The sequence below is a fragment of the Mixophyes fleayi genome, chromosome 3, assembly GCF_038048845.1.
Source record: "Mixophyes fleayi isolate aMixFle1 chromosome 3, aMixFle1.hap1, whole genome shotgun sequence".
Classification (NCBI taxonomy): Eukaryota; Metazoa; Chordata; class Amphibia; order Anura; family Limnodynastidae; genus Mixophyes; species Mixophyes fleayi.
The window spans coordinates 164,905,084-164,977,172 of record NC_134404.1 but is presented as its reverse complement, the minus strand read 5'-3'; the positions used below and the strand labels follow the sequence as shown (position 1 = coordinate 164,977,172).

Here is a 72,089-nt window from a genome sequence, read left to right as displayed (position 1 = left end):
AGTCATAATGGAACGTAATTCTGATCTAGTCCAGGGACAATGCATTGTAACATTTCTTAAAGGAACCACACCATGCTTATCTGGTTTCCCATTGGGAACCGATATTGTGCGGACCGGGAACACACCCTCTGGTATACTAACTTCAGGGGACGCTACAGGATTTACAGGCCCTAGATTTAGAACACTTTCACTCCTAGTGATCACGCTACTCTCACCTATCTCAGCGATTTTCTCATAATTGCGCTGAGCCTCTAGTACATTAACAGCATGGGCAATGGCCGAAATCACAGTGGGTTCATCTTCATTTTCAGATACACTTGATTGAAACTGATTTAAAACAGGGTACAACTTAGTAATTTTTCTATTTTCAGTTTTAACAACGGCTGTACTTACCCCTCCCGCCACATAAGGTGGCGGGGGCGCGCTTGCGCTGGGTTCGCCACGCTTCGCAACGGTTACATCCGCCTTGCGCGCGCTTTTCGTCACGCCTACTTCCGGTTTGCATTCGCTGCTCTGCCACGTGTTACTTTCCATTTGCCACAATTTTAAACAATCATTATGTTTATTTCTCTTTTTCGTTGACTTGATCAACCATATTTTATCTTTTACAGTATTTAGTACCTCTGCATTAAAACTCCCTATTGTTGGGAAAGGCCTATCACAAGCTTTGGTCATCCCGACCCACGTGTCACAATACACAGTTGCATATGCACCATATTTCTTACACATGAGAAACCTCGCTGAACCAATAGGGCCTTCCTTAGGCAGTACACTGACCATCTCTAGCGTATGCTTAGCACCCATGTTGAACAATATACCTTCTACCTGGAACACAGACACACCGCAATGCTCTGTTCCTTCCGGCCAAATGTGAAATACAGACACACCGCAATGCTCTGTTCTTTCCACCTAATATTTTCAACTCTGTTGCTATACTCACCGCTAGAGATCTATAATGCTCGGTGAACGTATTTCCTTTAGCCGCGCTCACTCGCTTTTCTCGCCCCTGGCGAGGGTCCCTAATACAGAAATATCACTGTGGGCCCCAAGGGCTATCAGCTCCTCGATACCCTGGCTCAACCACAAAAATCTGCTGAGTTTATTATGGCTGGGAGCGCAAAGTCGATACAATCAACCTGCCTTTCCAGTATAATTCCTCCTAGCTGCTTCACCAATTCGCACTAACGCACTGCCTACTAATACTAATTATTAGCAAACCTTGCGATCTATTGGTAGCGCTTTGCGAAAACCCAGTTTTCGCATTCGGTATACCTGCCCTGTATACCGTCCTTCAGTTGGGCAATCCGCCTCGTCAGACAGCAACTGAGCACAATCCACAATAAAACAGTGTATCTACGTTACAACATCACACACTATACACCTTTTCTGCGCAGAAAATCAAAAGTTCCCAACAATAGTAATAATGTCTCAGAGGCTTTCACAAGTAATTATACTATGCATGTATAATAACTATCAAAACGATTGTTTAACCACGTGGCAAGTTTACCGGAAGTTCGCGTACGCACAGCAGGAAGTACACATACGCTAAGCAATGCAATACAGTTAAAACGCACAATGACAGAAAAAAGAAACAGTTTTCTCTTTTGTCCCTAGGTTCTAGTTAGCGTGCCCTAGATAATGCAAAACGGACATTCGGTTTCACAACACAGAGTAAAATTCAGGTTTTGAACACCATGCGTTCTTACCCGTTTATGACGCGTCTCCACCCTTTGTTGAGGAACCGAAATCCGTTGGTCTTGTGTATCATCGGCAACGAAACCTCCAAAGCTCACGAGCCCCCAATTGTTATGTGCGTACTGTCGCTAACCAATAACGATTGTCGAACCTCGATTTGTGTTTCCAAAGCACAAAGATTTATTCGCAATAAGTGGAATAATATGCTCAAGCGAAGTAATAGTAAATACAGCCGTTACTTATCGCAGGCGCTCTGGATCCAGTGCAGTCATTCAATCCTGAAGTCTGGGGACAAGATGTCTGCACTCTGGATCACAAGCTGCTGCTTATATACACAATCAAATACAGTAATACAATGAAGATGGTATAGCTTGCATCTATTGGTCCGGGTCTCAGGAATGTCCAAGGGGTCGTCAATCATTGGCTGGTTCATCCTAAGGAATCCAAAGGAGGGGGTCATCTCTGCAGGGGGTATGCTCTGCTCTTCCCGCCCGGATTCCTTAGTCTTAAGTAGTTCATAATTCCCTATCATTCATAACTTGCGTATGCACTCTGCGATTCCCTCGCAGAGTGAACCAAACAGTAGGATATGTAATAAGGTTCATTATAATACCACTCATGATGTTATTCCTTTAACCCATTCCGTGTATTTCACTAATATGCATGTAACTCTGATATAACATATAAATACTACTATATTTCGACATAACTGACTATGTGTTGCAATTACCATTAATGTGTACTATTTTATAAGTATGCGTGTTTGTACGAATGTATGGTAAAAGACCGATTACTGTTGCTGCCACGTGTAGTGGATGCGTACGCCCTTTCACGCCGTAGCGTGCCCTCGTACGTCATAGCGTACCGTACGCATCTTTTCAGACAAAGACAACCAAGTTTGCTAGACTTTAATTGAAATGACTTTATCCAATTTGCTGACTTCGACAATATATATATATATATATATATATATGTATATATATTTATTTTTTAAGTGACACGCGACCCGAGGAAGGCTACACTTTTTTCTGATTTTTGACACACCAAGCCGAAAAGGTTAGCCATCACTGCACTAGACAGTGGTAATGGGGTGCAGTGCTTTTTGATTGTATTCAACGATAACCACTAAAGATTTAGTTCAGTAATTTACTTATCCATGTAATCCTCAATAATAAACATAAAAACATTCAACATGACACACTGCAAATGGCAGAATGGTTTTTATATAGTCACTTAGCAGATTCCCTGCCTACACACTGTAATTACATGCACTAAATGTCCATCTCAAGGGCAAACTTGATTGTTTACCTTATTTTGTTATATTAGGTATCATTTGTCTAACATCTTACTTCATCCAGAACATAAGATGCAGGTCTAAATATTTACTCACATACAGTAAGTAAAACACAAACAAACCAACTTACACAGGAAACATTTCACAACAAACACAGCACTTATGTCCTGTTGCATCAATAAAACATTTTTAATAAAATTACCAGATATGTTTACAAAAAAAAAAGTGATGCAACAGAAATGACAATACATGCAATGGCTGAAGAAGGGGAAGTCAGTCTTGCAGCAACTAGAAATGAAATGTACTGCAAAATAATAACTAGAGATGAGAAAATTAAATGATATGGTTTACCAAACTAATCAGTTCATCCACAAAAATATACAAAAACTAGAATCTTATTTCATCAAAATGTTCAGACAAACTATTGCCTTCTACTGCTGTGGCATATTCGCGCGCCATACTAAAAGGGAGACATATAAGTCAGATCTATCATTTTTACACCTAATGCAGTAGAGACATGTGTATTTCTAGGAAAGTGCATTGTTCTCCACTGTGAATTTTTAAAGTGGCCGAACTCCTAGAATTCTTGGTTCTCTGGGATAATTTGTCAGAACAGTTATTACTCCTACATTAGATCATTGTAATGAATATGTAATAAATCACACATACATATTGTACTCTTGAATATTTAAATATTTAAATTTTTTCTAAATAAATGTGTGGGTGCCCTCACAAAATGCTAGTCTCAGCCCTATTTGTAATGCACCTTGTTTAGAAATTTCACACAATGTAAGTTACCTTTTGCAATGTTTTGCTTTCATTGTTAACACTATAATCAACATTTTATATGCACACAAAACTGCAGAGAGTAATTTCACTTTCTAGTTTATATCCTGACCAGGCATCCTCTCTCTACAATCTCTCCCTCACTACTGCCCTGGACGCTGTCGCCCCGGCCTCTACCGTCAGCAGACGCCACATCCTTCCCCAGCCCTGGCACTCAAAACTCACCCGCTTCCTTCAAAAGTGCTCTCGCACTGCTGAACGCCTCTGGAGGAAATTTCGTTCCCTGGCCGACTTCCTTCACTTTAAATTCATCCTCTCTTCTTTCTGTTTCGCCCTCTCCCTTGCCAAACAATCCTTCTTTAAGTCCCTCATTTCTTCTCAGTCCTCCAATCCCCGCCGCCTCTTTGCCACCTTCAGCTCCCTACTCTCCCCCCCACCCCCTTCTGTCCCGTCTTCCCTCTCCGCTTCTGACTTTGCCACCTTTTTCTCTTCCAAAATTGAGGCCATCAGACTGAATATTTGCTCTTCCCCTTCTCCCGCCTCCCTCTTTGCTTCACCTCCCATTAACACCCGACTCTGGTGCTCCTTCTACAACAGGTGAAGAAGTTCACTCTCTCATTCAGTCCTCTCCACCCTCTACCTGCCCTCTCGATCCCATCCCCTCTCACCTCCTTCGCTCTCTTTCTCCCACTGCCTGCTCCTACCTCGCACACCTTTTCAACCTATCACTCTCCTCTGGGGAAGTACCCCTCTCATTTAAACACGCTCTCATCTCTCCTATCCCCAAGAAACCCAATCTCGACCCCACATCTCTTGCCAATTATCGCCCTCTCTCTCTTCTCCCCTATGCCTCCAAATTACTTGAGCGGATTGTCTGTAGCCGCCTAACCAGGCACCTCTCGGACAATTCCCTCCTTGACCCTCTCCAATCTGGCTACCGCCCGCTCCACTCTACCGAAACGGCCCTGGCCAAGGTTACTAATGATCTCCTATCGGCCAAATCCAAGGGTCACTTTTCCCTACTCATCCTCCTTGACCTCTCCGCAGCCTTCGACACCGTGGACCACCCTCCTGCTGCAAACTCTTCTCTCTCTCGGCCTCTCTGGTTCTGTCCACGCCTGGTTCACCTCTTACCTCGCTAACCGCTCCTTCTCTGTATCCACGTCTGGTTCTTCCTCCTCCCCCTACCCTCTCGCAGTAGGAGTCCCGCAGGGCACCGTTCTTGGCCCTCTACTCTTTTCCCTCTATACTTCCTCCCTTGGTGCTCTCATCTCCTCCTTTGGCCTTCAGTATCACCTTTATGCTGACGACATTCAAATCTACATCTCTTCACCTGATCTTTCCCCCACCCTCCTCGCTCAGGTATCTGACTGCCTCTCCGCCATCTCCTCCTGGATGTCGGAGCGCTTTCTCAAAATCAACATTTCCAAAACTGAACTCATTGTCTTAACTCCTCCCAACCACCCATCCCACCATGACCTCTCCATTGTCGTTAACAACACTACCATCTCCTCTGTCACCCAACTCCGCTGCTTGGGTGTCACCCTTGACTCCTCTCTCTCTTTTGCCCCCCACATTCATTCCCTTGCCCAAGCCTGTCGCTTCCAACTATGCAACATCGCCCGCATCCGTCCCTTTCTCTCTCAGGAGGCCACCAAAAATATAATACACGCACTCATCATTTCCCGCCTGGGGATTACTGCAACCTCCTCCTCACCGGCCTCCCCCACTCTCGTCTCTCCCCCCTCCGCTCTATACTCAACGCGGCCGCAAGACTCATCTACCTCTCACGCCGCTCCTCCTCTGCCTCCCCTCTCTGCCTTGCCCCTTCCCCTACAGAATTCTTTTCAAACTCCTCACCACCACTTACAAGGCTCTCTCCCACTCTACTGCCCCTTATATCTCCAACCTCCTCTCCATTCACACTCCCGCCCACTCCCTGCGCTCGGCCAATGACCGTCGCCTCTCCTCCACTCTGATCACCTCTTCCCATTCCAGGACTTTTCCCGTGCAGCCCCCCTTCACTGGAATGACCTCCCTCGCTCCATCTGCCTCTCTCCCACTCTGTGCTCCTTCAAACGTGCACTCAAAACTCACCTCTTTCTCAAAGCCTACCACCCGTCCACTTAACCCCCATCTCCTCCGCTTATTCTCCCCTCTCTCCCATTGCCTCAACTGGCTCCTCTTGTGCCTGGTCTGTCAACCCTCCCTTAGGATGTAAGCTCGAATGAGCAGGGCCCTCTTCCCTCCTGTCTCCTTACCCATTCTTCTGCTCCGTGTCTATTGCATCTGCCTGCCTGGAGTTTCTGAAGTATTGGTACTTTTTGTTTATTGTTCTGTACTGTTATACCCTGTATAGTCTACTGTTTGTACTATGTGCGGCGCTGCAGAAACCTTGTGGCGCCTAACAAATAAATGATAATAATAATAATAATAATAATAATAATAATATTATATCATCATTCACCAGGAAATGTCATGTAGGAATAACAGCAAGTATCTTAGTTCATAGCATCATTATACCATCTTTATGGCCATATGACTGGACTTTCGTTTTCACTTTCTCACCAACCCGTAAGGAGACATACCGGAGGTATTAACACCGCATAGACTTGTACCTCAGTAAGGACATTTGTTTGTCTCCACATCATCTCTGTGTCTGCTATTGTTCCGGAATCCGATAAAACAATACCCCTTTGACATACTGGCTGGAGGCTATCGTTATTCTATGGTATCACATCTGTTATATTTATTGTGCATAACGCCTATGGATTTTACTCACTGGAATTCATTATGCTGAATTTACCAATGTTGTTTTGATTGTTTTATATCAGTGAATGCAGGTAGTTATTCTTGTGTATCGCATCTGTTGTATTTTATTGTGCATAACGTCTATGGATTTTACTTACTGGGATTCAATATGCTGATTTTATCAATGTTGTTTTTATTGTTTTAATATTAGTGACATGCAGGTAGTTTTTAACTTGTGTCTGTAAACTTGGATTGTATTAAATTGTTATTTATTGATAATTGCACACTGGACATTACCATATTTATTTATATATCAAATAGGTACCTATAGTCAATGAACGCCCAGTGAAATCTGTTATTTATTTCTTAAGTCAGAGGATAATAAAAGTCTGTTGCGCTGCATTCCTACTCCTGCTAGATCTGTGTAATATATCAGCCACTTATAAAATATCCTGACTCGTTGTCACATCTGAAAGTTGCAAATAATTCATACTTTTTAACAAAATTTAGTGCTGCAAATGCAGAATTGCAACGTTTGTTTCGCCTTAGCTCCCATTCAACTAAACACAGTTATATTCCATCTATTAGGTTAGTTACTATCCTTTAATTTTCATAAACTTCGGGAGTATAACTATTAGGGCTTTATTGATTTTTAATGCAAATGCCAGTCAATCCTGTCTGCCTGTGATATAATATTATTCCATTATATAGATGCACCCATATAAATGTATTTATCATCTCATATTTTTGGTGTTATTTTGCCAACATCACAAAATATCTTATTGCACTGTTGTATTTTTCATCATTTAGTATTCAGGCTATTCCTTTTCCCATTCGCATGCTACCTTGCCACTGATTTTCCATTACTGCTGCTCTTTTATGTTAGTATTGAACATTCCCCCATTGATTTATCACAGACAGCTGTTTATTTGTGAGTATCACTATTGTACCAGACAAACACTAATAGCCATGATTGCATGTCTAGGACGCGTATATTTCTCATCTCAAAACACCTCAAAAATGCTCAGAGAACAAATCACATCTCATCTCTCATTTTTTTTTAAAAAAAAAGGAAAAAGCTCTCTGCAATGCCACTTTAACATTTGATGATGGCGCACCACCAATTGCTAGACACTTTGTTCAAATAGGGCATCAAATATCGAATTTTCATTGTATACAGACAAAAAATGTTCCACAATTGCTGAGAAGGGATAATCGTGATATGCTTTTGTTACAGAATAAGTTGCAATGGATTGACTAATATTACATCCTTTACTGTTCGGTGCCCGTATTTATATATTGTGAACATTTCTACCTGCATCATTTCTATCTACAGCATATTTGGTGATTGCTTCTGAAATCACACTAATATTTGACATAGGTTGTCACAATGTTTTTCTATATTTGCCAATATTTATACATTGTTTTTAGTATTATGAACATTATGTTTGCTATTTTTATCAAGTTGATTTCATATCTGATATAAATGTCTGCGAGTATATTAATCCTTATGAAATCATGTCCCTAGAAAAAGTGATTTCATTGTGACAACATTAAGTTATTTGATATTCCGGTTATATTACGCACTTTGTAACAATGGATAATTAGTCTGTACATCCATCCATGATTTTGTCCAAGGTGTGGTTACTTTGCAGTTTCTACCCGATTACAATGTAGGTATTCATGACTACTTTGGTAAGCTCATATACTATATATGTGGATGATTCTTCCTTACGAGATTAGTGCAACGTCTATTTAACAGGAGGTGGTAAGCGATTACACTGAGCTTTTGATTTCAAGTGCATTTTATTTGAAGTGTGGAGTTATATCCAGTAAGGAGTGTTGTGCTGAGAGAGCGAGATAAATTGAGAAATTAATCCGAGTGCTTATTAAGGGGATTCACTTTTATGTCTGTTTACAAACTGTCTTTATTTTTTTTCCTTTTCCCTGTTAGAACTAGTGAATGTGGTTAAATTGCATTATTTCAGACAGCTGATTCGTGCAAGCTCTATTTAACAGGAAGTGGTAAGCAATTTCACTGTGCTTGCGATTTTAACTGCATTTTGATTTTAAGTGTGGGGTTATATCCAGTAAACAGTTGAATATTTTAAGGGGCTATAGATGATTATAAGCTTGTGAGCAGGGTTCTCTTACCTCTCTGTCTGTATGTATTACCCAGTATTGGTTTATTAAAGTTGTTCCCAATTGTAAAGCGTTACGGAATTTGCTGGCGCTATATAAATAAATGTTGATGATGATGATGAAGGGGCTAGCAAATGATAGTAGGTTTGAGTACACTGTAGGTTATAAGGGGTTAAGTTAGTCATAATAAGAGGAGTGGTAGCAGGATCTACACCAGCACCATCTCACTCAATGCATATCTTGTCATATGTACGCACACCTCTGTGAGAAATGTGAGCAATTGGTCTCATTGGAAGCCATGGTAACTGATCTAAAGCAGACCATAGCTAAATTGAAGGAGATTGCACAATCTGAAGCAGAGTTTACAGCTCACCGTTGATGCATTAGCAGGTACAGGTGGAACAGAGACAGAAGAGGATGCACAAGTAGGCAGCTAGGTAACAGTTACAAGGGGTAGCAGTGGGAGGAAGAAGCAGAACAGTTCTGAGCTGAGCACTCCCAGCAGATTGGATGAAGATACTGTGGAAGGCCGTTCAGAATTGGTAGAGTTGAGCGAGACTGTTTCCACTAGCAACCAGGGGAACGGACTCTCCAGCATAGAGGGGACCAAAGTTACTTAGGGACCTAGGCATATTGTGGCGGTAGGTGATTCAATTATTAGGAAGGAAGATAGGGCAATCTGTTACCGGGACCGTGCATGCCAAACAATGTGTTGTCTCACTGGTGCTCAGGCTCGACATATTGCAGGACGGATGGACAGATTGTTGGGAGGAGCTGGGAATGACCCAGCAGTTTTGGTGCATGTTGGCACCAATGACCGAGTTAGGAATGAATTCAGGGACCTGGATCGCTTATTTAAGGCAAGGATATCCAAGGAAGTATTTTTGGAAATACTACCTGTGACATGCGCTAGTCCAGGGAGGCAGCGGGGCAGATTAGGGAAGTTAATGCATGGCTAAGAGTTTGGTGTAGGAAGGAGGGTTTTGGATTCTTAGAGCTCTGGGCTGAATTCTTGGTCAGTTACTATCTTTGTTGTTGAGACAGATTGCACCTGAATGAGGAGGGGGCTGCTGTGCTAGGGGAGAGGATGGTTAGAAGGCTGGAGATTTTAAACTAAGCTTTGGGGGAAGGGCAAGCAAATATTTACAGTATAGACATTGAAAGTAGTAAGGGGGAATTTAACAAGAGTCACGAGGGTGGAGAGGGGGGATAGGAGAAACGTAGCCGTTAAGGAGAGGCCCATGTTAGCGCCAATAAGAAAAAAAAAACAGTCATATCAAAGTAAAAAGGAATACCAGAAGGGAAGAAATGGACTTAAGTTTATGCCAGAAAAATGCAAAAAGCCTTACAGGTAAAACAGTGGAGATGGAACTAGTGTCAATGGGCGAGCAATATGATATTATAAGAATTACTGAGACATGGTGGGATGATACACATGACTGGGCAGTTGACTTGGAGGGCTATACTGTCTTCAGGAGAGAGGATAAATAAAAGGGGAGGAGGAATAGGTTTTTACATTAAGCCAGTGTTAAAACCAAGTATACAGGAAGTTATTTACGACAGTATTGGTGATAATATAGAGGCATTGTGGGTGGAAATATCCAGTGGAGGAACAAGATCAGAAAAGTTGCTGATAGGGACATGCTATAAACCACCAGATATTAGTTTGGCTGAGAAAGCTCAACTTATAAAATTGAAGAGGTTACGCAACTAGATCAAGTTATAATTATGAAGGATTTTAATTATTCGGACATTGATTGGAGTCCTGCAACTTGTGGTACAGCTAGGAGCAACATATTTTTGAGCACCCTAAAAGATCATTAGATGTCTCAAATAGAGGAGGAACCAACTAGAAACCATCATATACTGGATCTAGTAATAACAAATAATGTAGACATAATATCAAATATTCAAGGAAGGAAACAGTGATCATAATATGGTCACATTTGAAAATAGCTTCCAGAAGCAACAGTATAAGGGATCAACTAGGACTTAGAAAGGCAAACTTTAATATGCTAAAGGCGTCTATAAAGTGCTGGGACTCAGTTTTTGAAGGAAAAAATACAGAAGAAAAGTGGGTTATCCTTAAAATGTTGGAAAAACACACATACAAGTTCATTGCTATGGGAAACAAATGTAAAATAATTAAGTCTAAACCTATGTGGCGAAATAAAAAGGTAAGGGGAGAAATGGAAAGGAAGAAGCGTGCATTTAAATTGTTCAAGTCTGAAGAAACTGAGGAGTACTTCGATAACTACAAGGAATGCAAGAAAAAAACATGCAAAAAAGAAATTAGATTGGCTAAACTAGAAAATGTAAAACAAGTTGCAAAAGAAAGTAAGACAAACCCTAAAAAGTTTTAAGTATATAAATGACAAAAGGATTAAAAAAAAACCAAAAAAAAAACGACAATATAGAACCCCCAAGAAGCAAGATTGTTGGATTGATTAATGATAAGGAAAAGCAGAGGTATTAAACACTTTCTTTTCTTCAGTATTGACTAGAAAGGAACAAATAGTTGGAATAATACATAAAAATGGAAATGCAACCATACCATTAATTAATACTTTACTGAAAATGGAATAAGTCCAAAAGGTGACTGAATAAAATTAAGATAAATAAGTCTCCAGGTCCAGATGGCATACACCCACGGGTTCTTATGGAGCTAAACTCAGAAATAGCTAGAACGCCATTTTTAATTTTCATAGATTCAATTTCATCTGGCTCAGTACCAACGGTTTGGTGAATAGCAGATGTTGTGCCATTGTTTTAAAATGGAATGAGATCGATACCAGGGAATTATAGACCTATAAGCCTGATATAAATAGCGGGGAAACTACTGGAAGGTATATTAAGGGATTGTATTCAGGATTATTTGGCACGCAATAAGATTAGTGGGAATCAGCATGGATTTGTGAGGGATAGGTCATGTCAAACTAATCAGATTAGTTTCTACGAGGATGTTCGTAGGAACTCAGACCATGGTAGTACAGTAGTTGTGGTCTACTTCGATTTTGAAAAGGCCTTTGATACAGTGCCACACAAGAGGTTGGTTTACAAAATAAGGGAACTGGGTCTAGGAAACAACATTTGTACTTGGGTCAAAAATTGGATGGAGAATAGGAAACAGTTGTGAAAAATGGAACATTTTCAAATTGGTCAAAAGTTTTAAGTGGTGTATCTGAAGGTTCCGTGCTGAGACCACTACTTTTTAATATATTTATTAATGACCTTGGGGATGGTTTAGGGAGCAAAGTTTTCATTTTTGCAGATAACAAATTTTGCAAGATAATAAAACCAGAGCAAGATGTAGTTTCTCTGCAGACTTGAATAAACTGGAGGATTGGGCAGCCAAATGGAAGATGATGTTTAACATAGATAAATATAAGGTTATGCACTTAAGGATCCAAAACAAGGCTTACATTAAATGGGTTAAATTTAGAGAAATCTATAAAGGAAAATGATTGGGGAGTGCTCATAGACAGGAGACTTGGCAATAGTGCTCAATGTCAAACAGCAACTGCAAGAGCCAATAAAGTATTGGTATGCATATAAAGGAGCATAGATGCAAGTGAAGACAGTGTAATTTTGCCACTATATAAATCGTTAGTAAGCCCCCATCTTGATTACAGAGTGCAGTTCTGGGCACCACTTTATAAAAAAAAAAAAAAAGGACCTTTTGGAACTATAAAAGGGTTCAGAGAAGGGCGACAAAATTGATACGGAGTATGGACTCATCAAGTTATGAGAAAAGGTTAGCTTCTTTAGCCATGTTTACTTTAGAAAAGAGGCATCTAAAAGTGGATATGATTAATATGTATATTTACATTAAGGGTCAATACAGAGAAGTTTCATGGGAACTTTTTACCCCAAGGACTATACACAGGACATGCAGTCATCCCCTAAGGTTAAAAGAGAGGAAATTTCACAACCAGCAAAGTAAGGGATTCTTTAAAATAAGGGCAGTCAAGATATGGAATTCAATGCTGGGGGAATGTTGTGATGGGAGATTCAATGGATTGGTTTAAGAAAGTTAGACATTTTTATTTTATTTTTAAGCAGAAAGGGTATCCAGGGGTGTGACGGTCAATTAAAATGAAGGAAAGTAGTGGATCCAGGGAGACATAAAACAGCAATATTGGGTCAGGAGGGATTTTACCCAATTGAAACAAATTAGTGGTTGTTTCATCCGGATCACTTTCAGACATAAGAGAGGGATCGCAGGAGATCCAAAATAGGTTGAACTTGATGGACTGGTGTCATTTTTCAACTTCATCAACTATGTTACTATATTAGATGATAAATATGAGAGAATTATTAACGTTAATTTAATTTCCTTCAGCTATTCTATGGCAACCATATCGTATGGATTAATACCCTAGTCAGTTGAGTAGAGACAGGTAAAAAATACCCGCAGAAGGTAAATAGTGTGACTCCTCCTTTCCCTGTGTTTGGGAAACTTCCTACGCTGTTCCTGAATATGCCCTTAGAAATTCCAGGATCTCACCCTCGTTACGCTTATAAGCCTGTGCAATAATTTCTCTGATCCATCTCGCAAGAGTATATTTGGATGGAACTTTTCCTTGTCAAGATCCTACAGGTAGGACAAAGAGTTGTTCCATATATCTGAATTCCTTTATTCTGGAGAGGTAATCCAAAATTTACCTGACAGGATCGAGTGTGTGTAAAAGAGACGAAAGTATAATCATCTGATTCATATAAATTGTGGAAACTATATTCAGTAGGAATTCAGAAATGATTCTTTATACTATAGGGCAAGTAATTCCCCACTCTGCAGGCAGAAGTGATTGCCATCAGAAACAACATGTTAAGTGTCAGGTGACACAAAAGGTTTAATAAGGAGACAAATTCTCTTTACTGCTTAAAAATAAAGTAAAAAAAATAAAATAATCCAATGCACATAAAAGAAGCTAAGTACGTACATGAGCCTTTAAGTGTAAGGGCAAGACCTTTGTTCAAGCCATCATGTAGCAGGAGTACGATCCTCCAATTTGGACTTGCATAATTGAATGAATCTTCTCTAAATCCTATAATAAATATAAGAGAATAAAATGTTTTCCTAGCTTGAAGAAGTACTTCTATCGCCTTGTGTGATATTTCCTTTAACCTTAAGTGTAACCGCTCTATCTTTACACCATTGAAAAGAAGATGTCGGGATTTGGATACAGACTGGTCCCTGGTTCTGTAGAACTGATCCCCACGGCTATTTTTGGAGCAATTTTTAAGCTATTAGTCACGTCTAATTTATGTGCTGCCTGCTGGTATTTGTGCTGCTGACACTGGAGGTGCGGTGTCTAACGAGGCCCTGGTCTTCATCAGAGACCCCCGCAAGGAGGTATGGATACGGTTGCTAGGGATGCGCAGGTTGCGGTTCTGCAGTACAGCTGCCAGTGAAGCAGAGGTAGAATGGTCAGGCGATCCAGGTCAGAACCAAGCGGACAAGGGCAATACCAAATCGAAGTCCAGAAGAAGCATCAGAAAACAAGCCAAGGTCAGAATCCACAAGATTAGAGTAGCAGGGGTCAACCAAAAGGGGTTAGTCAGGAACAAAACGAAGTCAATAACCAGAAATAGAGATAAACCACAGGAGACGTTGGAGTAGAGGTGGGACCTAATACTCTGGCATCCCTAAGGGTGCCAGAGGCCTCTTCAAATAGTGTACAGCCCGGTGCTAATCACCGGCTGCGGTGATGTCACCAGCCGCCGCGTCCGAGATTGCATCCAGTTGCCTAGTATCGGGGCGCACATGCGCTCCAGAGCTGGCTAAGCGGCCAGAAGTGTGGCATCTGGTTGCTATGCAACCATATGCAGGGGGATACGAGACAGGCAGCCGTCCCGAAGGAGGTGCGGAGGGATGGCTGCAATGACCCATTCACCTGGATGTGATCTGCTAGAATAATCTCCCATGACATTTCCTCTGTCTACCACATTTTCTCTGTCCTCATCTCCAAAATATGAACACAATAAAACAAAAGAGCAGAACTATTGTGATGTAGGGCACTCCTGGGGTACTGATATCATAGGGTACTATATTCATTTACATATTGATGTTAATCAACAGATTAGGTGACCAACGAAAAGTAAATTAAAATACTTTATTTCATACCATTAAATTGTATATTGTTTAAAAAGCAAAATATTCCTAAATTAAAAATAATGGGTAGACAGCAGGTACGTAACCTTATATTACCCCTATTATAACTTGATTAAGCGGAAAACTGTAGCCATGTGAATAGTATATATTTTATATACTTATACTCCAATAGTGTGTTCCTGTAAATCTACATTATTTGATCAAAATTCTATGATGAATATAAGGATAACTAACTACCCGGTGTTTTGTTTTTTTTACAAAAAATGATACATGTTACATTTGCGTTATCATGCAATATCTTTTATACAAAACATCTTACATGGCAGAACCTTTGGTATAATTGGTTATTTGTACATGTAGTTTATGCCTCATCAATGTTTCAATATACTCACTTGTTAGTTATTCTAATACTATTGCATATTTGCCTACTTTTTCAATTAGTTTTCTGGGAGGTCCAGGGGCAGGTGGGGGCAAAGCTCGGAGAATCACATCACCACAATGACACGTGAATCGCTTCACTAAGCCCTCCCCCTGCATTTATCTTTTCAAACTGCCCGGGACCCTGGAAGGTTGCCCTTCTCTCCCGGAGGACTTACTGAAATTCGGGAGTCTCCCGGACAATCCGGGAGAATAGTCAACTATGTACTATAGTACCATCGTAACACTCCCACATATGGGTGTTGAAAATGCTAGTAAAAATTGTAAGCAAAATTCTGTAATTTGCCCTCCCTTTACAGAGCGTCAGATGCAAATTCATTAACAGGACTGAAAATAATCCTACATTATAATGCTTAATGAGCGTAATCATAACTCCTTTGAACCTTACAGAGTGTTTGCACAACTGAGCGCTGCAAGAAAGGTGGAAAACGATAAGACACCTCAGAAAGCGTGTGTGTACAGATCCATTCACTTACATTATTTATCAAACTAGTAGAGTCAGAGAGCAATTAATAGGCTTTAATAATGCACATTAAACACTTAGGAGTATATTTGAATTCTGCGCAATGTGCTGCAAATCTTCACTTAACTTGACTCACACCTTATTGAGGTACAATCAATCAGAGCTATATTAACATGACAGTCCTTTCCGCCAACACTTCACCAAGAATTGAATCTTGCCTTTAAAATAATGTCAATGGACCGCAGTAGCACATTGGTTAGCATTGCGGTCTAAAAGCGCTTGGACAATGGCCTCACTTCTGACCAGACCACTATCTGTATGGAGTTTGTATTTTCTCCCCACGTTTGCATGGGTTTTCCCACAGGTGCTCTGGTTTCACTCCAAACACATACAGAGAATGAGAGAGAGTTTAGACTGTAAGCTCCAATGGTGAAAGAACATTTATAAATAATTAAATATTCTCTGAACAGTTATACATAATATGGTGGGGCTAAATAAATAAAATACAAAAGGTTTTAGACATTACATAATCTTTTTAACAAACAACTTTCTTTTGAACAGCTACAGCACAGAAAGTTCTCTCTTTAACAGCCCTTTATTATACAACTTCACAAAACCAAAAGTTATCTGAACTAAATCTTCAATTTTGCTAACTGAAACGTATATATAATGTTCTACCTTTAGTGTTCCTTTAACACATACTGTATTGTTTTGGGCTTTTTTTTATCCATAATTCACAGCCCACTGCAATAACATCAGCGTCTTCTATTATATTAGCTAGAAGCATAGGAAAGAAAGGCAGTGACATTTAATAATTAGGACAGAGACCTCGGTATCCCTACCTTGTTTCTCCCACCTGCAGACACCCTCTGCTGGGAACTGGGGACGGGGAATGAAGGGGCCGGGACGTTCAGCATCGTGGTAGATGAAAGTGCCGGTATAATGATGGTGTGTATGTGACTGTCTGGTGTTGATAGAAGTATATGGGACTGTGTTTACATGTAACCAACCAATCAGGAAGTAGCTAGATTCTCTTCCTGAGTAGGACCGTCTGACGTCACCAGGTCATGTGACTGCTGAAGTCACATGGTACACAGGGGAGGAAGCTGCTGACAGTAATGGAGAGTCAAGAAGGGCAGAGTTCTAGCAACAAACATTGCAATATTTCTACTGAATTCAGATGGAAAAATTGTTTCCTCTATTAGGCTTATTCACGTGTGAGCTGCTTTTCAGGCATTAATCCCAGAGAAGAGTCTTAAAAAGCAAGGACACATTGAAGTACATTAACTAGTTTACCTGTCAGCAATTTTAATATTCCAGCATTGTGAATGAGTATTCCTAAAGTTGGATTGCATGTCCTATGTTTTTTAGTGCTAACACTAAATAAGATATACTTAATAATAGACTGTCATTGATCCTAATTGTGCTTTCGCTTTGCTGTAGTCTTCTTATGAATCCCATGGTTAATTCCCCAGTGGGTCTTGTCCCAACAGTGGAGGGAGGGAAATTTACTATCTGTTAGCATTTGCTATGTAAATACTTTAGTATAGTATACATAGCACTAACGTGCCCTTCAACTCCTGCCATCGTCAAGAGGGTGACCACTATCAGTCCTTATATGGCTGGTCCTGCCACTATGTCAACTTAATACGTCAAGAAAGTAATTTGTGCCACTCAGTTCAAACCTGATGACATCAAGTTAGTGACAAGGGGGAGAGAGAGAGACCATAATAGACAAAGCATCTACTATATATGAAAATGGCAGGAGAGGTAAGTGCTATATACACTTTATTAGAGAATCTATTTATTACATTTAACCTTGAGTGAAAAAATAAAGCAAAACAATTTAGTCTTTCATATTGTTAGGTACTATATGTATATATCAGGGGCGCACGCAGGGGGTTTTCTGGTTCTCCAGAAACCTCTCCCCTCCGCAAACGACTGGGCGCTAAACACTGCCCCTACCAGCAGCACTGTACTGTACAGCAGCTGCGGCGCCGTCAAAGAAGCGCCCGAGGCGGTACTGTATTATACACAATACAGCACCGCCGCGGACGCTTCTTTGACAGCGCCGCAGGTTCGTTAATAAATCAGTTTTTCAGATTAGAGACTTCGTTAACTGTGCTGGAATGTCCCAGCTCATTGCAATATGTGGGTATGACTATCAGAAGTCTGAAGAAAAGTTTTAGGGATCATAAAACAAATATTGTTAAACATTGCCAAACTCATGGTGTTGCTCAACAGTTTTCTTTTTTTGAAGACTATGACCCCAACGGATTGAAATTGATAAGGGTGGAACATTAAAAAAAAAAATACAAGTAGAGGAGCGGACCATTTCTCTAAACTGCGCCAGAAGGAAACCCTCTAGATTTTTAAATCCGCTATAGGCCTCCCCAACCATATCTTGAGGGTCTTAATACAAAATTAGAATTTAATAGTCTGGAGAATTGAATTTAAATATAATGAATATATTCTATGGTAGCATGACTCTTATGTAGCTATATGATGGAGGTTCTTAGTCTTTTTAACTTCTAATCGGGATTTATTTTTGAGCTAGTCGTATTACAACTGTCTAGATCTAAGGTAGATTTATTCATTGTGGTATAAGTAGAAACAGATATTTACTTTGTCTATAGATATAATTAATTTTCTGTCTATTGAGTATTGAATTGACTTAGCTAATATGTCTCATATTTGTACACGTATGATTAAAGCTGCAAACAGACATTTTTGAATAGAAATGTAATAACATTGTTGGTTCCTTAAAGTACCATTTTTATGCCTTTTTAATGCTTGATTGAATATTGTTATATTTGTATTTTCACAATGTTTATTCTATATTATTATTCTATATTTATTATTTAAAATGAAACTGAACAAACCAAATGAAATGAAGAAAACGAGAAACAGGTGCTGCCTGAACAACTGAATAGCATGGCATAATGGGCGTTCCTTTTAACCATGAACCTATGATTTGAAAACGTTCCCTGTGAACGTGGCAGCAGAGGGAGAAAGAAAGTGTTGACATTCTCTAAATGTACATTACCGCTTTGGAAAACATTGTACTTTTATTAGCGTTGCGTATTGTATATTTTTAATTGGAGCTTCTGTTGTCAATTGGAATTTGTATTACAAAGGAACGTGGAAGAAGGTTAACAGGTAGCCACCTCATAATGCTGCTTGAGGATCCGACTATGAGTTTAATCAGACAAGAATTCCATCATATGGGAAAATAATATGTAGATTTGTTTTCCCCATGAGACGTATTTATCCTTTTACTTCACAGTTTGTTTATCAGCTTTATTGAGGTACTTGCCTAAAACCTTAAGAGTAAAAACCCATTCAATTGGTAATTAATATATGGTGCTTGTTACCTCCATACTTAACTTGAAACAACACTTGGGGGTAAATGTATGAAAGTCCGTTCTTTTCCTCTTGCGGGAAATCGGCGACTTTGCAGCTAAAATTTAAAGCGGCGATGGCTTGTAAAGGCAAGTTTGCCTTTACAAGCCATCGTCGCTTTAAATTTTAGCTGCAAAGTCGCCGATTTCTTGCAAGATGAAAGAAAAACGGACTTTCATACATTTACCTCTTGAAGTTAAACCTGTGTTTGCTTGGAAATTTTCTCCTTTAACAACAGATCCTTTCTGAAATTACAGGTTAAACTTTTTTAAAGTTTACTATAGAAATATATAAGCAGTGACAGATTTTTTCAGCTTCCTCTTCCATATGAGTTATTTATATGCTTTTAATACGACTGTTTTAGTGTAATTTTGAATGGAAACATCTACTTTTATAGCAGCAATACAGTGTGCAGCTTGTTTGTTCTGCCATTTGTGTTTAATACATGAGATACGATTGAAGGACTTATAAAGTGCTGTTGAGTTTTTACATTTTTATAAATAAATTTAATTTGCCACTTCCCCACTTTATTATTCTCCCCTATCCCACCACTGCACCCTCAACCCACTAGAATAGTTAGACAACAAAATGGAGTGGTCATTATAATATTCTTTCCCTTCCATTTTTTTTTCTTGATACTTCCATTTTATTGCAGTAGCCATTCAAGTCCCAGAAAATAAATTAATTCCCTGCTGCCCATTGGCTCTCACAGTCATACTCCGTCAGACATCGTATTTCCAAAGAAAAGTACCCTACCATTATCCTCAGCATGCTCCAGCAGTTGTAGAACTACAAACTATCCTGTTTGGAAGAGATAGGTACTATTCGCCTCCTGGAAAGCGGAGTTATGAGTGAACACTCGAGGCCTCCCAGCTGAACTAACAGCATTCACATTAAATAAATATACCTCTTTCCCACTCAACTAGCTCTGACATCAAAGTAATATCATTTACATTTTTTAAAATATCTCTATTTCCCAGGATTTACATTGACATGTCTTTCTCCCTAAAGACATGTAAAATAAACAAATGTATTCTACTAGTAAAAGTTTATGCTACTCAATATGTCACGTCCTGGATATAGCTGTGGTAGCTTACTCTATATGAAGAAATTCAATATAAAGCTGCATCATATTTAAGTTGAAAGATGAAAATAATTTTCATTACACTGTAGATTACATATGCCCCAGGTTTGCTCCCCATCTCCTCCACCTGAGGGACTTCTGAGACATATAACATAAGACGTAGAGTCGCCTATATATAGTTTTGTTAGAAGACGTAACACAATGGAACCTGAATAGTGCCTTTCCATTCTTGAAGATTAACATACACTTGTTACTTGCTGCCATTGCTACTTTAATATTCATACTATTAGAACAGAAAAATAATGTGCTTTTATTCATAACTCTTAAAGTTCACAAAATCAAAATGAAAACTGCCAAGCTTTCAGACACTTCTGTTCTCGGTATGACAGTGGTCTAATCAATTGCGTAAAACATAATAATTGAAATTTAAATTTTTGGGGGAAAAAAGCAAAGTAATAAATAGAGCTAATTATTTTATGTTAAAGCTATTCCTCTTTTAGTATGTTAGGTCTAGATTTTAGATGAGGCTGCTTTCTCCCTATGGACAAACTAAGCATAATGCTGACCATACACTACAATGCACACAACATCACATTTAGGTTGTTAGATGTAATTCATATAGGTCTACCGAAACATTCCCATCCGTTAGTACAAGACCAGTCTATAGAGTCTGCTATACACATTTCCTACATATCACTACAGAAAAGGTATGTACAATAACTAGATAGGTGATGAAAACTTTCTGGATCCTATTAAGTAAGCAGAAGGTTATGACAGTGTAAAGGAACAACTGTGAAAAAAGTTGCCGTTCTACCACATGGAAATCCCTGTGCAATAATTCCAACTAATGTCAAAGGCCAAAGTTACTGCAGGGGTTTTATGGATAGGGATGGATATCATGCTTAAAAGATTATAATGGGGAGTGATGAATGCCATCAGACTGGAAAGATACAGCTGATAATAAAATTAAGCTACAGTACCTTTATAAATAATATATTTATATGAAAATTATACTTTATACTGAATAAAAACTATTTCTGCTTGAATTACAGTTGAAAATTATCAATGACAGAAAAACAATCCATAAAATGTGTGAAAATATAACAAAATGTACTTAATAGTTCATGCAAGGCAGATTACAAAAAATAACAATGAAAATCAGAATGGTGAAAATAAAATAAAGTGTCCTTAATTGTTGATTACATGAAAGCGAATTTACACCAGAGTCAAAGATGTGGGACGATTCAATAAAAAGAGACTGCTTATCCAGGCGTTCACTCGGGAGCTGATGACCGAGGCACAAATTTTAGAATGATCATTTTCTTTGGCTGCATGAAACCTGTAGTACTGAACTCCATCGGGATCTGCAAACAGCAAAATGAGAAGGACAATTCAAATGATGGTAGATCCACTTAATATAAAAATAATAATGCCACAATTTGTATTATTTACTAAACAGAGTATTATAACACTCAAGGAAGTCCTTAAGGGTTTATACGCACAGGCATTGAAAAGGTAAAGCTAATTATAGCATAGATAACACCTTGTACTGTGTCCTTACCAGAGCATTAGAAGTGTCTTAATTAATGCTGAAGCTTCCCTGCAGCATAATGTACTTGATACTTAATGAGTGTTAACACAAAACTCTACTGAATTTACTACAGACTATTAACGTTTCTCAACACTGCAAAGTCAAATTGGACACAAAATGACCACTTATTTTGAAGCCTTGATGCTGAAGAAAACGTAAGCGCATAGAACTAACACCAATGTGTACAAGGCAAAGTTTGGCAAATGTATACTTATAATAGCCGTTTGCAAAATAGAAAAATAATGTTCTCTGTTGTGTGACTAGTCTCCACATGGGGAGAGTGGATGGTAAATGTGTTACTTTTTCCCAACTCACCATTTACTCTACATCCATGTAAAGAATCACCATACAGTTTGGAGAAACTTGCCATACCATAAAATGATAACATAATTTAAGTTCCAGATATAGTGCACCTGAACCATACTGCTATATGTTATCTGTACTGTAAGTTCACTCACCAGAGTGTCTTTACATGGTCGACATGTGAAGTGTTGGAGAATGGCAGCGATTGCTACTTTCATGCTCAGCATAGCAAATCTCATCCCAATGCAGTTTCTTGGTCCATCTCCAAAGGGCAAGAATGTGTATGGAGTATGGTTTGCCCTGTTTTCTTTACTGAACCTATAAAAATCAAATAGTACATGTACAGTCCTAGCCAAATGTTTTGAGAAAGATGATATATTATTTTTCACAAAGTCTGCTGCCTCAGTTTTTATGATGGCAATTTGCATATACTACAGAATGTCATGAAAAGTGATCAGTTGAATTGCAATTAATTTCAAAGTCCCTCTATGCCATGACAAAGAAATTTATCCCAAAAACATTTCCACTGCATTTCAGCCCTGCCACAAAAGGACCAGCTGACATCATGTCAGTGATTCTCTCGTTAACACAGGTGAGAGTGTTGACAAGGACAAGGCTGGAGATCACTCGGTCATGCTGATTGAGTTAGAATAACAGACTGAAAGCTTTAAAAGGAGTGTGGTGCTTGAAATCATTGTTTTTCCTGTGTTAACCATGGTTATCTGCAAGGAAACACGTGCAGTCATTTTTTGCACAAAAATGGCTTCACAGGCAAGGATATTGCTGCTAGTAAGATTGCACCTAAATCAACCATTTAATGGAACATCAAGAACTTCAAGGAGAGAGATTCAATAGCTGTGAAAAAGGCTTCAGGGCGCCCAAGAACATCCAGCAAGCGCCAGGATAGTCTCCTAAAGTTGATTCAGCTGCGGGATCGGGGCACCACCAGTGCAGAGCTTGGTCAGGAATGGCAGCAGGCAGGTGTGAGTGCATCTGCACGCACAGTGAGGCGAAAACTTTTGGAGGATGGTCTGGTGTCAAGAAGGCCAGCAAAGAAGCCTCTTCGCTTCAAGAAAAACATCAGGGACAAACTGATATTTTGCAAAAGGTACAAGGATTGGACTGCTGAGGACTGGGGTAAAGTCCTTTTCTCTGATGAATCCCCTTTCAGATTGGGACATCTGGAAAAACGCTTGTCCGGAGAAGGAAAGATGAGCGCTACCATCAGTCTTGTGTCATGCCAACAGTAAAGCATCCTGAGACCATTCATGTGTGGGGGTTGCTTTTCAGCCAAGGGAGTGGGCTTACTCACAATTTTGCCTAAGAACACAGCCATGAATAAAGAATGGTACTAAAACTTCCTCCAAGAGCAACTTCTCCCAAAAATCGAAGAACAGTTTGGTGATGAACAATGCATTTTCCAGCATGATGGAGCTGCAAAAATAAATTGTCAAATCGGCGCTCCACTCAGTATGCAGCCGTGTATATAACTCCAAGCAACCACTTATACTTGCGTTATCATATCCATATACAAAAAAGTTGTTATATATCTATGGCGCTTACTTTCTTGCAATGAAAACGTTGTTCTAGGAGATCTTACCAGGAACAATGCAACGTACCTTCCTACAACATAAAACTTATAATGGTGTAGTATGTCTATTACATTGTAAAACAACTTTATAAGAAAAAATCATAGGTTCTATAGTCCCGTGCTAAATTGTGATCAGGCCTCTTCTGCAAGATTAAGCCCATCAGGTCTATAAAGATTCCATTTCTTCCTGTATGAACAAACAGGACATGTACGGACGGCGGCCAATGGAATCAAAGGCTTGCTTTCTAATGACAAAGACTTTTGAGCGTGCTACAAGTAGAAGGAGGACTATATAAGATGAGACATACACATTGAAGATATAACCTTGAAAAAGACTCATATTAAGAGTTGAAACGCGTTGGTTTTACAGACTACAACCGTGGGTGAGGCGAGAACGTTGCAGCGACAAAGAGACCTTTGGATAAAGACATTTGATTGCCAATTGTTATCCGTCCCCCGGTACGAGTCCATTTTTACTATTTTCATGTTTTTAATAGAAGTGTATTAGAATGTATTAAAGGATAATGCGCTAGATCGCTTCCTTTGTTTTTTTCTTGGAGTGTGGATATCCAAATACGAGGAGTAGGAGGCTAACGGATAAGGAACACTCATCAGATTTTTATGGGCGAGATTTCATTTGAAACAGAGTAAGCACACATCCGAAAGGGTGCTGCAATATAAAGAAGACACAGGTGTCCGTATTGTTTGCTGATCACAATTTAGCACGGGACTATAGAACCTATGATTTTTTCTTATAAAGTTGTTTTACAATGTAATAGACATACTACACCATTATAAGTTTTATGTTGTAGAAAGGTACGTTGCATTGTTCCTGGTAAGATCTCCTAGAACAATGTTTTCAGTGCAAGAAAGTAAGCGCCATAGATATATAACAACTTTTTTGTATACAGCATGATGGAGCACCTTGCCATAAGGCAAAAGTGATAACTAAGTGGCTCGCGGATCAAAACATTGAAATTTTGGGTCCATGGCCAGGAAACTCCCCAGACCTTAATCCCATTGAGAACTTGTGGTCAATCCTCAAGAGGTGGGTGAACAAACAAAAACCCACAAATTCTGACAAACTTCAAGCATTGATTAGGTAAGAATAGACGGCCATCAGTCAGTATGTGGCCCAGAAGTTGACTTGACATCATGCCAGGACGAATTGCAGAGGTCTTAAAAAAGAAGGGTCAACACTGCAAATATTGACTCTTTGCATGAAATGAATGTAATATAATTGTCAATAAAGCCTTTGACACTTATGAAATGCTTGTAATTTTACTTCAGTATACCATAGCAACATCTGACAAATAGGTCTAAAAACACTGAAGCAGCAAACTTCGTGAAAACCAATATTTGTGTCAGTCTCAAAACATTTGGCCATGACTATATTAGCTAAAAAAGTAATGTTAATTATTTGAAGGTTGAACCCCCAATGAATACTATATGATTTATTCCTCCAAAAACAAATCAAGTATACAGCGACTCCTTTCCAACCCCCACACTCCCACCACCTTCCCCACCTAGCTCTGTCTCATATTACTAAAAGTGAAGATCATCAGCACGCTCAGGAAGAGAATGTCAGGCGACAGGGTCACAAAGGAAAGAGGTAAGGATGCCTGAGGAAGTGGACAACTTACCAGAGACACTGCAGACCTGCAGATACATTCCACAGCTTTGCTAAATGGGTCTTGAAGAGGCCTGTAGGAGTGCCAGATAGCTCAGGAACTTGACCATCCTTATAAACACAGCTGCGCTGACGTGGTAAGCAGGGTGGTGAAGTTTCTGTACTGATCTGCTGCTCCTACAAGCTTCACCGAGGAATCAGATTTCAGATATTTGTTTTAGTTTTAATCAATAATGCCAGGAAAGCGCTCAGTGGAGATTTTTCAGGGTTTTTTAGTTAAAACCAAAATCTGGAATCTGGAATTAAAATATAATACCATTCCCAGGAATTCAAACTAATTTTGTTTTAGGCCTTTTTGCACAGCATAAGAATGTTTCCACCAGATGTCTCTCCTTCCCATGCTCAGCATAAAGAGTAACCACAGCTGCTTTTACAAGCTGACTGAGCGTGAGATGACCAGTCTCCAGTGACACCATCCTTTCTTTGAAGAATTATAATGTAAATTTCATGACTTCTGTAGTGTTATCTAGGTGGGGAAGATTACTTGTGGCTTATACCTGAAGTAAGTTACCTTTCAGGATGGAACTCGTCAGGTTCTAGCCAGTATTCAGGATCATGTTGCAACACGTACGTTGGGATCATACAGACTGTCCCCTTTTTTATGGTAACACCATTGATCTCAACAGTTTGCTTTGAGGCTCTCTCCAATCGCCCTGCAGGAGGGTACATGCGGAGGGTCTCCTGAATTACCATATCGAGGTACTCCATCTGCATCAGGATGTCATAAGTGGGACTTGCCTGTAGAGGACATCAAAATGTGGACAGGTTACACAGGCACCGATGAGTAAGAATCACAAAACAAATTTGGCTTTGCTTCCTCTACCACTTCTCCACCCCAATCCCTTTTTTTTTCTTTATTTCAGGTTGTCCTCCTCTCCCAGAAATTAAAGTGATCTTTTCTCAATGCCAGGATTCAGAAATGGAGTCAGTGAAAGGTTAACTCTGTTGATTGTCACATGCATTGTACAGCTAGGACATGTTATTAATGTATATCCCTGTTTGAAAACAGTCTGATTAGCATAATAATACAATCTCACTGAAATCTATCACGTGCATGAAATGCATTTTCCAATAAAATATGGCTCAGATATCTGACATATGTGTGCTAATCTTGTCAATAGGTTCTCTAAAGTATTAGATCCATTGATTAAAACTAATAATAAAGCAGATTCATAGTCTTAATGAGTATTATAAAAATTAGACCGCTGTATTTCACTGGGCATATTCTCACCTTCTCAGGAAGAAATGAGTCAATTTCTTCCTGTAGCTTCTGCTGAACATCAGGATAGGTAGCCAGGTTATAAAACAGGTAGGTTAACGTCAAACTTGTTGTCTCAAATCCAGCCACTATAAAAATAATGGCCTGAGCCATTATTTCTGTATCTGTCAGAGCTGTAAAGATAAAAGCAGTGGAATTCCAGATTCAGGACATATCTATCTTAGCATCCTAAAGATATATTTGATTGCTCCCAGGCTTACTGCAAAGCTGACTACTGCTGGACTAGACTCTAGAGATTACATTATGAAGTAGAAGTAGCTAGATTTGCTCCTACCTCTAAAATCAGTCCCACAGTGTATATATCTCAGACTCCAAATTTGATCTACTGTACCGTTTCTTGGGAAACTTAATACCTGCAAACGTATAACACATTGCCACTTACTTACACTATTGAACCTAACATCAAACACCATGCAATTTAATCCTTCCCTAGATTTTGCAATATAATGGACACCACGTATTATAATAAAAAAGCAAAGATACTTCTTATGAGTATGTGCTTTCACCACACACAAAATGAAGTTGCTCGTAGGAATTTTTTTTATTTACAAGCCAAAGTGCAGGAGATTCTGTAGCACTTAGATAAATTACTACAGATTAAAATGCCAGGAATTATGAATTATCCTATTTCTTATAGCTGATCAACTACAGATCTTGTTGCAGACAAATAATTTCATCACCCATTAACAGGTACAAATTCCAAGTCATCATAATGCTGGGAATCACTCTACCTTTCTGCTCATTTTTCAATCCACTGACATCTTCGATTCTAGAATCCAACATAAGTTGCAGAAAATCCACACGGCTCTGTTGAATACAAGGTAACAAGCAGGAATTATCTCATTTCTGACAGATATTTTAAATAATCTTTATTGATGTTGGTTGTTATTACATAGTAAGAGGTTTGCTATTTTTTTATGATGAGTACTACTGTTTTTATTTATATATCGCCAACATAGTCTGCACACTATACTGTAAGATAATTTTTTCCATGTATGTATGCGTGTGATATATATATATATATATATATATATATATATATATATATATATATATACACATATACACACACACACACACACGTTAACCCGTGCATGATACTCATGCATTCTAGTCAAATCAAGCTACTTAAGGTGTTAAAAAGGTTCTTGTCATGCATTTGGGCCATAGCCCAGGCCTCAACCACCAACCACTCCCCAACCACCAACCACTCCCCACTGTCACCCCCGGCAAACAACAACCACTCCCAATTGTCACTTCTCCTTCAAGAAATATATATATATTTTTTTAAATCTTTATAAACACTTTTAACAATTAACAAATTAAACAAATTAAAAACATCTTAGTATACCAAATTTCAGCCCTTTCTGAATTTTTTTTTCCACACACACTAAGAATTTAGTAGGTCAGTGTAGAACTCTGCCCAGCAGGTGGCGCTGCAGCTTGGTTTTATTTTTTCCACACAGACAGACTAACACACGCCACTAGACATTTATATTATAGATATATGTATGTGTGTATTTTTCATCAGTCCCAGTTAAGCTTACAATCTAATTCCCTCACTACATGCGCAAAACATATCTGGTCAATTTTCATTTCTTTGGTGTATGTTCTCTACCACCACACACAAACATCAGTCCAATTTTTTAACTTTGTCGGAAGCTGATTAAATTACCAGTATGTGTTTGAATGAAACTGAAGGAGCCATAGAAAACCTATGTGAACATGAAGAATATACAAATTCTAAGAATAAAGCAGCAATACTAACCACTATGCAGCCTAGAGTTGTGTAATCTCACAGGAATTAAATTTTGTAAAGGAAAAACCACCCCACAGAGGTGACGTTCTGTCAATTCAATCTTTGAATTTTACTTCACCATTTCACAATATATATCTACAGTCTACAATGTCAATTCATTCTGCTCTGTGATGTAGAGGGGTAAAATAATTGAATATCACAGAACTAAAACAATAGGCCAAATACCCCTGAAGAAACGTGAAATTAAATGCCCAAATGTGGAAGACGACGAATATTCCTTGGAACAGTTTGGACTGTTTTGCTGATCTCAAGTATTCTCTAAGTTGCAAAAATTGATGTCGCCTTAACAAAGCATTAGAAGCAAATTCTCACAAGCTTCTGTGCAGCATAGTGTACTATGTACTTAATATGTGCTACCAGAGTATTCATTAGTTTTATACCAAGTGATAACACTCATGAACGATGCAGGTAACATATTAATTTACACAAAGAGAAGGGAATGCTTGTCAGCATGTGCGTATCATCATCATCAGCTGCTATTATTTTTTAGTATGTTTTTGGAGTGTGGGAGGAAACCGGAGTAACCAGAGGAAACCTACACAAACATAGGGAGAACATACAAACTCCTCACCGATCATGATCAGAAATCGAACTCGTCATCACAGTGTCGTGAGGCAGAAGTGCTAACCACTAAGCCACCATGCTGTCTGTCTGCCTAAATCTCCTATAACTCCTTACCTCACTTCATTAGCCTTTCCTACAGTTTCCCAGTTGCAGAAAACTCACCTAAAAGAACAAGGGGACACACTTTGAAATTGAGGAACACTGAAAGGTAAAATATGGAAGAACTTTTATTACAGAAAGGGGGATATATCTTTAGAATAGTCTCCCAGCAGTTCTGGTGAAAGTCAACTAAATAATCCTGTGGGTTTTCGGTCATCAAACTCTATGGCAGGCCTGGCCAACCTGTGGCTCGCCAGGTGTTTTAAAAACTACAAGTCCCAGCATACATTGTCAGCTATAGTCTGGCTTTCACCTGGCAAAGCATGCTGGGGCTTGTAGCTTCACAACACCTGGAGAGCCACAAGTTGGGCACGCCTGCTCTATGCGGTATTTTTACTAAGCGGCAGTTCTGACGAACCAACGATTCTCTGCGCTTTGCCGTAACTTTTTTGTAAAACTGCAATCTTATTAGAGACAAAACCCTATAGGTTTTGTCTTTAATACAATTTTCATTTTAATAAATGATAGCAAAGTGCAGAGAATGAACTGCCGCGTAATAAATATACCCCTATGTGTCTATAAAAGTTTTCCCTAATTTCCCTTAGCTTGGAATGTCATTCCCTTCATGGTATGTCACCAATGCTTTTCCAAACAAGCAAGTTCTTAACCAGCCACTCCCTCACAAATGTCTTATTGTAACTCGTTTCCATTAGATTGTAAGCTCTCCCAAGCAGGACCCTCTTTACCATTGTTCTGATTTGTACTTCATTGGTGTCTTACTTCTTTTGTAAGAGCTAGTTGAGCAATAGACATTATCCAACAAAGATGCTTTGTTTTTCTGAACGACAGTTGAGATCTAACACTCTAATACATATCTCGGCTATCCTGCATTGAGCCCAGTATCCTGCCTCAGCACTCTGCCCACTATCATCATCATCATCATCATCACCATTTATTTATATAGCGCCACTAATTCCACAGCGCTGTACAGAGAACTCATTCACATCAGTCCCTACCCCATTGGAGCTTACAGTCTAAATTCCCTAATATACACACACATACAGAGACGGACAGACAGAGACTAGGGTAAATTTTTGAAAGCAGCCAATTAACCCACCAGTATGTTTTTGGAGTGTGGGAGGAAACCGGAGCACCCGGAGGAAACCCACGCAAACACAGGGAGAACATACAAATTCCACACAGATAAGGCCATGGTCGGGAATTGAACTCATGACTTCAGCGCTGTGAGGCAGAAGTGCTACCACTTCGCCACCGTGCTGCCCATTCAGCAGTCCTAATCCAAATAAAAGCCCTATTAGTTCTACACACTACCTAGATACACGCGGTTACACGTGGTGATGTCTGGTGGTAGCAACAGCAATACTCAATAGAGGACACCAAATCAATGCACAGTTGACACTTGCAGTAGGAGTTTGGCTAGGCTGGCAAAGTACACCAGTAGCAGTGATCAGTGATGGTAAGTTATTGACATTAACGAAACTGATAAACCGGTAACATCCTGGCGAAGTAGGCACATCCAATAAGAGGAACTTTTGTGGGTATAATTCATATACAAGCATCAAACTATTAGTATATTTTAGACAATCTACAATATAAAAAAATTGCTCAGGGCTCATTTTCATTAGATTTAATCTTTTTCAAGTCTATGTAAAATCTTATCCTTGCACACAACCTCTTTCCAACATTAGTGGGGAAGGCCGCACTGCTTACCTATGGAGATATTATATAGCAACTATTGCTTCTGGTCTATTGCAGTCGACGACTAATATTTCATATATATATATATATATATATATATATATATATATATATATATATATATATATATATATATATATGAATAATATTAGTCTTAGACTACAATAGACCAGAAGCAACAGTAGCTATATTATCATGGAACATTGAGAGATCAGCTCTTCGGAAGTCATGTATAACAAATAGAAGCAAATAATCTATCGGAGTTGAAAGTACCAACCAAATGTCAAACATGACACACATCAACGTACAATTAGTAAAAGTGATAATACAGCCATTTAATGAGCCCCTATTTATACTGTTTTACTCAACATTCTGGCAGGGGCATAATCCAAGCCCTTGTCCCTTTAACCAGTTCAGACTGATTCTCTTTCTATAACGTGGACCATGCTTTTACTTTTTCCATTGCACTCAGAGGCACGGGATTGTTTAGCTCCCATTCATCCATGCCCATCCAGGAGGGAGGGCTACGCCACTGTCACTGCTTGGCTGTGCTTTGAGCGCTAAGAACATCCTTAGTGACAGACTGAGACAACCTCCCATCACCTCCACATGATGAGTGTGCTATGTAATTCATTATGAAAAACTGATTAATTTATTATTTTGTTATGATTCTTTGTCATGTTCGGAATAGCACACTGGTCTCCTTGTTAAAAAAATAAAATCCAATACTGTCTAAATAATAACAATTCATGTATTTATGATCTGCGTGGAGTTAGTGTTGACTCACAGGCTGGTCTTCCTTCTGCCGCTTCTCCTTGAAACTAGTGACAGCATTCATGTAAAACTCCAGGAAGTCTCTTGGGAAGAAGTTCATATTCAGCCCCTCAAAAATAGGACGGAGGAAGGGAAAAATTACTGAAAGTAAAATAAAAGGAAAATAAATAAGGGCCTTATCTGTTAAAGGAACACTGATCTCAATCTGTGAATTTTCTTTACCCCTGTGAATTAGTAATGATATCTGATTAATGCTGACACACTGGGCCCAAATCATTAAAGAGAACAAAGCATAAAAAAGGAGTAACATTTGCACCTGGGCAAAACCATGTTGCATTGGAGGGGAGGTAAAGTTAAATTGTGAGGACAGATTTATAGTTGGGATAGGGCATGTCCTAGATCAACTTTAAATTTCAGTGTAAAAATAAAGCTATCAAGAATTTGTGTGCTACACGAAAAAACAGCCAGGATTTCACTTATGTGAAATTAATAAACTAATTTGCACCCCTTGCATTGTAAGATGGTTTGTCCAGGTGCAAACTTCCTTTTTTTTTGTGTTGCTCTCCTTAATGACTCGGGCCCACTGACAATCTACAAATTTATTTATGTACATTAGTGTAACTAGTGTATTTTGGGTACAGCAGAATTTGTGGCAATATATTATCATTGACATCATATAAAAGATTGCCAGTTGATTAAGCACCCAGATCTATTTATATAATAATGTGTTTATATTGTATGAGTTTGAATCAGGAATGGATTATATTGATATATATGAATTGAATAATTAGGAGTATATTCCTGTAACATAATGTTATCAATCATGTGTCATTTTAGGATATTATTTTAATTACTGTAAATATGAATCCATGTTAATACATGGGATGCGTTTATTTGTCAAAACTACAAATCAATATCTCATATTTTAATGCAATGGGCATATATGAAAATTATATTTGGTATTAATATACAGCGTATATATTTCCCAGTAAAAGCTAATTTATTTTTCTTTGATTTTCCAAAGGTAATTAATTGTCTTCATTCCACTAGACGTAGCTGCTGAATTTGGAATTCTCTCATATATATTTATATATGCCAATTAGATTGATTTAATAAGTACCAACAGGAAGTTTAATGTTTTGTGGCAAAATATGAAAAGCAATGTATAAAATGTGGAACAAAGCAAGATAAAAATCAATAACTGGTAATTTACCCTCACTATATGATAAACATATTAAATAGTGATATATATGGCACAATGATTCCACATCCATATATTCACACATATATAAATTCAAATCACCATATAAACAGTAATAATTACTTCAACAGATAAATAATATTTAGTGATTATAGTGGCTCTACATCACAAATGCTAAAAAAAACCTACCAATTAATGTATATCATGTTCATATATTGCAGTAAACAGTTTACAAAACCTATATATTGTAAATGTGAAAGAAACTGACTAAAGATTACAAATATATATAACTGAGAGAATCAACTAAAATAAAGTCACCTACCCAAAATAGCAAGGGGATCATGCCAGAAGCACCCCACATCCCAACATCCTATCTACACCGTGAGCATTCTGATACGCATAATATAACTCACCGTTTGAGTGCAGATAATTAACATACATTATTAATTATGCTTTGTAAAATAACCTTGAATAAATTAACAATTATGTGTAAAAGTGTTAGAATATTATGACATATCTGAGATAATGTTTTCATCATGTGGTAGTTTTCCCTATGTGTGTAGAACATCTTGTCGGCAAGACTAAACATCCCTCCATAATACACTTCACTGCCATAGCTTTGTACTGTGATTAGGATTGACAAGAAGACTTTGGGACGACATAATGGATTATGGGACAACAGAGGCAAGAATGGTAAAGCCTACAAGTAGACTAATTAACAATTTATAGAAACCGAATAAAAAAAAAAAAAAACAACAACTTACAAACAACAATATGACAACACATCAGGAAACAAAATAGATTATGCGTTGCTTTAAGGACCTTGCAGTCAGACTATCTTGTACTGGGTAAGACTAAGACAAGCCAAAAAATATACCTTATTTTGAAAGTTAAAAAGTAAGCGAAAAATATACTTTACCCACAAAGACAAGTAATGGACTGAATAGGCCAAGCTTTAGTATCTTCTTAGTTTGTGTAACAAATGGATCGTTGGGTTTATTTAGTGAGTCAATGTTCACACTGAACGAGCTACTGGTGACAACATCCATACTGTAAGCTCCCAAAACACTAAAGAGAAAAGGCACAGTATTTGCATTAAATAATTATTACCATCTTTTATTTATACAGTTCCAGCATGTTTTGCAGAGCTTTACACCAAGACTTCAAACACTCTGGCGTTAAAAAAACTGTGCTAAGATGCATTTCTAATGCAAGTTAGGTTCATGTACTGAGCTAGCAAATAGCAGACTGAATGCACTTGTAAACATATTGAAGCATATGTCAAACATGCATTAAATGCACATATAAATTTTAACATGAAATAAAAGCTACATTGCAAACACCAGTGTATACCAAGCCATAATATGATTAAATAAGCTATGGTAGAACGCAGTTGTTGTATTTTGTGATTTTGCTTGGTAATGGAAGAAAGGATTTTGTTACACTATTGTAAATCTGTCAAAAATCTGGTTCACAAACAGAAAGATTTCATTTATAACCTAGCTGCTTTGGAAAGACTGCAGCTTTATGAGTATATGGAAAATTAAATGAAACGCTTATAACAGGAATAATAGGTTTAAAGGAGGTGTCTGCTAGACCATGTCTTTAAACTATTGGTTTATATGTGTCCTCCTGCCCTTTTACTATATTACTTTACAGGATCTTTCTACCTTGTGAAATTGACTTTGGTATATCCGTATTGGAATAGCTTCTCATGCTTGTCACTTAAAAACCAATGATGTCTGGTATGTTATATGGCAGTGGTACTGGGCATGTGCAGAGGACTGATCCCCTAAAGATGGTAGAAAGTGAAGTGCTGAGGGACAATGACATGTAGGGAAACATAATGGGAAAATAGTACACAAAAGGTTGATGTACTGTATGTAGCCTTTAATCTTTATGGATTTGAGCTTGACTTTCATCATGTATTTACATCAGACAGACTTATTTATTTTCATTTCCAATGTATATGACACAAAGCTCTGGATACAATTGTACCTAATGCAGTGTGTTGGGCAAAAAGTATAAATAAACAATCTTGATAGCATAAATAAATGGGTCAGATGTGCAGGAGGAAACCAGAAATATCAAACTAAAATGCAGTAGGTGTAGAACAAGTCAATCATTTCAAAGGCGGACAAAGCCCTTTATGCAATGTGCACAAGATGGACCTGGGAGAACTGATAAAGGAACCCATAACTGCATACAAGTTGGGTTTTTTTATCTTTCCACTTTAAGCAATCATTTTACATGAATAGACTCACTCCTTCAGTGCACACGTTTCATCCTTATCAACATAAACTTGTATATTCCTGACCAGTTTATTCGAGTGGTCCTTCATGATCTGAAACATCTAAAAAGAAGAGAGACATCAGCTACTGAAAAGTGTTACATTCCCTTTTGAGAAGTGATCAACCTATTAACCAAATTCTCAAATGGAAACAAAAGTTCTATCATTTAGGGATTTATTTTATTCCATTTAATGAAATTGCAAAAACATTAAAATATTATAATCTTTAAACGAACTAAAGTAAATGTTATATCCAAAGGTAATATACCTTACCATATCCTGAACATGCAAGTTATTGAATTTGGTGCTAAGCAGAGATGGCAATTACTGTACCTCTTTAAGTCTCCCGCTGGTGAATGTGGGTGAGAGCACTGTGCGAATCCTTTTCCACTGCTCATCCTCAGCAACTGAGATTGCAGAGTCCAGGGGGCCATTGAGACCAAAATTCTACAGTGGATTAAAAGAACAGAATATAATAATCTATTATTTTTAAACTCTCAAACTCCTTTTAAGAATATACAAAGGCGAAGGTGGTCAAAGGTCATTCACATGAGGTGTTGCAAAACTTTTATTTGGCTCCAGCAAAATCTCTGTTCTATTAGGGTGACAAGAACAAAACTAACAGAACCTCTAAACTTGCCAACTAGTTGCCCCCTTCACAAAGGTGGCAACTGAAGTCTAATAGATTAAAACCTAAAACAAACATAAGTAATAAAGCAGGGTTTTGTAATTTTTCCACTGTGCGATTTTATGTATTATGGAAAAGGTAACCAGGCTAGGACCTGTCCAGCAGGGAAAAGTACAGACATGGTTAATAATCCTGCGGTTACCTGGAGAAAAAAGTTCACACACAGGTGTAAGACATGGGTGTGATTGGTGTGTGTGTGTGTGTGTGTGTGTGTGTGTGTTCACACACAGGTGTAAGACATGGGTGTGTGTGTGTGTGTAGAAGGATTGTGGGATCTGGTGGGCAGGGCTTCCGATGCTGACAAGCAGCCGGACAATAGTGAGGGGTTTTGGACATAGTTAGCTTGTTAGGAAGCCATGGAACCATTATGTTTGTGACAAGCTGTTTTATACCGAAAATAAAACAGCTATTGATTAAGCCTTGAGCAAGGAGTCTTTATTTGGTGATTTCTACAAAGTGGTGTCATCGTGGGATCTGAAAAGACAACCGAAAACAGAGCTGTCCACCCAGCCATCCAAACAACAAAAGCTAAGTGATATTCAGAAGAAAAAAAACAAGTTTTTTTTGCGTGTGTTTTCATTCTGTTTGTTTGTTCCTCCTTGAAGGTAACATGTAGCAGCTGTTGCTAGCCAAGATATTACTGCTTAAGCTAACTTAACAAAAGAAAAACCCACCTTTTTTTTTTTTTTTTTTTTTTTAGTTTTTTTTCTCATTTGCTTTTGAGTGTATGTTAAGAGAAGCGCAGTTTCACTATCCTGTCAGATCAGATAGCAAGATGGAGGAAATCCTCCGGGCGTTAACTAAAGTGGCAGCCACACAACAGTCTAGCAGTTGCCGAGGCACAGGTGGAATGTAAGAGACTGTTGTGGGCGGAGCTCAGTCAGCTCAGACAAAGTGAGCACGAACTCTCTGTCTTACAAAAGATGTTCTACTCGGATGACGTTGAGGCATTTTTATTATTGTTTGAAGGGATGGCGACATGTCTTAAGTGGCCAACAAGTGAATGGGTAGGGAAACTGGCTCCTTATTTTACGGGTGAAGCCCAGCGGGCCTATATGGATGTGCCCAAGGACCAAGCAGCGGACTTTCATCAAATAAAAGCCAGATAGGGGTGACAGGGCCTGAGAAAGTGCAACGATTTCATGACTAGCGGTTTAGACTGGTAATTGCAACGCGTGCCCAGCTGGCAGATCTGGCTAAGTTAACGAAACATTGGTTGGAGGCCGACTGTAATACAACAGTCAGAATGTTAGAAATCCTGGCTATAGACTATTGCAAGCCGAACCTAACTCGGGAGTTGCAGAGATGGGTTCTAACGCCCCACAGTCGTTTGAGGAACTTGCAACAGCTATTGACCGGTATTACGCTGTTGAAAATATGGCCTTATGGCCAAGAAAGTTGCCAGGCCGGTCTTCAAGCCAAAGCTGACACCAGAGGTTGGGACAGACCGCAAGGTGACCCCAGCAAAGTGTTTTGATTGTGGTGAGCCGGGACACTTCCGGAGACATTGTCCAAATCATCCAGAACCGATGTATTGTTTGGTGGTTCGACTAGACCACAAGTTTCCTGCGTGTTTCACCATGTCCTTGTCCACGGGGAATCTACTGTTCCGGGTGACCGCCCTGGTATGGCAACAAGCGGTGCTAGAGTTGGTAGACTCAGGTAGTGAAATTACCATGGTATCCGGCACCGTGGTTCCAGAAGGCCTATCAACCTGGATACCGTCAGTGAAAGTCCTGTGCATTCACGGGGTCACCGAGGAATATCACTGTGTCAATCTTCCCATTACTGTGAAGGGACAAACCGTACAAGTGGTAACATTGTTAGCCCCAAGGCTGCCATACCCCCTTATTCTGGGGCAAAACTTTCCCCTATTCTGGGAAATTATAGCCGACCGAATCGGTCAGGACATGCCGGCAACTAAGCCACTGGCCGGACCTTCGACTCTACTTGATTCTGTCCTTCACACCTCGGAACTGGAGATAGAGGCTGAGAAGGTACTAGCCAGAGCCCATACACACCTTTGGAGGGGCATCTGGGAGAGGAGAAGACTTTAAATTGGGTGCTCCTGAGATTTTACTGGCCGGGTATTCTTATGGCAGTCAAGAGATACTGTCAAGCCTGCCCAGTATGCCAATGGACGGCCCCCAAACCGGACTATCAGGTTTCCTTGGTACCCCTCCCTATAATTCCAATCCCATTTGAGCGTATTGCTATGGACTTAGTGGGTCCCTTGGAGAAGTATGCCAGAGGGCATCAATATGTGTTGGCAGTTCTTGATTATGCTACACGATACCCTGAGGCAATTCCGCTTAGGAATATTAAATCAAGCACTATTGCCAAAGAGTTACTGTTACTGTACACTCGACTGGGAATCCCGAAAGAGATCCTAACAGATCAGGGAACCCCCTTCATGTCAGGTTTAATGAAGGAGTTATGCAAACTGATAGGTGTACAAAGACTGCAAACCTCGGTTTATCATCCACAAGCCGACAGGTTGGTTGAGCGGTTTAATAGGACCATAAAGCAAATGATTAGATGAGCTGCGGCTCAGGATAAAAGAGATTGGGACTCCCTGTTACCCTATCTCATGTTTGCGATAAGAGGTGCCTCAAACATCAACGGGGTTTAGCCCCTTTGAGTTCTATTTGCGAGATAATCCTGGCGGAGTTCTGGATATCTTCAAAGAAGGGTGGGAACAGCAGGGACCCAAAGAGCCAAATACAGTACAATTTGTGGCCCAATTATATGATCAACTACAACAGATCGGTCCGTTGGTAAAAAAAATAAACATCTTACGGAAGTGCAGGGAAAGCATAAGAAGGGTTATGATACTCGAGCCACCTTATGCACCTTTAACCCAGGTGACAAGGTGCTAGTCCTAGTACCAACTCAGTAAAGCAAGCTGTATGTACATTGGCAAGGCCCTTATGCGATAATAGAGTCCATAGGGCAGGTAAATTAGAGTGCGGCAGCTCGGTAGACGAAGAAAAGAGCAAGTATATCATGTTAACTTGTTAAAGCCGTGGGTGGAGGAAACCCCGACAATAACTCTGAGCAGTAAAAACCGAGGACTGCATCGTCCCCGTGGAGTCCTTCCTGACGATGACTGAGACATCAAGCCTTAGAAATGGTAGCTTGGAATACAGACTTTTTTTGGCTATTCCAGGGGGCACAAAAATCATTGAACATGACAATAACCAGCGGCCGCATAGGATACCTGAGGCAAGAAAGGCTGGGGCTGCAATAAACCGAGAGGTGGAGTACATGTTGCAACTTCGGGTAGTGGAGGAATCCACCAGTGAGTGGAATAATCCCATAGTCCTCATGGCGAAACCTTCGGGGGCCATTCGCTTCTGTAATGATTTTAGGAAGCAGAATAAAATACCTGCGGCATTGGATATGTGTCAAACCTAGACAGACGAGCTAGTGGAGAATCTGGCCAGTAGTCGATGTCAAACTACCATAAACTTGACAAAAGGGTACTGGCAGATACCACTCACAACCTTGGCCAAACGCAAAATATCCTTTTCAACACTTGAAGGGCTGATTCAATATGAGGCATTACCATTCAGCCTGCATGGAGTGCCGGCCACATTTCAGTGGGCAATGGACAAATTATTGAAGCCTCACTGGGAATACGCCACAGTTTACCTGGATGACATAGTCATCTATAGTCAGGACTGGGAGTCCCATTGTCACTCACCAGACTGTGAGTGCTTCTTCCCGTGTGTTTAGGAACCGTGGCCGTCCACCATCCTGAGGGTCTGCGCATGTGCAGCCCTTTCAAACCTTCTGTTCAGGTTCCTTTTAGTTGATTGGCTGATCAGGCAACACTCCCTATTTAAAGCACCTGAGTTCCATACCTCGTTGCCTGATCTTGGAGTCTCATTCCCCGTGAGCCTCTGAAGGTGTTCCTGTGTTTCATCGTGTATTCAGCTCTGCTGATTTCTGTGGTTTCCAGACCACTTCAACTCTCCTGTGGTTTCCAGACCACTTCAACTCTCCTGTGTTTCATCGTGACTGTATTAGCTGATTCCTATCCGCTGCCTCCGTGCACTACAGTTATCAACTCACTCCAACTCTCCTGTGTTTCATCGTGACTGTATTAGCTGATTCCTATCCGCTGCCTCCGTGCACTACAGTTATCTACTCACTTCAACTCTCCTGTGTTTCATCGAGACTGCACCAGCTGATTCCTATCCGCTGCCTCTGTGCTCAGCAGTTCCAGCTCAGCCCAACTCTCCCGTGTTTCATCGTGACTGCACCTGCTGATTCCTATCCGCTACCTCCGTGTACCTGCAGTGTCCTGCTTGCCGCTACCCTTCAGTTCTACTCGTGTCTACAGCCAGCTGATCCGCTCTCCGTGCTTCTACAGTGTTCCTGCCTGTGTCAACTCGCCAGTCTGCATCGGATCAACGCCTCGCTGCTTTCATCTTGTCTAGACCATCTCTACTCTTCAGGGTTCTCCAGGTGTCCAGTTCTATATACTACTGCTTCCTGAGTATTTGTTTCTATCTCTGCTGGTCTACCTACCTGTGCGCTGCACCTACTTGATTACCGCTTCTACCCTCCTGGGACTTCGCATCCTGCCTGCCTCCAGCCGTTCAGGTATCTCTGCACTCCTGTCTGACAGCCTGCTCCTGAACCACGGTATGCATACTTCTCATTGACTGTGCTGGTGTATTGCATATCTTGCTGGACTGAGTTGTTCTCCTCTGGAGTTTACTATCCGCTGAGACTATTGCCATCATTTGACTGTGTTACCTTTTGCCCGGATAGTTCCTGTGACTTTGTATTATTGTGCAGTGCTGTTCAGTCATTACTATATTGTGCATATCATCGTGGGATCAAGTTCAGTGTGCCCGTGTATACTCTGCATTGCATTTCTCTCCCCGTGCTCCTCCTCACATATATATTCAGTGGTACAACTTGCTAGAGGCAGACCACTGACTTCCCGGATACCTCCACCTGGATTCCATTCCTTCACATAGACAGCGGTACAACTTGCTAATCGCAGACCGCTGACTCTCATCTCCTCCTCGTTGCTTCTGGACATTCCTCCTCACTATAGCAGTGGTACAACTTGCTACCGCAGACCACTGACTACCCTCACGTTTCCTTTGTCCATTCAGTTCCTCGTGTACTACTACCTATATATTACCAGTGCTGCTAGTCATAGACTTTCCACGAGCATTCTCTACCATCTGCTGTCTCCTGTTCCGTGATCACCCCGCTACCAGAGTACCATATTAACATCTATACTGCTCTGGTAAGTCCATCACCTGGTGATCCCTGGGTAAAGACTCCTAGTGCCCGTGACACCCATCTTCCCAAGGTGGAGGCGGTTTTTGAAGACATTAAGGCGTCATGGCCTTAATGCAAATCCCTTAAAGTGTGCGCTAACCATGGCAGAGGCTAAGAATCTTGTTTATGTAGTCGGTCGGGGGAAGTAAAACCCCAGGTGGATAAGGTAGAGGCTGTGAGGAAGTGGCCTAAACCAGAGAGAAAGTCACAACTACGGACTTTCCTGGGATTGATTGCGTACTACAGACGCTATATCCAAAACTTTGCTACCTGAGCCGCCCCACTGACCAAATTTCTTAAAAAGAATATCCCAGACAAATTAATTTGGTCCGAGTCTTCAGAAGCTGCCTGCAAAGACTTGAAAGAAGCCTTGTGCACCATACCGGTTCTAGAAGCACCTAACTTTAGGGAGCGGTTCTTTCTCCAGACAGATGCTTCCAGGACAGGTCTGGGAGCAGTATTGTCTCAGAGGGTGAAGGATGAGGAGAGACCAGTTCCTTTCCTCAGCCGCAAACTTTTCCCAAGACAAAAGAGGTATGCCACATTGGAACAAGAGTGTTTGGCCATTAAGTGGGCAGTAGGGTACTTCGGCATTACTTACTCGGTAGGGAATTAAACCTGGTTACCGAGCACGCCCCTTTACAGTGGATGCACACAAATAAGGAGGTGCATGCCAGGCTCATACGTTGGTTCCTGGCGTTACAACACTTTAGCTTTAAGGTGGAACATAAGCCAGGGGCCCTGCATAATATTGCCGATGACCTGTCGCGGAGAGATGTGTTGCTCAGGTCGGCCGATTCACCTGGTTTGGTGAGGCCAGAAGAGGGGGAGTTTGGCAAAGAGGAAATTTTTGCCAGGATCCGCTTTGCCAAGTAATGCAAAGCTAAGGGGAAGGGTATGTCGAAAAGGTAACCAGACTAGGACCTGTCCAGCAGGGAGAAGTACAGACAGGATTAATAATCCTGCTGCCAAAAATAAAACAGCTACTGATTAAGAAGCCTGGAGCAAGGAGTCTTTATTTGGTGATTTCTACAGTATGTTCTGAAGGCAAAGGAACAATTTTCCTGACTCCATGTAGTGTTGTATAATTGCCTTTTCCAGGGTGAACGTGAGCACAAGTACAAGGTACATATTTACTATTATGTGTTGAAAATGTAAAAGTTGTTGTACTTTAGAAATATTATGTACTTCTATCTATGTATCAATGTTTGTGCTCGCGCTTTGTACGACTTGCAAGGGGTGAGTTAACCTAGTCACAGAAATAAGCAGGTGGAAACAGTGTAAAGTAAGACTGCAGCTATCAGGGAGACAAGTGTATGAGTATTTTGGCAGTTGGGAGCTTTGTACAGAAAATTTGAGGCATTTTCCAATCATAAATAAATATTTTCCAGTACATGATTATTATTACTATTATTATTATATATTCATCTGATAATGTTTGAATAGAAAATAATTAAAAGTAAAATAACGTATGTTTGCCCTTTTGAAAAACAAAGCTACCCTGAATCAAATTGTTTAATGTCTATTGATCAATGTGATTAAGTTTTTTGTTTGTGTTTTTTTTTAATCAAATCACACAAATCTCAATTTTATATATTCATTGTGTTATATCTAATAGAAACCTTAACATATGAATCTATAATAATAGTTACATTACAGGGCTTTACCAAGCTTCTTTAAATGTCTTCCTAAATCAACTAGTAGATGTTAGCTTGCCCCAAGTGCCAATTATTTTGTTTTTGTCCACAAATGTCATTATGTCCTCCAAATGCTCTCCTGTTTATATAGAACAAACTTATAATAAAATAACAGCACAATAAAAATTACATATTGTTCACAATTTTTGTTTGAATTTCTGACTCAAGAAAATGTATATATTTAATTACAAAAATAGTGTGCTTGTTTTATTCCTGAAATGTAAATGTGTATTAATGATATGTATTTGATATTAAAGGCTGTGATAAAAGGGATAATTGTGAGTATTGTATAGTGCATGTGAAATAGATAATGCAGTGAAATATAAGTGAATATTAGATAACTGTCAGGATGCATCAGTGTTTTTTAAGCTAATAACGGTAATTGAGGAAATACACGTATGTATGTTCTGATGTGAATTTATTGTAAATATGCATGCAGTAAAAATAGTGCAACTGCTTCAAAAAAATACTTCCGCTTGTATGCAAGTTATGGCAGAATTACGCAATTAACGTAATGTAATTACAACCATATTTACATTGTAATGTATCTCAAGAAATTTGTGTATTTGAATGCAAGCAGAACTATGCTTGTCCTTTTCAAACATACAGAATAAGCACATTTTATTTTCCAAATTGAATCAGGCCCCATGTGTCTAAAATTGCATATACTGACTGGCAGATATGGCTCACAATTCATTTTCTCCAGTATTAATATGGTCAGCTTACCCGTCTGTTCAAGAAGTTAGTGTAACAATCTTTCACTAGAATGGATTTAATTATAACCGGATCTAGAATTGCAAGCACTGGTTGTCTGCCATCATAGAGACTGCAACACAAATGAATAAAAATTGATAAAATATCTACTTTTTCTAAGCACTTATTCAAATATGTAGTTATGCTTTTCAAGTGAGTATTAAGATTACAAAACTGAAACCTTCATATCAAAATACTAGTTTTGGCGATTTATACGTACCCCCATAATTTTCCATAGTTTTTGAAGCATTCCATATCAAACTGGACCACACCCTGCAAAATAAATAAAAACTTTTCTATATCAGGGTTTCTTAGCATTTCCTTTTCATGTTTTCATGTACCCCCCCCCCCCTCCCTTCCTCCCTTATGTGCAAATGTTTAAAAAATACGCTTGTAAACCAAATATACCCGACTGTCTTATTGCACCAGGCATTTCCCGCTCTACCAAATTGTTTAGCAGTGCTCTTCACAGTGACTGCAGGAAGAGGCGCTCGGTAGTCAGATCTCTGTAACATTGTAACTGAGCAGCAGCAATTATTTATTTTTCATCTTTCTGGATAGAAGACCCCATAGTTGTTAATTATATTGTTTGATAGAACAGGAAGTTGCTATTTAAAGGTAAATTTAATAGGCTCAATTACCTTTTAAATATATGTGAGGTACCTCTTAGAATACAGGCATCACAGTTTGAAAAAATGCTTCTACATAGAAGTTTAGCATTACTAAAAAATAACACGTTTTAATTTTGTTGCACAGAAAAAAAAAAAAAAAACATGTCATCCCACCTTGTCAAACCAGTAGACACTAGGGGCAAGGCCAGGAGGCCATGCTGTTCAGTCATATCTAGCTAGAGCTCAGCAAGACAGTGGAGAATCTGCATATATTTCCCTTCCCAAACTTCAATATCACTGCAAATCCTCACCTCTAACACCATGAGGACTTCCCTGATCCATCTCTCAGGCTGAAATATCCACCAACTGGCAGAGCTGTGACTCGGGCCAACACCTCGTGGCACCTACCATGAGACCCAGAGCCCCGACGCTCCCATCTGGTGGAGCAAACTTTGCTGAAAATAGACGTCCTTAACTTCAAAGGTCAGTTTGAAATCCCACTCTTCGTAGGATCCACTCCCCACAAGTTTCGCCATCTTGGGTGTAACCCAGCAACCCCTAACTTTGCACCTTGGCAAAACCATGTTGCACTGGGGGAGAGGTAGATTTAAAGTGTGGGGATAGATTTATAGTTGGGGTAGAGCATGTCCTGGATCAACTTTAAAGTTCAGTGCAAAAATTAAGCAATCAAGGATTTGTGTGCTACATGAAAAAACAGCCAGTATTTAACTTATTGCAAAATAATAAAATCATTTGCATCCCTTGCATTGTAACATGATTTGTTGAGGAGAAAACTTAATCCTTTTTTGCCTTACTTTCCTTAATGAATCAGGCCCTACATGTATAATATCTCAACAGTGTCGTTTCAGAATTAACCAAATGTCTGCACCTAATATTTGCACATCAGCCTTGAGTCCAGCAGATGGTGCTAAACTGTAGAAAGTTACTCTGACTATACAAATTGTTTGTTTCTTACTGTCTTGCTCTGCTTGCTACACACACACACAAGTCTTTACAATTGTACAGTCTCAAGCTCCAGAAATACTAACCCTATTGCTACCACCCATTCAGTGATGGCATTAACAGATAGGAAACATATGCATGACCAGCCTTGAAATTAACCTCTAGAATTCACCTAACCATAAAATCAAACCCTCCTCTATTTTGTAGCCATACCTCCAAAAAGAAACCCAAAGCAATTAAATTGCCTCCTCCAGTACGTTCCAAGGACTCACAAAGGGCAGTGGGAAATAAAATCACCTTTTGGTACTAGCAATTATTACAATAAATATTGCCCCTAAATCTCCCTCACAACTTTGATATGAACAAGAAGTTCACGACTGAACAATGAGGGCACATTCATGTCAAGTCCCATCGCATATCCAAATGCCTAAACCAATCAGAGGTGCAGGTTTAATTACTAAATAGACTATCTCACCCCTGACAGACTGCACAAAAATGTGCCCCAATCAAAAATCAAATCAATCAAAAATCTGTTGGCCCAAATGCAATGAAATAGGAAACAGTGCATATTTTCAGGAGCTGCACATCGATTCACCCCTGTGGCAGGATATTGTTTAAATTTGACAAGAAAGGTCTTTTAACATCAATGTGTCTCCCTCATCAGAAGTTGCACTATCACATCTTTATGCGCTCCAGATACCCAAATATAGTAAATATGTGTTAGGCCACATCTTTAGAACAGGAAGAGCTGCCATAGCCCAGAAATGGAGACGCCTGCTACCTTCCACAATAACCAACATTATAACTTAAATACAGTTCAACTTTGGCATGAAGACTATGGGAGTACCTGCTCTACTTGTGCATCTTCACCCAACATTAGATGAACCTCCACAAATCTAAAAGACCTCAATGTTTACACTCTGTTTTGGTTTACAAAGAATGTAATGAATAATATGTTATTTGTGTGTTGCCCCCCTTCCACCTACCCAAACTCCTTGGTTTTCTGCACCCCAATGTTCACAGTTTTCTTTCACTAAAAATGGTTTTAAAAAAGCAGTAGACACTAATAGGCTGGTTACTCACTGACAATAAGAGAACAACAGTCACACCATATGTCAAACGATGGATCACACCTATATAATGTGTGTAATCAGTGCTTGAACCATATTACTGAAAACTATAAACCGATGCCCAGTTACAGGTGAGTAACCATGGAGTAATGAGGCTCTGTGGACACACACTAAAATGGAACTGCCAAGCCCCCCAAAACAGCCCTCTCCACCCCTTGAAGCCAATTTAAATTTCTTATTCTGCATCACAAAAACGTATATTTATATGAGGACACAATATGATGCATTGCTGTGAGAGGAATATTCCAATCTAGCCTGCTCATCCCATTAAAAGGGGCAACATTTTTGCAATTTACTCCATCTTGACATGCTAGCCATGCAAACACAACTGTACAAAACTAGGTGTATGATGTCACAAAAAAGCATTTGCACTGTTAGCCTGCAGTTTTCTATCTTCATAAATTACCCTTATTCCCTTTTACCTGTTGTATACCTGACCTTTTCAAATAAGGTTTCCACAATACTAGCAATGGGAGTTAGTTCTCTAAAGATATTTGTTGCCTAAAGATCTACCACCATGTTTTAGAACAACATTTTTTTTTTTTTTTAAAACAGCCACTAACTGCTGAATGTGGGAAAGAGGGTAAAAGGAGGTTCTGCTATTGGAAGAGCTGTCCAAAAAGTGTATGTTGAGCAGCTGCAGGAAAAGAAAGTAGAAGCTCCAGAAAGGAATATGGAGGATTGTTGATGTGAATGAGTTCTCTGTACAGCGCTGCAGAATCAGTGGAGCTATATAAATTGATGATGATGATGATGGTTATCTGGAGGATACACTATAACCCTAGAGGCTGTTGGATTATTGTCTGCTGAGCATAGTGATTACACCAAACACAGACGCCACAAGACAGCAATGAGCAAGCTACCGAAAATAATATTCTGATAATGTGCTTATGTTAATCATAGACATATTATAGCGATCTGTTACTGCTCACACAGCTTACTGCATACAGCCCACAGCCCACCTTGAGTGATGGTTTATAACAAACAACCTCCTGGGGTCCAGAATACCTTGGGATTGCCACTGCAGCAAATTGTCGCTATTGTTGTGTGCAATTATTATTTTATTTGTTGTGAGTGAGTCATGAATTGACCTATCTACTGCAACATTATCGCAGTTTCAGCCTAAGAAAAGACATCATTACACTATGGGGTATATTTTCTAAACCGCGGGTTTCAAAAAGTGGAGATGTTGCCTATAGCAACCAATCAGATTCTAGCTGCTATTTTGTAGAATGTACTAAATAAATGATAGCTAGAATCTGATTGGTTGTTATAGCTAGGACATGATATGGCAGAACCTGACATATCACAGTACACCATATACATTACACAAAGCAGAACTGTGAAGTGTGGCATCTTGAAAGAAAGGTGAAGGATTCCTTGTTTGTATGGGATATTGTGTCCCAGTACAGTGAGTCTCAGTGTTTCCTAGTTCAGGATAAGTCGCCCCATTGTTCAGCATCCATAAAGTTGCTGTACTTACAGGGAATGAGTGGGCCATATGAGTTTGGCTCACATTTAAGACAGTAGTTAATAGTGCAATTATTTTTTCTACACATCACGTTTTCTATCCTCTTTTCAAATACTATGTTTCAATGTATCTGCAAACATTATGTTGATCTTTTGAATGTTTTATATTATGCATACTTTTGGTATAATTTACCTCCTCTTGGGTATTTTAGCTCTAATTTGGAATGGCCATTAAATTACCAATTGATCAGCTGGTTAACTCACACCTCAGTTGCCCTTACTGGCATGCTTGATAGAAAAAGGAAGGAAAAATTTGACCAACCACATGTCACCAGATGTGTGGCCAACTTTATTCTATCTTATTCTCCCTAATCTGTGTGGTATTGATCCTCTATCTACATGACATCTCTGCAATTTCACAACACTACTACATCAATTGTTTGTTCCATCTTCATGTGCTCCTCCAAGAACTTTACAACTTTGTTTATAGTTTACAATACCATTCCTGACCACTAATTCTAGCCTCTGGGGGGAATTCAATTGTCCGCGTTACGGGTAAAAGTAACGTGGCCTGCGCATTATTACAGTTATTATGGTAGTTTCAATGCCGGCTTTTTGCTCGCAGTTCATAAAGCCGGGTTAAAACTACCGTAATAACCGTAATAGTTTTAACACTGCGCTAATTCAGGGGGAATTGAATTCCCCTATGGCTAGATAGGTTACTGTTCAAAACACACATAATGCCATTGTACCAGTTTCCATATTTTCTTTAGTTTGGACTATAAGGTCTAGTGAACAGGCTCCTCGCACTTTCTGTATTGTTTCATGTTTCTGCGCTGCAGTGTATGTTTGCTTCGTCTGCCTATGGTTCCGTGCTCTGGAATTAAGTAGTGTTTGTTAATAATAATAGTAAAGGCTTATCACAGTTAACCAGTAATAAGTCATGTTACACTAACACAAAATTGTGCATGGTCAATGATAACATCACACTTACTTTTCTATATCCCAGAAAGGTTCCAATAAATGGTAGCGGAGAGGGTCCAGGGACTCCCAACTTAGTAAAAACTCCATATGGAAATATACCATAACTGGAAAGAAAACAACAATACACAAAGTAAGATGACTTCATGCCTACATTAGGCTGAGATGTTTAACTCTTCTCTTATACAGTAAACTACAATTAAAATGTGCTATTAAAATGTGTAAATTTATAGCAAATGATGCATTAGAAACTATCTAGAATAATTAGTCTACTTCATGGAGTCTGTTCTAAAATTACATCTTTCTTCTCCTACCAGAATGTCCCCGCTGTCTAGATTATTATTTTATTGTTATCATCATCTTTTATTTATAAGGCACCACAAAAGGTCTGCAGTGCCTTACATTTAGAGTACAGGCCATGCAGATCAAAAAGATGCAATGGTAATTACAAATACATTTTTCCTACTTTTTATTGTCGGCTGATCACAAGACAAGGGGGTATATTTACTACCGCCAATTCCCGTGCTTTAAAGTCACTTTTCAAAACGGCACTTTTATTAAAGTCTTTAATAAAATTGCAGTTTGAAGAAAGAGACTTCATAGCGCTGGGAATCGGTGGTCCTATGGAACCGCCTCATAGTAAATATACCCCAATAAGCCATTGTCAAGTGACCATTAAAGAAACAGGATCTCTCATCTTTTTGGTCAACTTTTTTCTTTAGAGATCACAAGATACATTTCAAAATATATTGCAAACATAACCAGTATAGTAAAAAATGTAAATATCAGCAGTTTAGGAATATCTGAGTTTTTACGATTGGTAAGCTAAATTTTGTTGACTCTTTATTATCCTATAAGCATTAGTTTATCCAACCTGCAAGACATATTGCTCGTCCATATTAGATCCATAGTACACTACATAATAAGTTAATAGACTAAACATAATAATACAAAGTCCAAGCATATGCTAGTTAAATGATTACAAACAGATATCATAGTAAAGCAGATCCAAGTTATTTATAGTACAGTAAGAGTGATGTAATGTCTAAAGTGAAGTAGGTTTGAGCTTAAGAAAACAGGGCTAGAGAAGCAGGCCTAGAGGTACAGAGGGTGGGGCAATTGTAGAAGGAGAACACAAGGAAAGAGCACCCTGCTTGTGAGAGCTTATATCCTAAAGGTAAAGGAAGACACAGATAGGGTGGCACCATGTGGAGGTGATAGCAGAGACAAAGGAGATAGGACGAGGGCTGATAGACTTGAATAAAGAATTCAGTTTTAAGGGCATACTTAAGGTAGGGCCGGATTTACCGCTAGGCAACCTAGGCAACTGCCTAGGGCCCAGCGGTCCCCAGAAGGCCCTTCCAGGGCCAGCGGTGAGCGGGGTAGGCAAGTCGGGGGGGTGCTCCCCTCCGCCTGCCGTCCCCCTCCGCCTGCCGTCCCCCTCTGTCCGCCGGCATAATAAAACAAGTTGCGGCCGGAAACAGATTAAATAAACAACAACAACAACAAAAAATAGTCACGTGATCTCCTCCTCTCTGCTCCCACTGAGAGGAGGAGAGGCTGCCGGGAGCCGCCGCGCAATCACGTGACTGTTTTCTTTTTAATCTGTTTCCAGCCACAGTGAGGACTAACCGAGTAGCAGAGACGAGCTGCGCACCGGAGAAGAAAGAAGACAGGAAGACAAGAAGAAAAGTGGAATACAAAAGAAAAAAAAGGCAATAGAAAGGTAAGTAAAACAACAGAGGCGATGATGAAAGGGCACATGTGATATTGTGAAGGGGCACAGTGTGATGACAGAGGGACAAAAGTGACAAGAGCACATACTTGGATTTATGCGTATTATTTTTGCAAACAACTTAATAAGTATTTCTGCCCTTACATAAATACTTAAGTTGTTTTGACCCAACTACTTAAAAAACAGGACTGCTCGGTAACTATTTAGGGGTGCCTGTTTCTGTAGGAGGGTGGACTAGCTCTTTTCACATGTTAGGTATGCCCCCCAAATGATGCAAGCCACGCCCCCAATGGTATGGCCACACCTCGTTCGGTGGCGCGCGGCGGCACATACTTTCACTTCTGCTTAACTATAGGGGTATATGGTATGCTACAAAAATATAGTGATATGGATTGTTTCAGGGAGGGGGACCCCAAACCAGTATCCTGCCTAGGGCCCCATGAGTTCTAAGTGGAAGGAGGTCATCAGTGTGATACTAAGGCAGTGGTCGTTGACAAAGTGGAGGGGGCAGGAAATAAGGTGTGTGTGTGTAGAGAATGGAAATGTAAGAGAGAGGGTATTGGCTGAGGGCTTTGTAGGTGAAGATGAGGAAAGCAGAGATATAGCGGCTGGAGATAAAAATAAGGCAGGCAGAAGCACTGAGGATAGACTGAAGAGGGGCGAGGAGGGAGTTAGGAAGACCAGAGAGGAGGAGGTTACAGCAATCAAGACAAGAGATCATAAGAGTGAATAAGAGTTTTGGTAGCTCTCATGGTGAGAAAGGGATGGATGTTGGATATATTCCGGCGCAATATGCACATGCAAGCTAATCCTCTATTTATCAGTCATTACTTACTGTGCGAGTAAACTACAGTGGAGAAGTCAAAAAGCTCTGGGTAACAGCTGCAGAGAAATTTCTTTGAGAACTTATGGACATCTATCATTTTGCACCATCATGCCATCGTACAGTCTGTGGAAACTACTGAAACTGTACTTAGCCCTGCATGACTCACTCAGGCACTGCTAAGAGGCAGCCTAACCATGGTTACTGGTAACACACATTGTATCTCTCTAATAACAGTGCTATATTTCCTATCTTTAGCTGTGCACTTTTCTCTAAGATACTTTTTCCCAGTGAGAAAAGCTTGCGATGAGATCATCCCTGCTTATTGGATGAACATGTGACGTGGTCACAAATGGTCTCTTGTGGAACAGTGTAAGCTGGCAGGTCTGCACATATAATGTATTAAACCATGACTGCATATATACCCATAGCTCTGTTTATGTGCAATTCTAAGTTATTGGAATGTATCAATTAGATTTATATATTTTTTTATTATTAATCAAATTCACCCGATATATTACTGCTGTCAGAGACAGCATAAACCACATGGATTTAAAACAATATAATACAAAATAATGTTAGTAGATCTTAAGAATCCTGTAAAAATATCTGTAAAAATAGTAAATTCTGATGTCTTCGCTTCAGTTTTCATTAGGGAAATGTTTGTTTTATAAGGAATAATGCACCCCCTACTGTAAATAATAACAGATATTAGTCACTTCAGATTTCAGTGTGAAAGTCTGTAAATTGCATAAGGTTAATATACCAGCTATTGATTACTGTTATTACTTTTAAACCCTTATTACAATGTGTTAATATAGAGTGGATGCATATAGGTTTAGTAAAAAGGTGTATAAAATTCTTATTTATTATATCTGTTCTAAAAAGCTGCAGTGGAGGGGTTAATAACCTGCCTGCGTTGAACAAGCAGTGAACCGCTCGAAGAACAGCTGCAATCAGGATTTTAACAGCAAATGATGTGCTTGGAACACAGCTCCAAGGATCAGCTGGCTGGAATAAGTCCCCCACTTCCACCACACAGCCAGCCAAACACAGAACGCTGGTTCCACTCAGCACAGGGTGGTTCTAGAACAGTGGTCAGGGAACAGGGGTAAATTACCCCAAATGGGGCAAAAATGAAATTCCTGGGGGTAATGCTGCCGATTCACATGCTGTCAGTTGCATTGTAGACCCCTTTAAATGTGAAATTGCTGTTGTACTAGAAGAGCCTCAAGGGTTGGCAGAGGCACTTCTTGAGCTTCGATGCAATAATGAAGCACGTATTGCATTTGAACACAAAGCAGATCTGTCATATTTTTGGATGTCAACAGCTGCCAAGACATTCACAATTGCACATGAGGAGGCAGTCAAAAAGTTGCTGCCTTTTGCAACAACCTACCTTTGTGAACAAGGATTTTCCACTCTAATGAACATAAAAACAAAACAGAGAAATCGATTGGACGCTGAAGACTGTATCCAAATTGCTCTGATCATCAAAATGCCCCAATATTGATGCTCTTGTATCAAAAGTGAAGTTTCTCCAAAACCTGAAGTTTTGAAGTTGAAGCATTCAAAGAAATTTTGAATAGATTCAATAATATTTTGAATTCCAATAATTATTAATATATGATTTACTTCCTTTCAAATCAAGGGGGTAACGTCGGCGTATCTAAATATATTTGGGGGTAAAAGGTAAAAAAAGTTCCCTGACCCCTGCTCTAGAAGAATGACACAAAAACGCATAGAGAAGGAGTACGTGAGAGGAGTACAAAGTAAAGTTAGATAAAAGAGATCAAACAGATAGAACAACGGGCTGGGAAACCAGAGCGAGAACCAGGGAAAAGATAAATAAAGTACTGATCATTATGAAGCGTTAGAAACATACTGATTCTGAGGATAGTTAGCTCGAGTAACAAAACAGTACTACTACTCGGATTCTCGGAATGCTTTTTACTCTATAAAAACAAATATTAAAACACTTTTCTTGTACTTATGATCTGATTGTGAGTGTATCTGATGTATGCTTGACCTAAACCTGGCGCATATACTACTGGTGCAAAGCCAGATGCATCTTTACGTAATATATGGTAATGTGCACAGTCGGACATTGCGATGATATCCGGCGGCACATGACCGAGATTTGAATTCCTCCTAAAAGGCAAGTACACATTCCTGGTTTGTTCTTGTGGTATAATGTCCTATATCTGAGTAGAATGTATAAGCAGTATTACCATATCCAGGTTATAAGATTTTAGAACAGGGTTCTCACCCCTATGGTCTCATGCTTGTATACATTTTAAATCCACCACCTGGGAAAATATTTTCCTAATATCCCAACTCCCCTTAGGTGGAGCTCCAACTAAGAGGAGGAGGGATATTAGGCCATTTTACACTGTCGGTTGTCACTCACCGGACTGTGAGTGCTACTTCTCGTGTGTTTAGGAAACGTGGCCGTCCACCATCCTGAGGGTCTGCGCATGTGCAGCCCTTTCAAACCTTCAGTACCTGTTGCTTTTAGTTAATTGGCTGATCAGGCAACACTCCCTATTTAAAGCACCTGTGGTCAATACCTCGTTGCCTAATCTTGGAGTCTCATTTCCCATGAGCCTCTGAAGGTGTTCCTGTGTTTCCTCGTGTATTCAGCTCCTGCTGATTCCTATTGTTCTTTTGTGGTTTCCAAACCACTTTAACTCTCCTGTGTTCATCGTGACTGCACCAGCTGATTCCTATCCGCTGCCTCCGTGCTTCTGCAGTATCCTGCTCACTTCAACTCTCCTGTGTTCATCGTGACTTCACCAGCTGATTCCTATCCGCTGCCTCCGTGCTTCTGCAGTATCCTGCTCACTTCAACTCTCCTGTGTTCATCGTGACTGCACCAGCTGATTCCGATCCGCTGCCTCCGTGCTTCTACAGTACCCTGCTCACTTCAACTCTCCCGTGTTCATCGTGACTGCAGCCAGCTGATTCCTATCCGCTGTCTCCGTGCTTCTACAGTGTTGCTGCTTATGTCAACTCGCCTGTCTGCATCGGGTCAGCGCTCCGCTGCTTTCATCTCAGCTACTGGTTACTAGACCGCCTCAACTCTCCCGTGTTCTCCAGGTGTCCAGTTCCATATACTACTGCTTCCTAAGTATTGCCTAATCCTTGCTGGTCTACCTACCGTGCGCTGCACCTACTTGGTTACCGCTTCCAACCTCCAGTGGTCTCTCCTCCTGCCGGCCTCCAGCCGTTCAGGTATCCCTGCACGTTTCTCTGACAGCCTGCTCTCCTGAACCGTGGTATGCATACTTCTCATTGACTGTGCTTGTGTATTGCATATCTAGCTGGACTGAGTTTGTTCTCCTCCGGAGTTCCCTATCCACTGAGACTATTGCTATCATTTGACTGTGTTTCCTATTTGCCTGGATAGTTCTTGTGACTCTGTATATTTGTGCAGTGCTGCTCAGTTATCATTATATTGTGCATATCATCGTGGGTTCAAGTTCTGTGTGTCCGTGTATACTCTGCATCGCATTCATCTCCTCGTGCTCCTCCTCACATATATATTTCAGTGGTACAACTTGCTAGATGCAGACCACTGTCTCCTGTTTCCTGTGACACCAGTTTCTAGTATCCTCTCACATAGCAGTGGTACAACTTGCTAACGCAGACCACTGACTTCCCTGATACCTTCACCTGGATTCCATTCCTTCACCTAGACAGCGGTACAACTTGCTATACGCAGACCGCTGACTCTCACCACCTCCTCGTTACTCCTGGACTTTCCCCTCACTATAGCAGTGGTACAACTTGCTATACGCAGACCACTGACTACCCTCACGTTTCCTTGTCCATCCAGTTCCTCGTGTACAGTTATCTACCTACTACCAGTGCTGCTAGTCATAGTCTTTCCTCCAGCATTCCCTTACCATCTGCTGTCTCCTGTTCCATGGTCACCCCGCTACCAGAGTACCATATTACCAACTATACTGCTCTGGTAAGTTCATCATCTGGTGATACCTGGGTAAACACTCCTAGTGCCCGTGACATCGGTTCTGTAATGCAGAACAGCAAATCAATAAAATTCACCATTAAATTGCTGCAGATGTAGGACCAATCACAAGCCACAATCAAGTGTTTGTTCTTATTATTGCCCCCACATACAACAAAGCCCCATCACCACCACCACCAGGGCTCCAGCTAGAGGGTGGGGGTATATTTGCATAGCATCGCAGCTGCATGTAATTGTTATAAATTCCTGTATGTATTATTCACAGTGACGCAGGAAGATGTGGGTGTATTATAAATAAATAGCAATATTTATGTCATGACGAGATGTGTAATCATGTCTATGGGGCCTGTTTATTAATTAACAGGGTTTTTGCCCTATTTATGATGATCTGTCATTGCAACGACAGATGATTTTTCAGAAGAATTTATAAAAAAAATCATCCCAGGACAGCGCATTCGACAGGAGGCTGCCCCGACGATGACTTTACTTACCTTAAAACTGTGGTAGTCTCTCCGGTTACTTTTGCATACACAACCTATGGCCATGCATGCACAAAGCCACCATGCAATAGTAACCGGAGGGTAGAACAGGAAGGCTGCGGTGAGGGATCCGAAGATCCCTATACTGCAATGCATAGGGTAGAATGACTAATGCTTTTTGACGCGTTAGCCATTCTACCTTATCGCAGTCCCCATTAAAAATTATGGGGACTGCGTTTCCCTGTGTTCGGTGTTTGCTGCATAGCTAGGTTACTTACAAATGCCTAAACTATGCAGAAAAAGCTGTTTTCACATGGTTTCTAGTTTAATAAATAGCCTACTATGTCTCTGGATACTGTTGTTATGCAGCTTCACTTTTCCAGTAGCTTCACTTTTCCAGTAGCAAAGTGCCCCTAGAAATTAAATCAATTGTTGCCAACTACAGTATGTGCAATATAACATAAGAGTCACATTTATTTCTATACTCACAGTAAAACCAGTGCCCAAAATAAAGCCAACAGGATCCAGGTTCCTGGAGAGAGGTTTGGTATAAAGTTCATGATTCTTCCCTAGCAGAACGTACTAAACAGTCAATGTCACTTTGTTACACCGTCATGTCTCTGAATGCTCCACCACTGTGACTTCCAGCATAATGCATAGGGTTAATATAACTTCCGTCTCTTAGAGAGCAGTCACATGATCTCATGGGTTGGGCAGACTAAATGGAGCTGTATACAATATACAGCATGGTCATGTGTGCAGAAATATATGTGAATTGCTGGAGCTGCTTGTACCTATGGATCTCGGGTTGCAGTGGAAACATCACCAGATACAGAGAGGAGCTGAGATCTCTGTTTTATACTAACAGTAAAATAATGACACATAATACAGCTAGCAGGATCCAGGTGTCTGAAAATATCTGGTATAAAGTTCATGATTGTCTCTAGTCAAAACGTGCCCTGTGCTGAATGTCCGTTGTTAGATTCCTGTGTCTCTGTGCGATTCCCCATAATGCACAGGTTTGTTATGTTCGGCTGCATTTCAGACTATCCCATATCCTATAGTAACAGTTAGACGATCATATGAGCTGGTTAGTCTTATGACTGGTTAAAGATCTAAGCTCCACATTTACATTAAACGCCAGTATATTGCAGAACCCATTAATTATATCGCCGTCTTAAACAATCCACTTAAGGATGAATTTAGGGAATGACTACAGCTATTATTACATTCATTCATTTACAACCCTAAATCAGTGGTACAGCTTTTCCTTTATTAATGTTATGGAAATTATTGGTTACATTGTATAAAGGGATTTTACGATGGAAAAATACTGTTTTGAAAATAATATGCTGCATGGTATTTCTTTCTGGCCAAGAAAACAATCATCTTCACTCAGTTTTTGTAAATAACTGTTATCATGTTTATAATACAAGGTGGAGCACACCATAGCATGTGTGCCATTGTGTGGACAGAAAATGTTGATACCCTAATACTGAATGGTTTTATGATAGATTCTATTTTGCTTTATTTTTTAGATAAATTATATGTTTTAAAATGTATCTACATTGATAAGTACATTGATTGCAATTTAATTCATATTCTGCCAATATATCCGGCCAGCTAGCTATTCCGTGGATGTGGCGGGGAGCAGCTATATGCTCATATGCTATAATACTGGTTTCCTGAATGTGACTGTCATTTCTTTGGTTTCTCATTGTACTTGATAATGGAAGAAATGCTGTTGTTTCTTGTGGCCTTGTGCTCCAGACAGCAGATCATCGTCATCATAGTTTATTTGTAAGGCAACACAAAGCACTGCAGCACCGAATAGAGTTACAAATTATATACAAAATATAATCACACATAAAAGAGAACAATTACAGACAAGGTTGACAAAGGTGGTGTAGATGTGAGACACAGGAATTGGTAGCATTGTTAGGCTGGGTACACACTACAAGGTTTTCAGATGATTATTGGGCCAATCACCTGATAAACGATATTCATCCGAATATTGCATTAGTGTGTACACTGCAACAATGAGCGATTATCGTTCCAAAGCACATTGCATTATTTTATTTGATTTATAAACCTAACTAAAAATCTTGTCCAACGATGGAACAATGTTGTTCCAATTCTGCAGCGTGTATGCACTGACTATCAGGATCTCCATGGAGGTTACAGAGTCATGGGGGTAAATGTATTAACCTCCGGTTTCTTCAACTCCCGCGAGTTCGGCATCTTCGGCGCTTAAATTTAAAGCGGCGTTGCCTTGTAAAGGGAAACTTCCCTTTACAGTTTGCCTTGTAAAAGGTAACTTCCCTTTACAAGGCAGCGCCGCTTTAAATTTAAGCGCCGTAGACGCCGAACTTGCGGGAGTTGAAGAAACCGGAGGTTAATACATTTACTCCTTGATCTTTTCAGCCAATGGTTATGACAGATGAAGAGCACAGATCTGAGGGTAAATCTTGTAAAACATATTATGTGTGTACACATTAATAGGCATGCTGATCGAGACTTTTTTTTTTATCAGTCGCTGATAAAATCGTTATAAATAACACGTTGGTAGAAACTTTCTCTAGTGTGTACCCAACCTTACCCCCTGATGGAATGTAGTCTTTCCCCAGGCCTAGAAGAGCATTGTGTGATGCCCTAAAACAGGGGTGTTCAACCTTTTAGCTTCCCTGGGCCACATTGGAAGACGACGAGTTGGTTTGTGCCGCACATAAAATACACTAACACTAATGATAGCTGATCATCGAAAAAACCATAGAAAACATAGTTAACATATGAAACTTACTTGGAAATGAAGTTAGTAAGAGTTAGGAAACCTGTTGCAGAATCATGATTAAAGCAGTAGTTCCATTACCAGCTACAATTTAACTTACCTGCATCTGCCCCTTAGTGGGGTTCGGGGAATTAAATGGCCAAAAATTTTTTCCCTCTCTTTCTGCACCCATGAATCATTTTTTTTATTGACCAGTTTGAAATGGTCACCGATATAGGTAGCATCAGGAGGACTAATAGAAATCTACAGAGATTTAAAGATAGGGTGGCGGAAAAAATGGCTCATGGAGCAGCCTCCGATGAGAGTAACAGTAGGTTATATTTTCACCCTACTCCGCACTGCACATTTAAAATGGTTTAAAATATTAAAAATACAATTATCTCTTAATATTTATATTATATACATACAGAGAACACAGCTAGTTCATAATTGCATGGTGCAGAAAGTCCAAATTCAGACTAACAACAATAAGATACTGGATAATCTTTCACTGCTGCTGATAGTTCCCGCGGGTGACTCCTCTGTGCTGCGCTACGCAATGGATGTCGGGTGTGATGACGTCACCCCCGACATTCACTGCGAGTGCCACACAGAGGAGGAGACCAGGGAGGGAGCCGGAGCGCCAGCTGACGTGACCGCAAGGTAAGTATTTTCTTTTTTTTCTTTTTTGCAGGATTTTTTTTTTCAGTGCTGCCCCCTTGCCACAACCAAAACTCCTGCTGGGCCACATTTACAGGCATGCTGGGCCGCATGCGGCCCGCGGGCAGCAGGTTGGACAACCATGCCCTAAAATAAGGGTTGCACTTTATTGTAAATTATTGCACACACTAAACCATATCACTCCAATAATGCTGATATAAAAATTAGGATATTTTAGACCATGTCCTTGACCTGCTGAGGCAGGCACTGATTTGGAATTCAAAGTGGCCCTGGAAAATATTCTGAATGTGGTTTCATGTTGTAGGTGTGGCCAAATATCAAATAAACAGGAGGCGGGCTGCTGTTGTAGGTATCGGCAACCAGACATGGGAGGGACCAGCACACATGGGGTGTACCTATCACTTTAGAAAGTGTTAGGCCATCTTCCAACCACTTCACCTTCAAACACACTGGCAACTCTGCATGCACCACCATTAGGTGTAAGTTGCTCCCACTTAATGCAGACCAGCATGAAGAAGAACATACTTCCCTGCAGTCGATTCAAATTTGAGATAGTCCAACCACAATCAAGAAAGTTGTCAGGCAGTCTCTTTACAACCTGTTATTACAGCTTTCCTCAACTGCTGCTGCTTAATCTCTGTTGCTACTTGGCTGGATCTTGGAATGTTATGGCCCTGTTTGGAAAAAGGGTAGATACAATTCACCCCCTGAAAAACCAAGCAACTAATAAACACACTAGGTCCCCCAACCAGCTCTGACATTAAAGTAATAGAATTCACATTTAACAAATATACCTATTTCCCCTAATAACCCTCAACATTACATTATTAGCACCCCTATAACTTCAATAAATACCCGTCACACACACACACACACACACTACAGCAATTAGCAATGCCCCCCACATTACAGCACTACCTGTCAGCCCCTATGCATTACAGCAATATCTCCCCCTCCACATTACACCAACACCAGCATTGCCCCTCAGCCCCTCCACATTCCAGAAATACCACCCAGCCCCTCTACATTACACCAATATTATCCCACTCCTCAGTCCCTCCACATTACAGCAATACAACCATGACCCTTAGTCCCTCCACATTACACCAATACCACCCCACCCCTCAGCTCAGCACATTACACTTTTACTACCCCAATCCCCACATATTACACCAACCATCCCACACCTCTCCACACACATCATACCAATACCACCCCACCCCTCTTACTACACTAAGCCAATACCATCACCATCCTTCTACCCACACTACACCAGTACAACACACACATCCCCTTACCTCATCACTGGGCTGGCTTTTTCCTGCTGTTTTTGCTGCTCAGCTAAGTGTCACTCTACACTTTTCCTCTGAGTGGGTTCCATGCTGTGTCAGCAGCATTACCGTTATTTCACCTAATTTAGAATCCTGCTTCAACTGCTTCTGCAAAACATACTACGATTCATAAAAGCTTCATACCCACATGAATTCTGCCCACTGTAGTTTGGTGAAAGGCTGTTTTTCATGGTTTGGTCAGGGCCTCGTAGTTCCAGTGTAGGGAAATCTTGCAGCATGCTATAGAAATGTGTGTTTTAACCTTGTGGAAAAAGTTTGGGGAAGGCATGACAATGCCCCTGTGCACAATGCGAGGTCCTTCAATAAATGATTTCTAGACTTTGGTGTTGAAGAACTTGAATGGCCTGTACAAAAGCCCTGACCTCAACCCCATTGAACACCTTTGAGGTGAAGTGTAATGCAGATTGCGAGCCAAGCCTTATCACCCAACATGGGGCAGCATGGTGGCGAAGTGGTTAGCACTTCTGCCTCACATCGCTGGCCTCATGAGTTCAATTCCCAACCATGGCCTTATCTGTGGAGTTTGTATGTTCTTCCTGTGTTTGCGTGGGTTTCCTCCGGGTGCTGCGGTTTCCTCCTACACTCCAAAAACATTCTAGTAGGTTAATTGGATGGATGAGAATCCTCGCAGCCATTTTCCAAAATATAGTGGAGAGCCTTCCCAGTAGAGTGAATGCTGTTATAGTAGCAATGGGGTACAAATTTAATAATAATACCCATGGTATTGGAATGAGATGTACAACAAGTACATATGGATGTGATGTTCAGTGTACTCTGGTATAGATCTGACAGTTGTATAAAATTCTATTTGAATGATGCAATACAATTCTACCTCAAGAAATTCCATAAGTTTATGTATTATTGAAAGAAATAGAAACCACTGTCTCAAGCGCCTCTCCATAATCCCACATAAAAGTTTACTTGGGTTTAGATATGTGAACTGAAACGATCATGACATGGTTTTCACATTCATCAAAGCATACAGTGACTATATGTAACTTGTGCATGTGGGCATTGTCATTTCACTCATAACACGGCTTTGAAATGATACACTTTTAAGATATCTCTCTAAATGTAATTGACTTTCTTCATGATTTATTTGTTTAGTGCCACCAATTCCACAGCACTGTACAGAGGATATTTGTCAGACCCTGCCCCACTGGCGCTTACTGTTTAAATTCCGTAACTCACACAGATTAGTATGAATTTTGTCAGTAGCCAATTAACCTACCAGTATGTTTTTGGAGTGTGGGAGGAAACCCATGCAAACAGCATACAAATTCCATACAGTTAAGGTCCAGGTTGGGAATCATGACCCCAGCACTGTGAGGCAGAAGTGCTAGCCACTAAGCCACCATCCTGCCCACTTGCAATGTTACCATAAAGTAGGTGTAAAGTTAAGAATAGTGGGCCTGATTCATTAAGGAACTTAGACAAGAATTTGAGTAAGTTTTCTTACTTAAGTTTTCTGGGCAAAACCATGTTGCAATGCAAGGGGTGCATGTTAGTTTTTTATTTTGCACATAAAAAAAATATTGGCTGTTTTTTCATGTAGCACACAAATACCTGATAGCTTATTTGTACACTGAAATATAAAGTTGATCTAGGAAAAAAAAGCCAGTATTTTCCTTATGTGCAAAATAATCAACTAATATGCCCCCTTTGCATGGTAACACGGTTTTGTCCAGGAGTAAAAATAATGAGTACTTTCCTGCGTGTGAGTGTCTATAGTAGGGAATTTAGACTGTAAGCTCCAATGGGGCAGGGACTGATGTAAATGAGTTCTCTGTACAGCGCTGCGGAATTAGTGGCGCTATATAAATAAATGATGATGATGATGAATGAATGAGGCCCAATGCTCACATGTAGCAGCAGTACAGAATCATGTACGTGGATGAAACTTTAGGAATGAGCCAAATAGATAATGTACTTGTTTGTTATTAATGGGCTGCTCTTGTGCCTTTATATAAATTAAAATGAGAATTTGTTTTATCTTTGTTTTTAATGCCTAAGTTAAGGTGATGTGTATCAAAAGAATGTGTAACAATCAGCAGGTGATTACTAATCAGTAACTGAGGGAGAAGAGAATCCCAGGGCAGGAACTAACATAAATGGACCGAATGGGTTAGTTGGGAGATTACACAAAGAGGGAGTATGACAAGGTCAGATAACACAAAGCAGTATCTATAGACCAAAAAAAATAAAAATGTGAAATATATCACAAAAATAACATAACTGTAATTATGGCAGAATTTTGTGCTTAAAGAAAGTGAAGTCAATTTAAAATAAAGTCTTTAAAAAAAATTACACAGCTCATACAAATATATCAACATAATGAGAATATATCCACAATCTTGGAGGAAATATATCTCATACATTGAAGATAAGAATAGTTAAATAGTCATGGTTGTTACAGTAATAAAAATGTTACGTGTACCAATGTGTTGTAATAATTAAAGTTCACTGAGCAACAGTTGAGCACTGTTTACCATTTCATAAAATTCAGGTAATGTGGAGTGGCGAGTGGCTTAACATACATTTGTAAATGTGTGCAACTGGGACTTTTGCATTTTTATGTACAAGTAGAAATAGCAGCTCCTTTGCTGGCTATAGCAGTGTGCTGGGCGATTTTTCTCTGTGTTTGTTCCTTTCAGGATAACCCCTTCCGTTCAAGTACCTGCTATGAGCCTATGAATTGATTGAGCGACTTCCACTTCTGTATTGTTTGTTTGAGAGGCATGTTGGTGTCAGTAGCTGAGGGGAGTGCTGGCGCTTTATTGCCATTTGGAGGTTTCTGGGGTGCCTTTTGGTAAGTTAGCTCTCAATTTAAATACACATATGTATGGCCCAAATATAAGGGACTCTCAGTGTTTAGAGTTAGGACCACCCTATTAGCAAAAGCGCCATGGAGTGGCGGGTGGCTTAACATACATTTGCAATTATGTGCATCTGAGACTTTTGCATTTTTATGTACAAGTAGAAATGGCAGCTCCTTTGCTGGCTATAGCAGTGTGCTGGGAATTTTTTTCTCTGTGTTTGTTCCTTTCAGGATAACCCCACCCTTTCAAGCACCTGCTAGGAGCCTATAAATTGATTGAGCAACTTCCACTTCTGTAATGTTAGATAGTGTGCAAGAACGAATGTCCCGATTATAGCCATATCTCAAATAAGTAGAGTGTATGCAGGGCCTGGTCAACCACTAGGCTGATCAGGCTGCAGCCTGGGGCGCTGGGTCCCTGGGGGCGCGACGCTGCGGGTATTATTTTTTTTCATTCATTTTTATTTTTTCAACCATTTTTTTTCCGGGGAGGGGGGTTGCCGCGTGCGGGGGTCGCCGCGGGGGGGGGGGGGGGGTGGAGGATTCGATGATCCAAAGCATTGTTGGTCAGTGGTTAGCAACAGACAGCCAATCGCCAGGCTGCCTGTTGCTGTGCATCAGACAGGAAGCAGGAAGTCTTCACTTCCCATCTGCTGATGTGAGGAGCGAGGATCGACGTTGGCCAGCACAACTACAGGTAAGTGAAGGGGGGGGGGGGACTGCCCTGCATATCTATAGGGAGGGAGAGGGAAAAAGGGGGTGGCATTGCCATGCATATCTATAGGGAGGGAGAGGGGGGGGGCACTGCCATGCATATCTATAGGGAGGGAGAGGGGGGGGCACTGCCATGCATATCTATAGGGAGGGAGAGGGGGGGGACTGCCATGCATATCTATAGCGAGGGAGAGGGGTTGATATGTGTGAAAGAGGGCAGAGGAGGGGGGCTGATATATGTGACTGGGGGAGTTTTGATGTGACCGGGGGGATAGCTACAGAGTGGGGGTAAGGAAAATAGCTGCAGGGGGGATGGATGCAGGGTGGGAGGTAAGGAAAATGGCTGCGGGGGGGTTAAAGAAAATGGCTGCAGCAGGGATTAAGGAAAATGGCTGCAGGGGGGGGGTGGTTAAGGAAAATGGGGGTATTTAAAAAATAGAGCAGCTTAGAGGGGCATAATTTCATGATTGTGTGTTGGTAACATGGATGCTCTCTGTGGTCTCAGCAATCACTAGAATACTGTCACGGGCACTAGGAGTTTCTACCCAGGATTCACCAGGTGTGATTATGCTTACCAGAGGGGCGGAGTTTATCACAGCGATCCTCTGGGCAGTATGGTGAATGGTTGGAACAGTACAACAACTTAGGATAAGAAATGTCAATGGAGAGTCAGCGACTTGCAGCTATGCAGCAGGAGAGTCAGCGACTTGCAGCTATGCAGCAGGAGAGTCAGCGACTTGCAGCTATAATGCGGAGATAGGTATAACAACTGATGTGCAGTGAAGACTCGTGTTAGTGCAGGAGGGTAGCGGGGAGAGTCAGTGGTCTGCGGATAGCAAGTTGTACCACTGCTGTGATGGGATAAGTTGTCCAGGTGCAGGTAGGTAGCGAGAGCGTCAGTGGTCTGCGGATAGCAAGTTGTACCACTGCGGTGATGGGAAGACTTGTCCAGGTGCAGGTAGGTAGCGGGAGCGTCAGTGGTCTGCGGATAGCAAGTTGTACCACTGCGGTGATGGGAAAACTTGTCCAGGTGCAGGTAGGGAGCGTCAGTGGTCTGCGGATAGCAAGTTGTACCACTGCGGTGATGGGAAGACTTGTTCAGGTGCAGGTAGGTGGCGGAATAGCGGGTAGTCTGTAGCGGCAAATATACCACTGATGAGCAAGGGAGACTTGTCCAAATGCAGGCAAGCAGCTGAATAGTGAATAGTTTGTGGCGGGTACGTTACCACTGATGAGCAGAGCAGGCTTGTCCAGGTGCATTTATGCAGCGGAATGGCAAGCAGTCTATAGCGGGTACGTTTACCACAGAAGAGCAGATAAGGCTTGTCCAGGTGTAGGCATGCAGCGGAGTAGAGGTAGTCTGTAGCGGGCAAGTTTACCACGGATGAGCAGAGAGGACTTGTCCACAGCAAAACCGATCACACGAGCAGAACACAGGAAACACCTAGGAGTCTCAAGGGAATGAGAACCAAGAACAGGCAACGATACTAAGGACACAGGTGCCTTAAATAGAGAGTGGTGATTGATTCACCAATAGGATTAAAAGAAAGGTTTTAAGTTCAAGAGTCCTGCACATGCGCAATCCAGTCAAGATGGCGGACGGCCGCGGTTTAGGACAGGCACCGGCAGGAATGAGAGAGAGCCACGTACCAGACCAGAGGCACTAACCGTCCGGTGAGTGACAAATACTAAATATTAGTGAGATGGAGCTGGTAGAGGTTTGTGTTTGATTGACCACAAATATTCAGATATTGCTTATATATGCCTGTAAAATGGGGTACTTTTAGCTGGCCATAATGGAGTGTTTTGTTTTAACTAAAGAGCCTAATCATTCAGGGTTTGTTAACATTTTGCATTCTAATAAATTTTTGCGTTTTCAAAACAGGACGCCAACTTTCCAGAGAGAAGAGCAAGAACAGGTAAGAGACAATGGCACATTCTGTCTAAATTTGAATGTTGGAGAATACACCTGAACATTCATATTCAGGAGTGTTCCTATACACCTATATATTCGGTGGGGGGGGGGGGGGGGCGCTGCGGCCGTATTAGTCTATGGTGGCCAGAACCCTTAATCAGGCCCTGAGTGTATGCGTCACCAAAGATATTTCTGATAGGGAATGTAATCAGTGTCCACAGTATGTATAGGAAACTGTCACCTGAACAGATCTTTATAAATCTCACATACTGTTGTTGTAATTATGTAGATAGGGGGGAGATGTCAGGATACTTCAGTCTCAGCAGCAGAGAGTAATGTTAGTATTTAGAAACACCTCATCCACTGTGCAGAGGGATTGGGGTATATTTACTAAACTGCGGGCTTGAAAAAGTGGAGATGTTGCCTATAGCAACCAATCAGAATCTACTTATCATTTATTTAGTACATTCTACAAAATGACAGCTAGAATCTGATTGGTTGCTATAGGCAACACCTCCACTTTTTCAAACCTGCAGTTTAGTAAATATACCCCAGTGTCTCGATGCTCCGTTACTTGCCAGCCCAACACAAACAGGATTTTGGACACACCAGTATATAACATTCAATTTTCTCCGATTTCTAACAGAACTGTATCTATCATCTGTACTAAATTCAAACAGATGTAAGTTTATATATATATTTGAATATTACTCACAGAAGGACCCATTTTTTATTTTTTATATTTTTTGGTATCTTTGAGTATATAAGGTTTGGCATCCCTCTGAAGATCAGCAGGCAGGCAGTGAGTTTTATCTTTTCATTTTATAATAACTCAGTTTTATCACAGAAGCACCTAGCTACACATATCCTAGAAATAACAAAGTCACATGTCTGCTGCTGGCAATCATACAGCGTAGGGTCAAAAGCAAAAGGATAGTCAGTTAGGCAGAGGTCAAAACAAAGAGACAACCCAACAGGATTCAGACACAACAAAGGACATTAGACATGACTGAGGCAAGAATAGCTCAAGGATGAGCTCTTATTAACAATTTCCCTCCTCAATTCCGTCAAAAGCTGACACCAACAGGGAAGGCTTAAGAAATAGAGAGCAGCCATAAATCCAGCAACAATTTCAATTTTCAATGGATTTAGAGCTTTTCCTTATTTGATAAATTGTGTGCAATTTAAAAGGCACAGCTAACACATACTTACTACCAAATTGTTATATCTGAGACAAGTATGTACCACCAAAATTGGTAGACAGTGTGTGCTCTCTACCACAGTGCAAGGCTACAAGGTAATTCCACCCTAAACTAAATAAGTTGCACTTACCTACTCTCCTACACTCCTCTGATACAGGCTCTTGTTCTGCCTCTAAGGGACCCGAGCAGACAGACATTTTTGGAAACTGCAAGCAGAGTTGTCAAAGCTCCTCCCAGTGAGTTTCGTATTTGACTGAATGAAAAGCTTATGGGGGTAGGGACATCAACAACCTATGTAGTGGTTTGAAGCACAAGACCCTATGAGCAGGAGAGAGGGTCTTCTGTTCTAGTCCAGTATTGCCAGTGCAGGACCTGTCGGATCACAGGATCAGGAAAGCTCAGATAAGATTTTATTGTTTAAAACAGGAATTCCACGTAGATTTTTTTTCTTTAAATAGCAAGTTTTTCTCTATCATTATCTCCTTTTCAAAATCTCTTTAGTTGGCAAACAAAAATGGCTGCCAGGCACAGACACAATCAGTCTCATACACACCACGGGCTGAACAAAAAGTGTGGGGTCCCCCAATTTTACTATTGCCAGCACTAGGCTTTGTCAGCCTATACTGGAAGCATTATAACAGGGAAACCTGCAGCGTGAGGTACCCTTGCCATAAGACTAAACTAGCCCCAAGCCAGTTGACATTATAACAGTGTCAACATTATGACTACATCCCCACAGCACAGGCTCACATTTCTCCACATGTGATGGTAGAGAGGGGGGAAAGAGGATGTCAAAATGCAGACAAACTTCAGAGGGCCATTCCAAATCCTCGCTGCTCACTCTGCTCAATACACCATGTGCCATGTGACTGTGGCTGCCATGGTATTCCAGAATCATAAATCATTATTAGCAGCCTGACATAAGTAAAATAAGGGGAAATGGTCAGTACCGACATTCTTTTTATTGCCTGACACAATTATATATAATTAAAAAAACATCTGATTTTTAATGGAAATTCATCATCATCATTATCATCATCATCATCAACATTTATTTAATTCTGTAGCGCTTTACAGTTGGGAATTCCGCTTTTACTTATATAACCCAATACCACCAAAAACTAATGAGCTCATATAGGGGCCTATTTATCAAACGTTTCCCCCGTGTAAAATCCTCGAAAACTGTTGTTTTCGGGGATTAAACACTAAATTGGTATTTATGATTGTAGCATCGCAGCAGATATCTATCTTTGCATCTCTTTTCGTTTTACTGAGCACTCCCCATACATTATTATGTGCTCAGTAACGCTATTTAACAATAAATGAAATTAACTTTTCAGTCATGTCATAATTGAAAAGTTTCAGTGCTGTCAGCTCTGCTCCGAAGAGCAGAGCTGGACAGTGCATGTGTGGAGGGATCATGTGATCCCTCCCTGTCACTCACCGCTCTCTCTTCAACTATAATTGCAGAGAGAGCAGAGATATTTGTGCGCATGCCCGAGGGTTTCACTCGGCACATGCGCACTGGAGTCAGAAGAGGAGCCCCGTTCATTGCTTGCTGCTTCGGGAACAAAGAGGCAGGGGTATATATGTTTTCCACTTCACAGGAACAGCAGTTTTTCGGAACTGCTGTTTCTTTGTTGCTTTTTTAATAAATATGAGAAATAGTTCAATCCTTATCAATACGATAAGGATTGAAAACTATTTTTCTTATTTTGCGAGTGTTGATAAATGTGCCCCCTAGAGTTAGGAGCAAAGCATAAAAAGGAAAAATTTTGTTTCTGAACAAACTGTTGCAATGCAAGGGGTGCAAATACACGTATATATTTTTTTACATGCAGGGAAAATACTGTCTGCTTTTTCAGGTAGCACACAAATACTTTATTTTTCGACTGCAATTTAGAGTTCAGCTAGTACACTTCCCCTCTACTCTAATGTATCCACACATTTTAAATTTCCCTTCTGCAGTGCAATATGATTTTGCTAAGGTATTCCTTTCTTTCCTTTTCTTTTCTTTTCTTTTCTTCTAACTATAAATGATGTCTTACATGTTTACTTTTGGGTGCGTTTATCCTTTAAGCTTGAACAGAATATGAAAATAAATAAATAAATAAACATAGACATATTTAGTGTTTTATTTTTGATATTAGTTAAATGTTTAACAATGTAATACAAAAAAATATATTTATATACTATCATACATTTTTACATAAAAATTATAAAAAGTTAAATGCTAAGTTCTCTTATATTTAGGCAATGACAGTTGGCAGTTTTTTTAAACACCAAATTCTGATTTAAATAGCTTGCATTAATTAATGCAAAATGTATGTCATTTCAGTCTTAAAGTCGTTTGTAAGATACAGATGAAAGAACATCCTTTGGAGTACATGGTAATTGGTTACCTATGGAGAAGGCGAGGTATCTAAACTGTACAAAGCTGAAAGCAGGTGGCGTGGCCAACCCACATTGGGAGTGGTCTATTCCAGAAAGATTAGCCTTTACAATTACTAGATTGCCCTTCAACCCTCTCCCTGGACCCCGCCCATTTCCCCCCCGTGTGGCTTCATAGCAGGGCAGCCATCATGGAGGTACAGGGAGTACAGTTGTATGGGGCCCAACAGCTGAGAGGGGCCCCACCAGACCTGGGACCAAACAAATTTATTAGGGGTGGAGGCCACTGCAGTGAATTAAGGGAGGTAGCGGGCGCCATTTCTAGGCAGCAGCTGCGTCTGAGAAGTGAGAGTTGGTGTGGTGAGACCTCTGCACGAAATTGAGGGTGCGGCAGCGAGCCCAAGTGTAGGCAACATGTCTGCCTCCACTCCCAAAATGTCAGGGCCCCACAGTTGCCCCTATTTGCTCCAGTCCCAGCCTTTAATAACGTCACAGCACTGTCAATAGAGAGGAGCCGAAAGGAGATAGCAAAAGAACGCATAGAGGTAAATAAACTACTGCATGGGTGGGGAAGCAAATGTTGGGTACAGAATAATTTAAAAATGAGGGTGGGGTGAGGTGAGAGAAGGAAGGAGGGGGCCCTGTCTGTTACATTTGTACTGGGCCCCGCAATTTCTGGTGGCAACCCTGCTTCTTAGTAATCATTGTGGAGTCACAGCATTTGGAAATGTGCCACAACTTACTAGCCATAAAGACAAATGAGATGGTTATTGAAATAAAACTGAAATGAAACTCATTGAAACAAGCTGTAACAAATAAACTGTACAACACACATGATTCACTCTGAGATAAGTGCAAGCATCTGGGGTTGTTGAGAGCCTGCACAGTCCCAGTAGTATAAGCATAATATAAATGATAATGCTAATTAAAATAATAAGCAATTAATCCCATTCCTTGTAAAGTAAATGCACTGCCCTAGTTAAAGCTCTGGTCACTACTTCCTAGTGAATTTATAGGCTGAATATTATCTCGGCCTACATCGTGGCTTCCTCCGCTGTGCGTAGGTGATGAGTTCTCTTTATATTGTATACATTATACATATACAGAGTTTATTCTGATTCAAATCCAGAATCGTGCTCTTCCTCACTGTTGTTCTCGTCATTGTCTGTATCCGACTCTGAATCGTTGTAGAAAGATATCGTGGCCTGGACTGGAAAGTTTCTTAGTAAGTCAGCAGCTTCTACGTACATATGATCCAATGGTTTAGACTTGGGCCAAAATAGTCTACAAGATAAAAAAAATGATATTACTATAGGTGTCTGTAAAGACAATGTACAATTTGTTAGAGTTACTAAGACATGTATGTAATGTTATCTACAGAAATAGTTCTATATACAAATTATAGAAGAGACGTACCACGGACCAAAATGAACAAGATTAGATGTGCTAATACAGCTCATTGGGTACAGCAGATACTGTACTTACATTCTTACACAATTAGGAATAACCAGTATTCCAGTAGTGTTAACATAAATTCCCATTTAACATACTTTAAGATACTATATTTAGGGGCATATTTAACAAATTGTGATAGTGCACTATCGTGCACTTACCATAAATTACATGTCCCTCTTTGTGTCCCGCATATTTAAGAAGGGTGCAGCGCAGCAGATATCGTGGATATCTGCTGCTTTGCATTCATTTTCGTTTTTGGGAGCAGTCACCATTCTACAGTATGGTGACTGCTCCTATCCGCAATCTAACAAGTTCCGGAAAAAAAAGTTTTTTTCTGTAACTTGTCTTGATAATGTACGTCAGCTGAAGTGCAAAGCTGGACAGCGCATGTGTGGAGGGATCACATGATCCCTCCTTGTCACTCACCGCTCTCCACCGCTCTCTCTGCAACTATAGTTGCAGAGACAGAGCGGGGATGTCTGTGCACATGGGCAGTTCTTCGAACTGCACATGCACAATTGCTGTAAGAAGACAAGTGAAGAGGACCTGGAGGAGATCCGTGGACATCGCGTTCCGAAGAGGCGGGGTAAGTGTGATTTTTTTTATGACAGAAACAGCAGTTCATCATCATCATCATCAACATTTATTTATATAGTGCCAGTATATTCCGTAGCGCTTTACAATTGGGAACAAACATTAATAAGACAATACTGGGTAATACATACAGACAGAGAGGTAAGAGAACCCTGCTCGAAAGCTTACAATCTATCGGAACTGCTGTTTCTGTGCTGGGTTGTACATATATTTGAGAAATAGTTCAATCCTTATCATTGCGATAAGGATTGAAAACTATTTTTTACTTTATTTGAATATTGATAAATGTGCCCCTTAATGCCAAGGTACACATATGAACACAAAATGCTAAAAACAACATATAACTAAAAACATAATAGCCAAAAGAGAACTAACAATACATAAAAACCCAAGACTAGACAAAAGAAAGGGCATCCCACTCCAATTGGAGCAAGTATAATTATCACAATCCTCATGCAAAACCATATACAAGCACCTCCCCA

At 40.2% G+C, this 72,089-nt stretch overlaps 2 protein-coding genes across 5 annotated transcripts in view; both read right to left on the bottom strand.

The window, feature by feature from the left end:
* CYB5R4 (cytochrome b5 reductase 4) overlaps positions 1-16,738 on the bottom strand; it is a 205,057-nt gene extending 188,319 nt beyond the window's left edge. For all 4 annotated transcript variants that reach the window (XM_075202708.1, XM_075202709.1, XM_075202712.1 and 1 more), the window contains exon 1: positions 16,527-16,738. In XM_075202708.1, the coding sequence (XP_075058809.1) occupies positions 16,527-16,601 (75 nt within the window). In that variant the 5' untranslated portion in view covers positions 16,602-16,738. The remainder of the gene's footprint in view (positions 1-16,526) is intronic.
* A 3,726-nt stretch (positions 16,739-20,464) lies between these two features.
* LOC142144177 (cytochrome P450 3A9-like) lies at positions 20,465-56,681 on the bottom strand. The gene is made up of 13 exons (XM_075202713.1): positions 56,208-56,681; positions 48,704-48,797; positions 43,756-43,808; positions 43,509-43,608; positions 35,424-35,537; positions 35,065-35,153; positions 33,720-33,868; positions 31,613-31,740; positions 27,356-27,431; positions 26,577-26,737; positions 25,857-26,083; positions 22,220-22,382; positions 20,465-21,534 (listed from the first exon to the last, which is right to left on the bottom strand). The coding sequence occupies exons 1-13, from the start codon at positions 56,276-56,278 to the stop codon at positions 21,445-21,447; spliced, it is 1,515 nt and encodes a 504-aa protein (XP_075058814.1). The 5' UTR covers positions 56,279-56,681; the 3' UTR covers positions 20,465-21,444.
* Between the last annotated feature and the right edge of the window lie 15,408 nt (positions 56,682-72,089).

Bases quoted from the DNA above. Each gene is read 5' to 3' on its own strand.
- LOC142144177 (XM_075202713.1), bottom strand. From the start codon at position 56,278: ATGAACTTTATACCAAACCTCTCTCCAGGAACCTGGATCCTGTTGGCT. The intron at 33,869-35,064 runs GTGAGTCTATTC...TTTTCTCTTTAG, and splicing joins GAAACGTGTGCACTGAAGGA to TGTTTTGGGAGCTTACAGTA. The intron at 27,432-31,612 runs GTGAGTCAACAC...TGTATTCAACAG, and splicing joins GGCAGAAGGAAGACCAGCCT to AGCCGTGTGGATTTTCTGCA.